Source organism: Benincasa hispida, chromosome 11 (assembly GCF_027475165.1).
Source record: "Benincasa hispida cultivar pf3 chromosome 11, pf3_genome.v1.1, whole genome shotgun sequence".
NCBI classification, from domain to species: domain Eukaryota; kingdom Viridiplantae; phylum Streptophyta; class Magnoliopsida; order Cucurbitales; family Cucurbitaceae; genus Benincasa; species Benincasa hispida.
The window spans coordinates 78,135,528-78,207,616 of record NC_143488.1 but is presented as its reverse complement, the minus strand read 5'-3'; the positions used below and the strand labels follow the sequence as shown (position 1 = coordinate 78,207,616).

Here is a 72,089-nt window from a genome sequence, read left to right as displayed (position 1 = left end):
CTACCTTCTGCTTTCTTTAATCCAAAATCATACAGAGCCCACAACTCCTGGATTCTCACACTGAGAATACCAAGGTAACCATTTTGGTGGTGTTCTAATTTCGTTCGAGGATCGGGTTGAACTCATTGTGATCGAGGTGCATCCAGTCGTTCGTTGAGATCATGTTCTGATCGTTGCGTTCAAGTTCGTGCTGTTGAACAAGTTGTTGAACGATTGAGGGATACTTGAAGAAGAGTTCTTCAAAGGTTTGCATACTTTATCCCTTATTCAGTCGTTTAAATAAGCATGTTGTAATTTACTGTTCATGCATAATCGTTTTCATTTAGACTACAATTGTTTGTGTTCTTTCTCAATGGGATTTGGAACGATCCGCTTCCACTCACTAGATCTCTATTTAGATTTTCTTCAATTGATATTAGAGCCAGGTTGTTCTGATATTCCAAATTCATGTGCTGTATTGAACTTCCTTCACAGTTATGGTGGGTTTTAAGTGTTCTACAATGCGTTTAAGAGTTAAATGTGTTTGTGGATGTGTGATGGATGTTTATAGGATGATTGCCTCTGTTTAAAGCTTTCTTTAAGTTTACAAAGTGTTAATTTGTAAGGGCCACTATGTTTTTGGCATAATTAACAAGCAATCGAGTCTGTATTCAAAGTGTTTGGAGTGTTTGAGCCGTTCGTGATAAAGTTTTGAAGCATGAAGACATTGTTCTCATCGAGGAAGAAGACCAAAGGTTGTCGCATCGTGGAGCCCAGGCTAAACAATCGCTAAGATTTGGCTAAACGAACATGTAGAAAGTTCTACCCATCGTGTAGTATTTACTTAACGATCGCATGGCTGATGTTAACGATTGAGTAAAGAGTTTACTCTATTGTGTTGCGTTGGCTACTCGATCGCGTAGACGTTTGGGGTAAACGATAGCATAGAGTTTATGATACTCGTCGCATGGTAGGCGCACACACTAAATGATTGTGTAGTCCAGCATGCTTCACGCATAGTCACTGGCTACTCGATCACTTGGTATGCGATACTAGACACTTGTTTCGCAATCGTTTAGATAATCATGCTTCACTGCATAGTTGTCGTCTACTTGATCATTTAGGCATGCGTTTCATGATGTGCGTTGCACGATCGCGTGACCTTCATGCCTCATCGCATAGTCATAGGCACTCAATCCATGCTAAACGATCGTTTAGGCTCATACATCGTTGCTAGACGATCACAAGGATGTTGGGTTTTATGTCTTAAAACTCGCAGTTTGTAAAATTATAAACATATTCTATAATCAATATACTTATTATTGATTTCATAAATTGTATGAAATTCTAAATCCAATAAACTAAGACCCATGACTATTGTATGAGTACTTGAACTTTATGTGGAGACATAAGAGTGGATCAGGTTCAAGTAAATAGTCAGAATGATCTATGGTACATGAATAAGGTTGGGTACCATATTCTGGTAACACCATTGGATGTGGCCTACTCTGTAGTTGTTACAAAGAGTTTTAAAGTGCTACACACGATGTAATCCTAATTTGTATATGTTATGACATGAGAAGTGGGGGCGTCCTATGCAATGAGTTTGCATAAGATCATGACCAAGAAATTAGTCACTTTTACTTTATAACGTTGTTTACTGTATGACTGACTATTTCATCTAGATGACCTAGGTAAATTGATCTTAATCCTGAGTTAACTATGAACTCCTGTTTATTAGGGATTGCCCTTAGATTTGTATAGGTGAGGGTTGGCTCAATAGTGCCGGCTCAATAAGACTCTTATTTCATGGGTAAGACCGGATAGATAGCTGGGGACATAAGGTGTAAGACGGAGTTCACGCCTACCCGATTTACGGATAAAAGAAAGGTTGTTCTCTCAAGTACTGAATCTAGGTCTTGAACAAAGGGCCCCATCCTCTCACTGGGCTGAGAGAGTTTGGTTTAGTGATTGGATCACTAACCAGTTGTTCATTAGAGGATCAGTAGGGACTTGAGGAATAAAACGTAATCTCTGGGTAAAACATATATTTGACCCAGCCGTTATTACAAACAACCTGTGAAGGGACGACTTGCTGATTATGGTTAAATAATGTGAACATAATATATCTACAGTGAGGGGAGTGCAATTATAGGCTTTAATAGAGTGACCCATTAGTTAACGAATGGGATTAAACTAGTCTAATGAGTTTAGCAAATTAACCTCGGATCGTTGGAGCCCATGATCTATAGGTCCGCGAGGTCCCCCTACTAGTTCGTAACAGACTAGCTCTAGAATAGCGTGATAAGTTAATTTGAAATGTTCAAATTAGAATTAAGAGCATTAATAATTATATGAGATATAATTACATGTTTAATTTAAGAATTAAACGAGAATTTATATATTTGATTTAAATATATAAAGATGGATTTGTGTAAAAATTAATTTAATATTTGATATTAAATTAATTAAGTTTTATTTAAAATTAATTTATGAAATTAATTTTATTTTTTCAGTTTTAAAATCAAAATTAATTTTAAATTCAAGTTTTGATTTTTCAGATAAAATTGAAAAAAAAAAAAGAAAAACAAAACACAAAACACAAAACACAAAATGGAAAAATCTATTTTCCATTATCCATCATCTAAGTTGCTCACATAAATAGCATCTTTTTTACCTTGTCTTTCTCCAAGCATGAGCTGCAACTCTCTCTAACTCTCTCATTTGCATGTTGATCTGCAATATATAAAGAGATTGGAGTGAAATTTGGGCATGCAATCTATAGAAAATTTTAGAGAAATTTTGGGTTGAAGAAAGGGTTCTTCACCAAGATTGTTGTTGTGAGCTTTTCTTCTCCATCCCTTGATTCAAGCTTGTTTTAAGTCCCATAACTCAATCTAGAGCACCAAGAAAATAGTGGGGAAGATCTTGAGATGGTCTACAACAAGATTCGGAGAAGATAACAGCTGGAGAAGGAGCTTTGAAGGAGTTCTACAAGAGGTATATCCTGAAACTCACTTATTTTCTGCAAGAGCATGCTTCATTTTTTTGCCAAAATTAGTGAATTGGAGTGCTTAGATGATACTTGTGCTTCTGTTGTTGCTGATACAATCCTACTGCTACACGGTCAAAGAGACGCGATTTGACCCGGACAGTTCAAGACCCGATTCGCCTGTTTGAACCTGTGGACTCAATGCTCGTGGTAATAGTTAGCTTTATTCTTTAGGATTTGAGGCTAATTATCCTGGTCCATCAACTTTTTTATCTAATGTACATGAGATGTAGGTTTGTTTATATGCTAACATGTATGACATATAAATTTAAAACCCACCTTAGGTTATGCATTTCTCCATGCAACATTTTTGTATTATAAGTGTTATAATATAGTAGATTGCATGATTAGATTACATTAAAGCATGCTCATGCATCATATAATATAAGAGTTATATTTATGCATGTATCATCTTTATATTATAAATGTTATAGTATAAGGGTATATGAGAACATGTATACTTGGTTTATTACTTTGTTATACAAGAGTGATATAAAAGTCGTAATGAATGAACAATGCATGGAGCATGACACTTAGGTTTATTTATAAGAGTTATAAATGCCTTGAGAATGTGTTGCTTCACATTGTGGATGGTTTTAGTTGTTTCCGTTTATAAGAGTTATAATGAAAATTAGAACTAAAATCAATAAGAAAGAGTTGCATGCAAACTTAGGTAAAACCATGTTTTAAATACGTTTACAACGTCCGAATGAAAGAGGGGGCCTCTGTTCATGAACAAGTCCTGGACATGATGGTCCACTTTAATGTGGCAGAAGTAAACGACACAAGTTTTGACGATAGAAGTCAAGTCGATTTTATTCTAGAATCTTTTCCAAAGAGTTTTCTGCAATTTAGTACGAATGTACTGATGAATAAAATTGAATACAATTTGACTACTCTGCTGAATGAGTTACAGGCTTACTAGACTATGTTGAGAACTAAGGGTCTGGAATCATGAGTAATGTTACTACTGCTGAGAAAGGAGGAACATCCTCCAGGCCTGATGTTACTTCCTCTTCGCATAGTAAGAGTATTCTTGTGAATAAGAGAAAAGGGAAAGGGAAGAAGAAACCTGTTGGAAATAAAGGCAAGGAGAACGCTGCAGATAAAGGTAAGTGTTTCCACTGCAACGAAGAAGGACACTGGAAGAGAAACTGCCCTCGGTATCTTATCGAGAAGAGAGCAAAGAAAGCTAAATAGGCAAACTAGTTCTTGGGGTCAGCTTGTTCAGCTTGACCAGTGGGAGATGTTGCTTGATCTTACTTGCTTTTGTGATCTTGTAAATAACATATTTTATATATTTTTAGTGTAAATGAAATGTTCCTTTTCAAAAATTATGTTTGTTCTAGCAACTTCTGTTAAGAATCAAATTGTTAAAAGCCATTTGCAAATATTCAGATATTTAAACGGCTAGATCACAGCATAGAAAGTTTAAAGATTTCTAGGTCTGACTGTTAACAAGAGTTGTTGAGATAGGTAAGATGCGTCTTACTCAAATAGTTGAGAGTACCTCAATATAGTGGGAGGAAAGTGTGACTTCTTGGTCATTATTGAGAATAAGATGCAATCTCATATAGTTTAATTAAAAGCCTATTGTACATTAACATATTTACAATGATTCTCTCGGCTAAAGTGTTTGAAAATCACCTAGTAAAACTAGGAATACCAGATTAATAACCGAGGGCAAGTGGGAGAAATATCGGGTATGGGATACGAAAGATAAACCATGGGTATGGGATGCCCTGGTTTATTGTATTTCTCTATAAAACTCATAAACTCAATCTTATGTTGGGTTTTATGTCCTAAAACTCGTGGTTTGAAAACAATAGAACTTATTCTGAAAATTCAATAAGTTGTTATTGAATAAATGTTTTGCTTATTAGAAATCCAATAAACCTAAAAGTCCTTTGAACATGAGCATTTGAAATTTATGTGGAGACATAAAAGTGAATTAAGTTCGAGTAAATAGTCAAAATGATCTATAGTATGTGAATAAGGTTGGGTACCTTGTTCTGGTAACACTATTGGATGCGGCATGCTCTGTAGTTGTTACAAAGAGTTGTAAAGTACTACAAACGAAGTGATCCTAATTTGTACATGTCATGACATGAGAAGTGTGGGTGTCCTTGTGCAAAAGGGTTTGTACAAGATTGGACCACGAAATCAATCACTCTTACTTTATAACGTTGTTTACTGTTTAAGATTGACTATTTCAAAGCGATGACCTAGGTAACTTGACCTTAATCCTGAGCTAACTATAAAATCCTGTTTATTCGGGATTATCCTTAGATTTGCATGGGTGAGGGTTGGCTCAACAGTGTCGGCTCGATAACCTGTGAAGAGTGTAAAGTGGGTAAGACCGGATAAGTAGCTGAGGATATAGGGTGTAAGGTGGAATTCACTCCTACCCACTGTTAGGGGCAGTAGAGAGGTTGTTCCCTTATGTGCTGATTTTGAGTCTTGAACAAGGGGCCCCGCCCTCTCACTGGCCCGAGAGAGACTCGTTTTTGTTGATTGGATCACAAATTAATTATTCATTAGAGGATTAGTGGGACTTAAGGAACAAGAGGTAATTTCGGGGGTAAAACAGAGATTTGACCCAGCCGTTATTATGAACAACCTGTGAAGAGTTAACTTACTAATCATGGTTATATCGAGTGGACATAATGTATCTACTGTGAGAGAAGTTCAACTATGGGCCTTAGTGGAGTGACCCATTAGTTAACGAATGGGGGTTAGTTCGGTCTAATGAGTTTAGCCGATTAATCTCGGATAATTGGAGCCCATGATTTGTAGGTCCGCAAGGTCTCCCTACTAGCTCGGAAATGGATTAGCTCTAGAGTAGCGTGATAAGTTAATTTGAAACCTTCAAATTAGAATTAAAGAAATTAATAATTATATGAGATATAACTACACATTTAATTTTAAAAATTAAACAAAATTGGAGAAATAAATATTTAAATATGATTTAAATATATGAATATTGAATTTATGTAAAATTAATTTAATATTTGATATTAAATTTATTAGAATTATTTAAATTGTTTAAATAATTATCTATTAATTTTATTAGAAAATTAATTTATGAAATTAATTTGTAAAATTAATAAATTTTGATTTTTGAATCAAATGTGATTTTAAAATCAAATTTAGGATTTTTGAAATAGAAAAATACACAAATGAAAAAATGGTTTTTCCATTATCATCTTCAAGTTGCTCACCCATAACCCACCATCCTTAAGATTCAATTACTCCAAGCATCAGTTGCATCTCATGCAGCCATTCTTATTGCATGATGGTCTGCAATATATTGAAGAGATTGGAGGGAATTTGAGGCAATGCAATCGTAAGAATTTTTGCTGAAAAAATCGGCTGAAGAAAGAGTTCTTCAAGTGGGTTGCTGCCGAGCTATTCTCTAAGTTCCCTTGATTCCAGCTTATTTTGAGTCCCACAACTCAATCTAGAGCACCAAGAGAATAGTAAGGAAGATCTTGTGGTGGTCTACAACGAGATTTGGAGAGATTTGCAGCTGAAAATCGAGATTTCAAGAGTTCTACAAAGATATCGTTCGAAACCCACTTATTTCTGTATAAGCGTGCTTTAGTTTCTGCCAAAATTAATTAATTAGACTGCTTGATTATCCTTGTCGCTTTCGTTGCGTTCTGATACAATCCAACAATTGGTATCAAAGCATCATATAAGCATTCAATTCAGTTAAATTTTTGTGTGGTGGGTGTTTTTCATGAGATATGTGAAACTCCTACACTGATATGGTTTTGTTTTTTAGTTTGGGCTTTTAATTTCTCTTTGATTTCTCGATTAAATTTGTAATTGGCTCTTCTTTGATCAGCTTATATGTGTTCTCAAGCTATAATTATTTGGGTCATTAGAGTTGAAATTAAGCCATTATCGAAGAAATAAGTGAAGAAGACTGAGTTGTAGATTCCAGTTTTTCAGCCTCTGTTCATATCGTCGTTGAGGTTCAGTGCTAGACAACCGTTTAACTTTAGACATTAGACGATGTGAATAAAAGCTAGACGATCGTGTAGCTTCGGGCGTTGAGCGTTGAAGTGTTGTGCGTTAGACGATCGTGCTCCTGTGGGAGCTAAACAATGTGTTGAAGAGCAATGCAATAGCACTACATGATCATTTACCTTGGTGCGGCAGCTAAACGATGCGTTAAAACGCTATATGATAGCACTCCACGATTCTGTAGCTATGCGCACGCTAAATGATCAACAAGAAGCGTTATGCGATGGCGCTCAACGATCGTGTAGTATTTGTCTAGCGCTAGACGATGGAGCTGCACAATAGTGTTAGACACTAAAAGATCCTGTAGCATTGCACTAGACGATGACACTATGCGATAGATGGAAGACACTACACGATCGTGTAGCTTCGTCAGGTGTTATGCTTAGCTGCTACACGATCAATAAAACATTATACGATCAGGCAAATGCAAGACGATTTTCGTAAATGCTAAATGATGAGCATTAGCGAGATATTGAGTATGGAGCAAGAGTAGTCGATTCAACTGGTTCTCTTGAAGTTCGGTCCGGTTCAGCCTCAAATGATTTTTGGCTTATTCGGTTGAGACTCTACTAGTCCAGTTCAGACGGTTCGGGTCCGATTCAAGCGGTTCAGAAGCTGTTTTGTAATAATTAGGCTTTTGCTTGCTTGTTTTTGCCAAAACTAAAACCATATCAGTCTGCGTTTAATTATTTATGCATTTGATGTATGTTATAATTAAATAAATCTTGTATTCGCATACAGTATGCCATGTAGATTTAAAATCCCACCGTAGGAAGCATGTAACATGCATTGAAAATATGTTATAATATATAGTATGCATGTTAGGGTTTCTTGTATTTAATATAATTGTTATATTAAATATTGAACACCTTTATGTATGTTGTGGATGTTTAGTATGTCTAAAGTTTTATAAGCTGTTATAAAATTAGGTTAGACATTTAAAATCCATAACAAAGAACAACTGCATGCTCACGTAGGTTAACCACTCATTTTAATAGTTAAAATAGGTCATTAAACTTGTAAAACTCGGGTTACAAACTCAATGGGTATATAATCCTATCGAAGGCTGAGGGTATTTAAGTTGACGGTCTACGGAACACTTCCTACCTGGGGATTATGACCGAATTATTAAGCGTTGGTAACCAGTTTTATGAGCATATATGAACAATGTGAGGTAATAAAACGGTTTATCATCTAGACATTGTAGGTTTAAATCCATTTATAAATGTTATACTTGGATAAACCACATAGACTTAGGTTTTTTTTTTATTAGTCGGAAAAGAACCTAAGTATAAATTTACCCTTTTAATAGAACACTTCAATGGTAGTTCAATAACTTCTATATGATAAAGTTATTAGAAAACTACAGTGGGACATTAATAACACATACGATACGTTATTTTTAACTCTCACATCCCTAAAAGTTCACAGTCTAGATTTAAGCGGTACTTCATGTCACCCTGGGAGTGACCTCCATACAGAAAGTATTTTTTAGCTTAAGTCTAGATTTCGGTGAATAAAGAGAAGTTGTTCGAACAAAAATCAAATATACGATACGATTTCAACTGCCACGTCTCCACATAGTTTACACCGTGAGATTCATATGACGTTTCATGTCACCCTGGGAGTGACCTCCATATGGAAAATGGATGTATGAGTCAACAACAAGGTAAACTGGAGAAGTAGTTCATAGTAAGTGGGTGAAGGAAATGTGTCAACATATCCTGCGGTCTCGTCCGTTAGTTTGGACCGTGAGATTCCTATGTTGTGCTTGCTGGTTAGCTTTAAGCGGCCCTTTGCTAGTCGTTTAACGACGGCTATCCTCATGAAGGGTTGTAACATAGGATTCAAAACAACTCAAGCCCTAGAGATGGATAAGATTTCTTAGGTCCATTCCCAACCTTGACTCTCCACTACGGTAGCATAGTTGGGGTCAACCTCTGACGTCTGAAAATGGAAGGTTACAGTTACAGAATTATTAAGTGTTCATAAATTCTGACCAAAAGAGGTACCTAAATGACTATCGGAATATGAGTTATTCTTGAGATAGTGTTTAGCCAAGAATGACTTGTTGTAGTATCGTTGCAAAAGAATAATCTTGGGTACATTATTAATTTGCTAAAACTTGATTGGATTTAAAAGCAATTCACTTATAGATTTTGTTTATAATTTCATAATGACGAGTTTAATAATACAATTGTTGGCGTCAGATAAACTGATTGAGGATAATTATGTGACCTGAAAATCAAATTTGAACACGATACTTGTGATAGACGATTTACGGTTAGTCTTAACAAAGGTTTGTCCTCTCGTTCCAAGCTTTAATACAAACCGAACTGTTCAGGATGCGTATGATAGATGAATCAGGGTGAATGATAAAGCCCGTGCTTATATCCTTGCCAGTATATCTGATATTTTGGCAAAGAAACATGAGGATATGGGTACTGCCAAAACTTGACCAGTGGGAGATGTTGCTTGATCTTACTTGCTTTTGTGATCTTGTAAAGAACAAATTGTATATATTTTTGTTGTAAATGAAATGTTAATTTTAAAAAATTATGTTTGTTCTAGCAACTTCTGTTAAGAATCAAATTGTTAAAAGCCATTTGTAAATATTCAGATATTTAAACGGCTAGATCACAACATAGAAAGTTTAAAGATTTCTAGATCTGACTGTTAACAAGAGTTGTTGAGATAGGTCAGATGCATCTTACTTAAATAGTTGTGAGTACCTCGATATAGTGGGAGGAAAGTGTGACTTCTTAGTCATTATTGAGAATAAGATGCAATCCCATATAGTTTAATTAAAAGCCTATTGTACACTAACATGTTTACAATGATTCTCTTGTCTAAAGTGTTTAAGAATCACCTAGTAAGACTAGGAATACCAGATTAATAACCTAGGGCAAGTGGGAGAAATATCGGGTATGGGATACGAAAGGTAAACCATGGGTATGGGATGCCCTAGTTTATTGTATTTCTCTATAAAACTCATAAACTTAATCTTATGTTGGGTTTTATGTCCTAAAACTCGTGGTTTGTAAACAATAGAACTTATTCTGAAAATTCAATAAGTTGTTATTGAATAAATGTTTTGCTTATTAGAAATCCAATAAACCTAAAATTTCCTTGACTGTTACATAAGTACTTGAACTTTATGTGGAGACATAAAAGTGGATCAGTTTCGAGTAAATAGTCAAAATGATCTATAGTATATGGATAAGGTTGGGTGCCTTATTCTGGTAACACTATTGGATGCAGCTTGCTCTGTAGTTGTTACAAAGAGTTGTAAAGTGCTACAAACGAAGTGATCCTAATTCGTACATGTCATGACATGAGAAGTAGGGGTGTCCTTGTGCAAAAGGGTTTATACAAGATCGGACCACGAAATCAGTCACTCTTATTTTATTATGCTGCTTATTATTTAAGACTAACTATTTCAAAGCGATGACCTAGGTAACTTTACCTTAATTTTGAGCTAACTATGAACTCCTGTTTATTCAGGATTATCCTTAGATTTGTATAGGTGGGGGTTGGCTCAACATCGTTGGCTCAATAACCTCCCATTTCATGGGTAAGATCAGATAGATAGCTGGGGCATAGGGTGCAAGATGGAATTCACTTCTACCCGTTGTTAGAGATAGTAAAGAGGTTGTTCCCTTATATGCTGATTTTGGGTCTTGAACAAGGGGTCCTGCCATCTCACTAGCCCGAGAGGGACTCGTTTTTGTTGATTGGATCACAAATCAATTGTTCATTAGAGGATCAATGGGACTTAAGTAACAAGAGGTAATTTCGGAGGTAAAACAGAGATTTGACCCAGCCGTTATTATGAATAACCTGTGAAGGGTTAACTTACTAATCATGGTTATATCGAGTGGACATAATATATCTACAGTGAGGGGAGTTCAACTATAGTTTTTAGTGGAGTGACCCATAAATGAGGGTTAGTTCGGTCTAATGAGTTTAGCCAATTAATCTCGGATCGTTGGAGCTCATGATCTATAGGTCCGCGAGGTCCCCCTACTAGTTCAGAAATGGATTAGCTCTAGAGTAGCGTGATAAGTTAATTTGAAACGTTCAAATTAAAATTAAAGAAATTAGTCATTATATGAGATATAATTACATGTTTAATTTTAAGAATTAAACAGAATTGAAGAATTAAATATTTAAATATAATTTAAATATATGAAGATGGATTTGTGTAAAATTAATTTGATATTTGATATTAAATTTATTAGAATTATTTAAATTGTTTAAATAATTGTTTGACAATTTTATTAGAAATTAATTTATGAAATTAATTTGTAAAATTAATAAGTTTTGATTTTTGAATCAAATGTGATTTTAAAATCAAATTTTGGATTTTCGAAATAGAAAAAATACACAAATGGAAAAATGGTTTTTCCATTATCATCATCAAGTTGCTCACCCATAACCCACCATCCTTAAGCTTCAATTACTCCAAGCATGAACTGCATCTCATGCAGCCATCTCATTACATGATGGTCTGCAAGATATTGAAGAGATTAGAGTGAATTTGAGGCAATGCAATCATAAGAATTTTTGCTGAAAAACTCGGTTGAAGAAGGAGTTCTTCAAGTGGGTTGTTGCTAAGCTATTCTCCAATTTCCCTTGATTCCAGCTTATTTTGAGTCGCACAACTAAATCTAAAGCATCAAGAGAATAATAGGGAAGATCTCGTGGTGGTCTACAGTGAGATTTGGAGAGATTTGCAGTTGAAAATCGAGATTTCAAGAGTTCTACAAAGATATTGCTTGAAACCCACTTATTTCTGTATAAGCATGTTTTAGTTTTTGCCAAAATTAATGAATTAGAGTGCTTAATGATCCTTGTCGCTTGCGCTGCGTGCTGATACAATCCAACAATTCTTGCACGGCCTCGTGGCGTCCTGGGAGCATCTCCCTCGGACGGTTTGTGCGGTTGGTCAATATCAAGGCAAACTTTATAAAGGGATAGGGTTGCTTTAATTTTTGCCCCAATCGAATTTTTCCCTTTCGGATTGGCTGCTTGGGACAGAACTCTATGATCTAAAATGAAAGGTCACACTTATGGGAAATTGTTAAGCAAGTTAATGATTTCTTGACCAAATCAATGATGGCTAGTCGTTATAGAAACAAGAGTTGTTCTGGTTTAATGATTGGTTGAGAATGTCTCAATTCAGATGATGGATAAATTGACTACTTTTTGGTGGCTTTTCTCCTAAATCACTGAAGCGTCATTGCAAAATTAGATGTCACAAGGGGTTCATTTAGATTTTGCTAAATCGGATTGGATTTATTTTTAAAGAGTATTTGCTAAAATCTAACGTAGATCAATATGTTTGTTTTTTCAGCATGTCATTGTACGATTTTTCATTAATTGCCTTTTCTAATTTGACCGATTACATACATTGGAAATAGTCCATTAAAACGTATTTCGTGGTAGATGACCTCGAGTTTGTCATGGTTGTGGAGTGTTCTCAAGTCCTGACCCTTGATGCACCACGAAATGTTCGTAATGCATATGACGTTGGGGTTGATGAACTAAATCTCGTAGGGTCCTGTAGTTTGTAAACACGTGTATGAACAAACATTTGTGATGTAATAATATGAGATATTTTCTTCACTGTTGTCTATGAAATAAGAGATATTTTAATTGCATTAATCACAAACCAATAAACTAAGATCCATAGTTATTGTTGTAACTTAAGCATGTATGTGGTGACATATAAGTGGATCATGCTTTAAGTGATGACCTAAATGGTTTGTAGTAAATGGATAAAGGAGGGAAACCTTATCCTATTGACACTACGGATACGACCCACTTGGTAGATGTTACAAGTGTTGTAAAGTGCTACAGATGGTCTGATCCTGATCATTCATGTGGAGACATACGAGCAGGGGTATCCTATACAAAGGAGTTTTTATAAGGTCGGACCACGAAATGTTTAGTCTCGTTATATAATGTCGTTCATGACAAAGACTTTCATTTCATTAGGATGACCATAGGTAACATGACCTTAATCTTGAGTGAGTTGGGAACTCTTGCCTATGAGGGCAGTCCTTTGATTTGCATGGTGCGAGCGGTCAGATTGCCGACTCAAACCTACCACTTTGGTGATTCGTCTGATTGGGGAGCTGGAAACTCAGTTACACAAGAAGGAATTCACTTCTTCCCCAAAGTAGGGGTAAGTAAACAAATTGCTCCCTTAAGAGCTGATTCCGAGGCTTGAACAATTTGGCTCCACACACTTTCTTTTGGCCCGATAAGTGTTCACTCATAGTAGGACTATGATGTATTGTTCATTAGAGGCATTAGTGGTACTTAAGAAGTTAGATGTAACTACAGGGGCAAAACGGTAAATTGGTCCCATTGTAAATATGAGCGATCTGTGAAGGGTTATCATACTGTTGATCGCTTATATCCAATAGACACATAAATATATCTGAATGCGAAGGGTATGATTGTTAGTCTTTAGTGGAGTGCTGATAACGGGCAAAAATGCACGTTATTACAGTGCTAAGTTATTAAACAATGAAGGTTTGCGTTGATAAAATATATAAAACTACATCCAAAAAGCATCAAGTACGTAATATTGCGTTCGCATGCGTCCATCGCATGAAAACAGCTAACTTACGTATTTTTGTGCAGAATATGCGTTGACGCAAGGCGGAAAATGCAATCACAAGAAATCAACGGTGCGCTCGCAAGTATCTGCTCAAGAAGGATTGCCACATAGAGTTGGCGCAACTTGGTGGGCGCATCTGGGTGAAAAGCATAATAAATCATGATGGGACAGAAAAGCTGATGACGGTCGAGCCCGAATTAAGTTGACAAGCCGCCAACGAACTACTATAGCAAGTACACTCAGTTTTTCGGTGACAAATATTCGGCCCATCAGACAGAGAATTAATGCCATCCATCAGTGCAATCATGAGAGAGAAGACGCCTTACACCCCAAAGCTCTATAAATACTGAAGGCAACCTTCAGTAAAGGAGTTCAGATAGTTAGAGAATTTTCCCTAAGATAGAATAGCCTTGTTCATAGTTTTCCTTTTTACTTAGAAGGCGGAGCAAGGGAAGGGAAGAGATGTCGGAAGATAACTCTGGTCAGCTCGAGAGAGAACCCAGAGGCGTGAAAAAACAGAGAGAGGGTCGACTCTCACGAGAGCGAGACTATCTTTAGAACAGAGTAGAAAAGACAGTGTAAAAGTCTTGGGAAGCAAGAGATTACTATCAGACTCTTTATTCTCATATTGCATTGTTATTTTGTATTTCAACTCTATATCTATAAAATGGAACTTGCTTATCTACATCTCTTCACTCTCTTAAAAGCACGCATGAGTAGCTAAATTTATCGAATGGGTTGAGAAGAACTAAGCTAACATGACCTAGGATCTTCATTGCATTCAATTATCTTGTCTTATGTTGTGCCCAACATCTCTTTAAAGCTACTCGAGAGAGAGTCTAAAGAAAGAACCTTAGACTTGAGAGAGCTAGGTTAGAATCTCGACTCGAGAGAGCGAGATTAGATCTGCATAAGCAAGAGATAGGGACTTAGAGATAAACTCTGTTTGCCAACATGCATCGCATGCACCCTAGAGATAGGTTATGATATTATGTGGTCGCCTTATTTGTGTGTGTGTCATATTGTCATCGCATAAATAAGAATAGAGGCTTATGTGTAGGTCCTATAGACTCATCGCATATATCGCATGTGTTCTAGAATTAGAAGCCGTAGCATTTTCGTTGAGAGATGGTTTACTATTGTACGTGTGTTGCATGATCGCATAATATGAACGCATCCTAGGAAGTGTTAACTAAACCCTTCTCAACCCGTTCCCCGCATATTCATTGCATCTTCCGTATTATCAACTATTTTCGTAACTCCGCCGCATACATTTACTTTATACCACAAACAACAACCCAAAACAACTCCTTGATTTATTGGTTACCACAAAGTCTTCTTGAAAATTATCACCGCATACCGTTTTCCTTAATCCGTGAATTCGACCCTAGATTTGCCCGGAAACTCAGCAGGGTTTACAGTTGGATTCTGTGGAGAAAAATTGTTGCTCAACGCATTTCCATCACCGTATTTCATTCCATTATTTCATCACATAAAACAACGCATCAAGTTTTGCTAGGGACTTCGGCAATTCAGTGTGTTAATGGTAATTTTTCTGATTTCTTTGCAGCTCTCAATCTCTGGCAAATTACGACCTAAAGATTGAGAAGACGTTCCGACGAAGATTGAGAGATAGCCGCCAACAACAACAACCAGATAAAGACGATATGGCGGAGCAGCCTAGAAACGGGGCACCAAACGAAAACAATCTCATGGCAAATCCAATCCTACTGGCAAACGATTGTAATAGGCCCATTCGGGGCTATGCATCGCCAAACCTCTACAATTTCTCTCCAGGAATCATGAGTCCTGCCTTTGATGGATCCCGATTCGAAATGAAACTGGTGATGCTGCAGATGATTCAGACTGCAGGACAGTTCGAAGGAAGGCGTGGCAAGGACCTGCACGCCCACCTCCGGAGCTTCATAGAAATCTGCAGCACTTTTGTGTTCCCGAATATCTCTACTAAAGAAGTTCAATTAACTTTGTTCCCATTTTCTTTGTGTGATCAGGCACGAAAATGGGCGTACTCTCTCGAACTGGGGGAGATCACTTCCTGGGAACAAGTCGTAGAGAAGTCTATGAAGAAATATTTCCCACCCACTGAGAACGCCAGGAGAAGGAAATTAATAACCAGTTTTGAAAAAGACATGGACGAATCACTCAGTGATGCCTGGGCGAGGTTTAAGAGGCTGGTAAGGGACTGTTCATACAACAGATTATCAAACTTCTTGCAAATGGAGATCTTTTAACACGGATTAAATCCCGCTTCGCAGACCGCTGCCAATCTGGCAACCGCTGGTGGTCTGTTAGACAAAATATATGATGAGGCTAAGAACATCCTCGATCACATCTCTAAAAATCACGAAGACTGGAGAGAAAACGATCAGAGATTGAGAATAAAAGATAATGACACAAACAATGGTGTTATTGAATCACTTCAAAGTCCAATAACTGCGATGATGAACCTAATTCAGGGAATCGCAATTAACAACCCAACACCGCATAATGGGCAAGTAAACGCAATAATCAGACTGCCGCAAGGTGTGCGACTTGCGGTGAAGGACACACAATGGAAGAATGCCCGCAAAACCCACGGTCTATTTATTTTGTGAAAAATAATCCATTCTCCAACACCTACAACCCTGGGTGGAGAAACCACCCCAATTTTGCGTGGAAGAATCAACAACAAAATTTCCAATCAGTGGCGCAAAAAGAAAGGCCACCTGGATTTTTCTTGCGAAACAACGGTCAGACGAGTAATCAAGCCAGCAGTTCACAACCGCCGCAATCTTGCTCCTTGGAAAGTTTTTTGAAGTAGTATATCGCGAAGAACGAAACTGTGCTTCAAAACCAGGTGACGTCCATCCGCAACCTGAAATTACAGATGAGCCAGATTGCGAGCAAACTAAAGAACAGACCGCGAGGGACCCGGTCGAGTTCAACTAAACTCCCATGCAACCCAGGGGGAACAGATAAAGAACAATGTCAAGTCGTGACATTGCGGAGTGGAAAAACTATAGTGGGGGAGAGAAAGGAGCCTAGCCGGACTGCTCCAATTGCACTGGAACCTAAGATTGCGGTGACTCGAGAAGAAGAATGAGAAAAAGAAGCGATAGAGCCAGAAATTGCGTCCACCTCAGAGCTAAAAGAACAGGGGACTGTGAGAGTACAATTGCCATCTTTCCTATAGAGACTCAGAAAGAAGAAGAATGACGAGGTACAGTACCAACACTTCATGACTATGTTAAAACAATTGCATATTAATATTCCGTTCACTAAAGCGATTGAGGAGATACCCACCTATGCGAAGTTTCTTAAGGATATGGTGACCAAGAAGAAAGGTACCGGTAAGTTTGCCACAGTGCCTTTGATGTAGAGCTCGAAATCCATTGTGTGACCTTGGAGCTAGCATCAACTAGATGCCTTTGTCAATCTTTAAGCAGTTGAATGTGGGGCAACTTGCGCCCACGATCGTGACTCTCCAACTAGCAGATAAATCTCTAGTGCATCCAGAGGTGAAGGTGAAGGACGTGCTGATTACAATCGACAAATTTATATTACCAGCCGACTTCATCATCTTAGATTACGAAGCTGACAAATATGTGCCCATCATCCTAGGGCGACCATTTTTATCAACAGGTCATGCCCAAATTGATGTGTACAAAGGGGAGATCACCTTGAGCGTAAATGGATAGAAGCTCAAGTTTGACATTATTAGTGCCATGAAGTATCCTGACGAAGAAGACCTTAATGAATCTAACGACGACCAGAGTTTGAATGAAGAAGAGAAGCCTGACGAGGATGCAAGCACATCCATTGTTGCATGTAATGCGATCATAGAAAAAACAAACAAGAAAGATAAGATGATCGCAACCCAAGAAGAAGAGCCAACAATAAATGAAGAAAGAAAAACAACGCAACCGTCCTTAAAAGAACCACCAATAATGGAGCTGAAGACCCTGCCTAACCACCTAAAGTATGCATTTCTGGGGCAGAATGAAAAGATGCCATTAATTATTTCCGCTGAACTTAATGAATGCCAGAAGAATGTGTTGCTGAGCATTCTGAAAAAATATGTGCGAGTGATTGGCTGGACGCTCGCAGACATTCGAGGAATTAGCCTCATATACTGTATGCATCAAATTTGTTTCGAAGAAAACCATAAAGGATCGATCGAACATCAGCGCATACTCAACCCTGCGATGAAAGAGGTTGTTAAGAAGGAGATAATCAAGTGGTTAGATACAAACATCATTTATCCGATAGCAGACAGCACGTGGGTCAGCCCTGTGCAGTGCGTGCCGAAAAAAGGTGGGATGACAGTAGTTCCTAATGCAAATAATGAGCTGATACCACAAAGAACCGTCACCATATGGCGTATTTGCATGGACTACCACAAGCTGAATACGACAATGAAGAAAGATCATTTCCCTTTACCTTTCATTGGCCAAATGTTGGATCGACTAGCCGAAAATGACTTCTACTGCTTTTTGGATGGGTATGCCAGTTATAATCAGATTATGATTGCTCCCGAAGATCAAGACAAGACCACATTCACCTGCCCGTATGGAACTTTTGATTTTCGTCGCATGTCGTTCGACCTTTGCAATGCGCCGAGCACTTTCCAAAGGTGCATGATGGTCATCTTTTCAATTGAAGACTTCATTGAAATATTCATGGACGACTTCTCTGTATATGAACACATGTACGAAGTCTGTCTTGCCAATCTGGAGAAGATATTGAAAAGATGTGAGGAGACGAACCTCATACTTAACTGGGAAAAATGCCATTTTATGGTGAAGGAGGGCATTGTGCTAGGGCATAAGGTATCCAGGGACGGGTTGGAGGTGGACAAGGAAAAAACTAAAGCAATTGAAAAACTCCCACCTCCAATAAGTGTAAAGGCTGTAAGAAGTTTCTTGGGGCATGCCAGATTTTACAGACGTTTTGTCAAAGTCTTTTCAAAAATAGCACGACCGCTGAGTGCGTTAATGGAGGCTGACAGAAAATTTGACTTTGACGACAATTGCCTCAACGCATTCAGGATTTTGAAGAATGCATTGACGACCGCGCTCGTATTGATCGCACCAAATTGGACACTTCCATTTGAATTAATGTGCGATGCGAACGGGTATGCGATGGGAGCAGTTCTAGCACAGAAGAGAAAAACAATATTACATCCCATCGCATATGCAAGTAAGACATTGAATCTTACTCAAACTAATTATACCACCACAGAAAAAGAGTTACTTGCAGTAATTTTTTGCGTTGGAGAAATTTAGAGCATACTTGCTGGGAACAAAAGTACTCATCCACACTGATCACTCGGCGATAAAGTATTTAATTACAAAGAATATGCATACCCTTAGAAACATTTCCTGCACTTTGTATTTTCTGACTAACACTTAGATAATTCGTAGCAATAGCACTGCTTTACCTTTTATCCTTCACGACTCTGCTCAAATCTTCTTTTCAAAATTTTGATTAAGTGTTTTATCTATTCTGTCCACGCAATGAGAACCTTGCACATCTCTAAATTTCGGGGTGGGGAAGGTCTGAGTAGATGCGATCATTAGAAAAATACGTTCATTGTAAAAAAAAAAAAAAAAAAAAACATACAAACTCCAATGTCAACGCAAGGGAAAATCAAAATCCCAACCTGATAAGAGTTAAGTCGTGAAAGGAACCTGCTCGTAGTTGGATGTTCGCATGACACCCGTGGGAGCAAGCCAAATAAAGGTGGGTTTCCAAGAATGACGCAATATGAAAAAAGAAAAAAAAAAAGAGAGAAAAACAAAAGAATATAAGAGACAACTCCTCTAACCAGCAAAAGTTAAACTTAGCTGAAAATCAAGAGTTGAAGTTGAGATTGACACACAACCGTAGTTGGATATTCGCATGACACCTGTGGGATCAAGCCAAAACGAAGGGTATAACCATGATCAACAGTCTCTAATAAAACGACGCAAACTAGACCACCGCATACAAACCCACCAAATTGTTTTTGCATGAAGAGGTAAACATTATTTTCAAAATAAGAAAGGAATTTTTTAGTAGAGATTTGTTGTATAAAAGAATAAAGTAGGGCATGTTTATGAATTATCAAGGATAGAAAGAAATTGTGTTGTTAAGTAATTTTGCCAAGGCAGAGCATTCGGAGCAACCAATCGATGCAAAATAAGAATAGGAATTGAGCAATATTGCCTTAGTTGAAGATATGCTTGAGGACAAGCATATATCAAAATTTGGGGGTCTGATAACTTATAGAAATATAAGTTATTTATACTGTTTTATTTAGATATTGCGACTAAAAGAAAGAAAATTTGCGTCGATAGTATAGAAATTGGCTAAGAAATGCGAACATTATAAAATATCGTCAATACATCCACTAACACCATTACGATAGTAGAATAGAATGTTTCAGTTTCAGTTTTGCAGGAAATCAGTCACCGCATGCGTTCATGGCTCAAAGATAAAATAAACAACGCATCTACGTCACATTGCGCCCATCAATCGAGAACGAAGAGATGATCAACGCAATGACAGCGCTTGCGACAATCGATCAAGAGCTCTAGCGATCAACGCAATTTCAACCGTATGCGGTAATAAAAAATAACACCGCATGCGACGATAGATCAAAGATATAAAGAGCAACGCATTGCGGAGGATTCTGACAAATGTACAGCTTGCAGTTGTGCATTTCTGACGGATTGATTGTGTAATAGAAGGAATATTCACTCCACCATTTCAGGAACTACCATAACCATACAGTGGGGACCATACATTCAAAGAGCCAAGCCTCACCTATTAATAGCTTCTGCAAAATCACTGAAAGATATACATGAATACATAGAGATGTGCATTTACTGATCCTGAGAGAGAGACTGGTCTGAAGTGACTTATAGAGTAAATCCGGGTGAACCATGAGACAAGGCCGAGAGGTGAGTCTCCGAGCAGAGAATCCTTCCAATTCCCGTAGCTGAAGCTCTATGCGAAGGTCAATTCTACCGGGAAAGCAAGCTTAAGAGGGAAGTTTTCCTCTCCATTACTTCCACACGCCGGTAAGCACAACCTCCATTCAGGATCTGTGTCAAGACGTTGACATTTCTTCTGTATCTGTTTCTAATCTCTATTTCATCATTTGTATTCATCTTCCTTAATATTTCATTCACACCATGTATCGAACGCTTAATTCTAGAATTAAATGTTATGATAATTACCATTGTCATCTCTCTGTCTCTTTCCGTACATCCATAATTCATTTTCTCCATGATGTGTTCTTAATCCCATGGGTAAATAGCAAGAATTAAGCGAGTGAGTTAATTTGTGTTAAGGAAATAATTCGGTTTAGCTAAAGCATGCTCGACAGCATCTTCACTTGTGAGAGCAGAAGTGAAGATGTTATTCCGCCTATCGAGAGAAGGTTGGAAGAATGCATTAACTAAAGCGAGAAGTATTTCCAGAGATGGAAACAACCTTGCATTCATCACATTCATCCCTGTTTCACCATAGAGATATGGGAACGCGGCCGATCACTGAGAGGTGTATGCCAAGGGAAAGCGGAACCTTAGTTGCATCTTTAACGCAATTGACAAACTTGCGATGTTTTTACTATTTATTCTTTTTCTTTCTACGTCATTCATAAAGACTTGCCATTGCATACATCAAATCTTTGTACGACTTCACAGTCAGTTCTCGACCTCAGTATCGTGTATCGTGTATCTTGTATCGTGTATCATATTAGTTTAGGATTTTATTTTATCAACGCAATTTACATTCCTGTATAAACCTAATTCTTTATTCATTGTTAAACCGGTCGCATGTATCACAAAAGTAACGCATTAACGAAAACAATCCCTGTGTTCGACCTCAGATTATTCTGAGAAACTTGTGTTGGAATTATACTTGGTTTCAGCGCAAGGAAACTTGTGACACGCATTACTCCATCGCATACTACGAGCATACCATTAACAACGCATATATTTAGACGTAGTATCGTATAAAAATGTCTTTATCGCAAAGTACTGGAGCGCATATTTAGCACATCATTCATCTCATCCATAAGCCATGCGTTAAAGTAGATAAAGAGATTAACTTGTGTGCATAAGTGATAACACAACATCCCATTCATTTTTATCGCAACACGACCAGGTTGCAAACAACATTGAAGTGTAGGCGATGCGCTGAAAGCCAATGTTAACCCCAAGGTAGAAGGGCAATTAGTCGCAAAAGAGCTAAAGGCAGTATTAAGCTCATGACGGCCACATGCGCCCAACAATTGCCGGAAGTTCCAATAGTCAGGGCAACTTGACCAAGCAGTTGAGAACCATCTCCTGCACGGAAGACTTCTTGCAGTGACAACACTCTTATTTTTCCAGGGACATCTTCTACTTTATCTTTACTTTTCTTTCTTAGTATAGGTTATTTCTATTTTATTTTTCACTGTTATTTTGGATATATGGTTGCTTCCTTGGTTGTGGTACGTTTGCTCTTGTAGGTGCAACAATAAGTCTCCTTGGTTCGTAGTTCAACAGAAGAATTCCTCTCACCCTTCAACGCATGGCTTCAATCGCGTGGATTCCAACGCATGAGCGCATGCATTGTTCCGCCTAAGGTCTTTTCTTGTTATCTTGTATGCCTTATCCTTTTGAAATTCTCTTTTTCCCGATTGCATTGTTTTGCGATGTTTCTATGATGGTACGTATAGTTCACCGCATTTTCTAACTAATCAACCCAAGACATTCTTCACTTTTATTAGCTTCTTCAAATTTTGGAAATCTTGAGTTTTATCTTGTGCAAACCTTTGTTCAAACATTTATTAACGCATTCTTGTAATTTTGTCTTTAGCTTTGCGGTGAGAACGCTGCCAACCTCTAAGTTTGGGAGTGGCAGCGGTCTCGAGGAATTGCGTTCATTATATTGCGATCATATATAACTCCACTGTCAACGTAATGGGGAAACCCATGTTGATAAGAGTTAAGTTGTGAAAGGCACTTGCTCGTAGTTGGATGTTCGCATGACACACGTGGAGGCAAGCCAAAACGAAGGCGAGTCGCCAGGATCAACGCATTAGCGTAACTCCTCTGTCTGGCGCAAGCCAAAAAAGAGACAAGAGTTGAAGTTGAATATGGAACGTAACCGAAGTTGGATGCCCGCATGACACATATGAGGGTAAGCCAAAACGAAGGGCGTAACCATTCGTGTGGAGACGTGGAGTGAAGATGTCTATACAAAGAGTTTGTAAAAGACCTGAACTACGAGATGACTAGACTCTTTATATAATGCCGTTGATACTAGAGACTTGCATCTCACTTAGACGACCATAGGTGACATGACCTCAATCCTGAGTATTTTGTGAACTCCTGTCTTTGAGGGCGGTCCTTTGATTAGTATGGGTGAGAGTGGCTAAATTGCCAACTCAACATGCCTACCTTTTTGGGGACTTGTCTGATATAGGAGTTGGGAACTCAATCCACAATATGGAATTCACTCCTTTCCCGAAGCAGGGATAAGTAGAAAGATTGCTCCCTTAAGGGTTGATTTTGGGGCCTGAACATAGTGGTCACAGCTTATCTTTGGAAGAGAAGACTTAGTTATAGTAGGACTATGACTTATATTCATTAGAGGGATCAGTGGTACTTAAGGAGACAAATGTAACTATAGAGGCATAACGGTTATTGGCCCAATTGTACTTACGAGTGATCTGTGAAAGGTTGTCGCACTACTGATTGGTTAAGATGGATACATAATATATCTGTAGTAAGGAGAGTTCAACTGTCGGTCTTTAATTGAGTGCTTGGCAGTTAACGGATGGTGGATCTCATGACTAAAGAGTTTAGTCAGTTATTCACGTACCGTTGAAGCTTTGAGTTATAGGTCCATGAGGTACCCTTGGTAGCTTGGATTCTGTTGAGGATCAGTTCTTGGTGTCGATTTGAAATGTTTAAATTGACAAGAGGTATTTTGATTATATATGATATAATCGGTATGATATATAAGATACATCTAGTGGAGGATTGATGTAAATGAGTTTTACATTAAGTACCATGGAATAGAAAATGAATTATGGTTTATATGTTTCATGAGATGAAATATTAAAACTATAGGTTATAAATATAGTATGATAAGTTGGTTATCATTTATGTTTATAATAATATTAATTATTGGACAATTAATTCTTTTTCTTTTAAATAACCAAAGTAGTTGGTGGTTATTGGATCATGGTAACAGTGAGTTTAAAAGGAAAGTGGTTTCTTATTTTGAAAAGGAAGTTTTACAAACGATTGAAAAATTATTTTGAGTTTTCTCTCCGCGAAAAAGAAACTCACGAAGTCGTCAAGTAAATTCAGATTTACTAAACAACGGCTGGACTAGCTAAACGATCGTGCAGGTGCGAGCTAAACGATCGTGCAGTATTTACTAAACGATCGCATAGCTTTTCTAGGCGATCACTCGCCCAAGGTAAACGATCGTGTAGAGTCTGTAGGTGACAGACCGAACTAGACGATATACTAATTGATCGCATAGTTTTTACTAGACGATCGCATAACTTTATCTAAACGATTGGGCATCGACCTATACGATAGGTCTCCGCCATCTCCCACTTGCCCAATCGTGTACGCGATCGTTGTTTCCTCCGTTCGTCTGCCTCATAAGTCCAAACAAAGCCCACGCTCTGGATTCTCACACCGAGAATACAAAGGTAGCCTTGTTGGTGGTGTCAGACTCAACTCGACACCATCGAGGTTTTCTGGAGGCCGTTCATGGTGCTATGGAGGTCATTCGCTATTGTGGATGAGTTCGTGATAGAGAAGATCTTTGAGGATGAGCGCGAAGTGTTCGTGCGGTGTTGCGATCGTGTAGATCGGGCGTTCGAGGTTGCTGTTGTTCGAGCGGCCGTGCGCATCGAAGCGTGGAGACAATGTTGCATTTGTTCATACAGTTTTTCCCTCTGTACATTTGAAATTCTCATGCTGTGATTTCTATATTATTCGCATAACCATTTGTATTCAAGTCAACTATAAATATATGTACATTCATGATTGTAATTTGGAATAGTCTTGTTCCGCTGCTCATGAAAATCTTGTTTCCGATTTCCTTCACCTCTAATGAACAATACAACATAGTCCTACTATGTGTGAACACCTCTCGGACCATGAGAAGGTGCGTAGCGCCACATCATTCAAGTCCCGGGATCAGCCCTTAAGAGAACAATCTATCTACTTACCCCTGCTTTAGGGAATGAGTGAACTCCATCTTGTGAAGCTGAGTTCCCAGCTCCCAAATCAGACGAATTCCCAAAATGGTAGGTTTGAGTCGACGCTCTAGCCATTCACACCCATGCAAATCAAAGAACCGCCCTCAATGGCAGAAGTTCCTAACTCACTTAGGATTGAGGTCATGTTACCTATGGTCATCCTAGTGAAGTGAAGTCTCAGTCATGAACAGAGTTATATGATAAGACATTAACACTTCGAGGTCAGGTCTTATATAAATTCTTTGTATAGGACACCCCCGCTCGCATGTCCACTACACGAATAATCAGGATCAGACTATCTATGACAAGTCACAACATTTGTAAGAATTCCACAAAGCGGGTCGTGTCCGTAGTGTTGCCAGAATAAGGTTTCCCTCCTATATCCATATACTACAGACTATTTTGATTGTCACTTAAGACATGATCCACTTGTATGTCACTACATACATGCTTAAGTTACATAAAGACAACCAGGGATATTAAGTTTATTGGTTTGTGGTAAAATAAAAAACATATAAATGTGCAAAGTCAAGAAGTGAAGTAAATATTATATATATTATATACATCACAAGTGTTCTTACAAAGTTGTTTACAAACTACAGGATACGAGACTTTAGGGCACAAACCCCAACATTTTCTTGGTCCGAGAAAGGTTTAGTCATAGTAGAACTATGATATATTGTTCATTAGAGGAATCAGTGGTACTTAAGGTGTTAGATGTAACTACATGGGCAAAACGACAATTTGGCCCAACTGTACTTATGAGCGATTTGTGAAGGGTCATTGTACCGTTGATTGCTTATATCCAATGGACACATAAATATATATGTAGTACAAAGAGTGCAACTGTTAGTCTTTAGTGGAGTGTCCGACAGTTAACGGATGGTGGATATCATGATTAAAGAGTTTAGTCGGTTATTCACGTACCATTGAAGCTTCAAGCCCGTAAAGTTCCCTTAGTAGCTCAATGGATTCATGTTGAGAATCAGTTTTTGGGTTAGTTTGAAATGTTCAAATTAACAAGAGGGAATTTGATCATATATGATATAATTAAATTAATTAAATTATATGTGATATAATTGATTCGATGTATTTGATACATTATTTGATTGGAGGAATTAATATAAATATGATTTATATTAAATGCCATAAAGTAGAAAAAGAAATATGGCTTATATGTTGTATATGATGTGATATTAAAACTGTAGGTTATAAATATAATATGGTAAATTAGTTATTATATTTATTTATAATAAATTAATTATGAGATAAATGATTTTCGTTTTTCTCCAAATAAGCACCTTAGTGGGAGGTTTTAAATGGTTTATGGTAACTGTTGGATAAAGATGAAAATTGTTTTCATTTTTTCATTCCACGAGCAAAAAGATCAGGTAATCAGATTTCTTGTTGAGAGAGTATAGTGTCGAGTTTACTATAATATAGTTACTCGCTTGCTAAACGATCGAGTACTCAAGTCTATATGATAGACTTCTTCCTTTGTCACCTACTCAATCGTCTACTCGATCGTCTAGTTCCTTTATCCCTCTACCCAAATCCATATAGAGCCCACAACTCTTGGATTCTCACACTGAGAATCCCAATGTAGCCTCTGGTGGTGTCAAGTTCTCTTCGAGGGTCGAGGATCGAGTATTTTTCCAGTTCGTGTTGTTTACTGGTTTGATTGTTGCATTCGTGCTGTTGGACGCATTGCTGTTCGATCGAGGGAAATAGTAAAAGAAAATGGTTCTTTAAAGGTATTGTACTCGATCCTTTGTTTTTAATTAAAGTGCATGCTGTAATTTTATCCTTACTGCATAATCTGTTTGCTTGATTGTAAATGTTCATGTTCTTTTACAATGGGATTTGGAACGATCTGCTTCTGCTCGCTGGTTCTCTAGATTTAGAGTTCTTTCACACACGAACATGACCTGTCACAGGATGAGTTTCATGGGGACCCCAACTAGTTTTGGTTCCGAAGGAGGCAATTCATCAAGGGGTAGTAAGAGAAAACTTTATGGATATCAGTCTGAGTCGGTTGAGGTCTTTAATAATGCAATGGACTTTGTAAATGACCAATTGAAGTCCATTGTTGAATGTCTGAAAGAGCAGCATGCAACAGAGCTTGAGCTACGTGTCAAAGTTGTAAATGAACTTATGATATTCTAGAACTGTAAACTTGATAGAAAGTGAAGTTTATGAATATCATATTTCGCAGTGCGCATAATACGAATAGTTTTTTTTGTCTGTTCCAACGGATATGAAATTGGAGTATTGCGAGCTTTTTCTTCTAGACAATGTCTAACTAGCTATTTTCATCACGTGCTTTTCCATGTTTAATTTGGACATATTCTAAATTATGACTTGTACTTTATAGTATTTTTTATGTTTCACTCCGTACTATTTCATGGACATGAATGTGATTTGGTTTTCTTTTTTTTGCTATTTGTGAATTTTCTCTATCTCTACATGCATTAATGTTTTGGGCAATGATTAATATCCTTTGAAGAGAATGGAATTGTATTTGTTGCATGGTCACGAAGTTTGATACATCAAACAAGGCTAAAATTGGTGGAATGAGGACGATGTAACGTTCAACACATTTTATACAAATTGGTGGAACAAACAATTTTATTTAGGTTGGTGAAAATATGATATTTCATTTAATTCTTTCCCCTTTAATATAAGGAAAAGTAAAATCAATTGTGATATATAATAAGATAACATGCATTTAATTTACACACTGTTATAACCGACTATTATAATAATCTGCATCCCAAACACAAATTATTATGACCCAAACTATAATAACCTGCACACCAAACACAAACTATTATACCACATACTATAATAATCTGCACTCCAAAGATAGACTGTTATAACACAGACTAAAATATAATTTGCACTCTAAACACAGACTATTATAACACACAGACTATTATAATCCACAGACTAACATTGACTATTATAACTCACTCAGCGCTCCAAACACCCCCCTTTCAAGGGTATTTTTCAAATAACATTCAACACCTACATGTAAAACAAAGGATTTTTTTTAATCAAAGACTGAATAAAATGGATCACGATTTGTTTGCCAGAATTCTAAAGATTTTTCTTTTTTGAGATTTTCTAAAATCAAACCTTAGAAATATGCTATTCACACCCATTTCTAATGAGTAAGAGGATGACCCTCAGCCCAATCAAAAATCAAATAAGTAAAAGATTTTAAAGAAGAATAAAGAAAAACAAAACCTAAAAGGGAAAACCTCAGCCGCCTTCCTCACCCGGCCCCCATTACTTGTTAAGTTTCTTCTTCAGATTCTCCGCTCTGCACCTCGCACCGTCGCACGCACGCCGGCCGCCATTCTCCTCCGTTCTTCAGAACTCCACAGCTCCCTCAGTTTCATACTTCGCACACACGTACGTCGCCGTCACTCTCTCAGTTTTTCCTCCACGGCTTCCCTTCAGATGAGACCACCACCACACCAGCTCAACCATCCGAGATTCTGAAAGCTCCACCGCCGCCGCCAGTAGCAACTTCGAGTTCGAAAGTCCTCCAAAAGGTATTTTATTCGTTTGTTTTTTTTTAAAAAAACGACACCTATTCTTGGTTTGAGAAAACACACACACAAAAAAAAAAAGAATCGGTTTTTGATTTTCAGCGGTTCAGTTCGGTTAAGTGGTTCGCATGTCTTATAAACCGTCCAAGTCGATTCAATCTTTGGTTTTGCTCGTAACCGGATCGAACCGAACCGTGCACACCCTTGTATCCTCGCTTTTCCCTCCACTCTTAACTATTGACGCCGCTGACACTTTTTGTCATACGTTTCAGGTCGCCGTCGTCCAGCGCTCACTCCCGGCCCTGCTTCAACCTCCTGGTAAAGAACTACCCTAAATTAGTATAAAGGAAACCTTGTTTCCTTTTGGAATTAGTTTAAAAAGACCTGTTTTTGTTATTGCTATAAAACCCACCTAAAGTTTCAAGCGGTGAGTGTTCTTCAAAGCTTAGTTGTTTCCCTTTCGTCTCTCGAGAACGCCGGCTGTTGAAGATTGAGTAGTTGGAGTAGCTTTTCACAGCCATGGCTCAGACCACAGAGGTACTAATGCCTGTTTCTCTCAATCGCTGTTTCCTTCTGTTGCTGTACTATTGTTTCTTATGAGAGGATTTGAAGTAAAAACATAGTTGATTTTGAAATTATCTTCCTTGTATCTAATGTTTGATGTTCTAAGCTTCTACCGATGAAGGTGAGGCCATTGCTAGCTGTAGAACACTTTTTATGTTGGAAAATTTAGCCCTGTGGTATGTTAGGATGTTAAAAAGTAGTGTAGGATATTTAATGGCGATAATTTGTTGCAGGGCGCGTCTGAGTCGGTCAAGATGGTAGCCTTCAGCTTCATGACTAATGAGGAGGTTCGTAAACATAGTGCTGTAAAAATTACTGCACCTATATTATTAGACGGTATGGGGAGACCCGTATCTGGTGGACTCTATGATCCCGCAATGGGCTCTTTAGACGAGACAACACTGTGAGTATCCCGGGTGTTCTTTTCTACCTCTCTTCAATAATCGAATGTTTGCATGTCCCAACCGATTTTCTATATCTGTGCTTGTTGATGAACTTTTACATGCTTGGCTTCACCTATGAGATTATTTTGTGATGCTTCCCGTTCATAGGCTATAGGCTCAGAAAATATTATATTAAGCATACAAGCTGGTTTTTCCTTTCATGATTATTTTTACATTTAAAATGAGGCTTACGCCTTGCCTTTCTGTGAGAAAACACCTCAAGACCGCGTTAACCCTTTTAAAACATTGCTTTTAGCTACTTAGCCACCCTACATTTTTTTTAATCTAGTGTTTTGAGCTTGACTTGTATTCTAAGGTTTATTTATTCTGTTCAGTAATTTTTTTATTTGGTTGGTATTTTTTTTATGCAGTTGCAAATCTTGCGGACAGAGGCCTTTCTATTGCCCTGGTCATTGTGGTCACATTGACCTCGTTTCACCTGTGTATAATCCCTTGTTATTTATTATTCTCCATAATCTTCTTCAATGTACTTGTTTCTCTTGCCACCATTTTCGAGCTGGTGCAAATCAGGTAAACATACTGTTGTAGTGTAAGGATGTAGCTAGGTAGAATATATCCTAGTTTCGTATACCCTCGTTTTTCGTCTTCTATACATAAACAATACTTGCCAATTTTTCAAATTTAGGTTGAAAAATGTAAAACTCTACTGGAGCTTATTTTGAACGGTCAAGTTGTTGAGGCTAAACAGTTGAAACAGTCGGAGGACCAGACGGAGGATTCGGAGTTACTAACTGAGTCTTCACATTCAATGTATACCGATGAAAGGAAGAACATGAAACCGAAAACATGGACTTCTCTTCAATTTTCTGAAGCCATATCAGTTGTGAATAAATTTTTGAAGCACAAACAGAAAGAATGCAAAAATTGTGGAGCCAAAAATCCTAAGATTACTAAACCAACTTTTGGTTGGCTTCACATGGTATTTCTTCTTACATGTCCATTTCTTTAAATTCTGACACGATAATGGATTCGTAGCTTTACCATTAATTCATGGGCATACATATGGTTATACATGGTTGCTCTTTCTATTATTGCTTATTTTACCAACTTTTTGATTGTGGTATAACTTATGTCAGATTATTTTATTTTTGTTTTCTCCTCTTTTCCATCGTTCTTTGGTCCTTCTTTGTTTAATTCCTTTTTTTTCCCATCAATTTCTCTAAATGAAGGATGCTAATGATATCATTCACATTTTATTAAAAAATAGTACAAGTATTTTTATGTAGAAAAAATATTATTTCAACGACAGGCCCAAGAGGTGGGTGTCTTTACATGGAAGGAAAATGATGATGACGATGATTATTATTTGTGATAAGAAACAAGAGGGATGCGTTATCACCAAAAGAAGACAAAAAACAACCCAAGAGAAGGGAGAAGAGTAAACCATCATGGGTTGACCGAGCAAGGGACATGACCTTGATAAAGAACGAAGAGGTCATGAATTCAATCCATGGTACCCACCTACTTAGGATTTAATATCCTACGAGTCTCCTTGACACCCAAATATTGTAGGGTCAACGGGTTGTCCCATTAGATTAGTCAAGGTGCGCGTAAACTGGCCTGGACATTCACGAATATAAAAGAAAAAGAAGGGGGAAGAGTAAAGAGAGAACCCCCCACCGGCCCACCCAAAAGAACTACTTACAAAAAAGGCTTCCAATCCGATAGGATTAAAGAAAGGGGGGTAATTACCAAATAAATCATTAGAACTATGACAAACCAAGAAGCATAAAGCTTTACATAAGCCCGAAAAAAGATTAAGGGGGTATCTTGTCTTTGTAATTCTTTTGTTATGTTTCAACCAAAGACACCAAAAAGGAGTTCTTGAAGGAAAGGACCACAATATCCTAGCAAAGAAAAAGCTTGATTAAGAAAATGACCAAACATTTGTTACTCTTAAAAGTTATAATACATTAATTGATTATTTAACGGCAATGGGAAAAATTGACCATGATAAATACTAATGCCCTCGACAATCTCTGAGGCGCATGGAGCTTTCTTCACAGAGAGGCAGATTCTTGAGCTGGCTCTTATTGCCAATGGAGCCTTGAGGACTATAGAGCAAATAAGGAGAGTTATTTTCAAACTTGATTTGAAAGGCTTATGATCATGTCCATTTGGGACTTTTTGGATAAGATGATGCAGAAGAAAGGTTTTGGGTATAAATGGAGGAGGTGGATGTGGGGATGCATTAAAAACGTGAATTACTCTTTCCTCGTTAATGGAGCCCCAAGCTTCTAAAGGTTTAAGACAAGGAGACGCTCTTCCTCCTTTCTTGTTTATAATTGTCGTGGATGTCTTAAGTCAACTTATTTTATGGGGTGTGGAGGGAGACATTATTGAGCCTTTTAGAGTTGGTGCTGATGCGGTTGCCTTGTCTCATATGTAATTTGCTAATGATACGATGCTTTTTTGTTCTGGAAATGAAGATTCCTTCATAATCCTTAACCATATGGTGAGATTTTTTTGAGCCATGTTTGGGCTTAAAATCAATAGGAGCAAGTGCCAAATCTTGGGTATTAATTGTGATCAGGCTAAGCTAAGGAGATGGCGGATGTGATTGGTTTCCTTCCTTCATCTTACCTTGGCCTTTTGTTGGGTTGTAACTCGAGGGCTGTCTTTTTGGGACCCATATCTGATAAGATTCGTAAGAGGTTAGCTATGTGGAAGAAAGGTTTTTTCCTCCAAAGCTGGTAGACTAACTTTGATTAGATCGGTGCTTAGCGGCATTCCCATTTATTACTTTTCCTTGTTTCGGGCTTCTAGTCCAGTTTGCAAGAACCTCGAGAAGTATATGAGGGATTTTCTTTGGAAAGTGGTGGATGAAGTAAAGGGTTCTCATTTGGTTAGTTGGGAGGTTGTTGGCGCCCTGTAAATCGGGGAGGGTTGGAGATTGGTAAATTAAGGATTCAAAACAGAGCTCTGTTGGCTAAGTGACTTTGGTGTTTTTCCCTTGAGCACGAATTCTTGTGGCATAGGATCATTATGAGTAAGTATGACACCCATCCCTTTGATTGGGTGGTCAAAGGGGTTAAAGACACACTGAAATTTGTGGAAAGATATTTCGCTTAAGCTCCCCTCTTTTTCTCACTTGGTTCGTTGTATTGTGGGGGATTGTAAGGATGCGTATTTCTGGGAAGCTTGGTAGGTGAGGGATAATCCCCTCTGTTTTGCATTTCCTCATTCTTATCTTTTGTCTTTAAAAAATCATTCGGTCTTTGATCTCTTGGTTTGGTTGGGAAATTTTATGTACCTTTCTTTCAAGTTCTGTCGTCATTTGTCCAATAGGGAAACGACGGGGGTTGCCTTTCTTCTTTCTTTGTTAGATGAGTGCAATTTTAGGGTTGGGAGAAGGATATTCGTGTCTGGAGCCTTAACCTGAGTGAGGGCTTTTCTTCCAAGTCTTTCTTTAGGTTATTGTTGGATTCCTCCCCCATTAATGAATCAGTCTTTGATGTGGTCTATAGGAATAAGATTCCAATTTCCAAAGAAAATCAAGTTCTTTACTTGGCTAGATTTGCTTGGTCGGGTGAACACTTTAGACAGGCTTGCTAGAAAGATGACCTCGTTAATGAGTCATTTCTGCTATATCCTTTGTCGGAAGGCAGAGGAAGACCTGGATCATTTCCTTTGGGATTGCTAGTATGCAAGGTCTGTGTGGAGTTGTTTCTTGTAGGAGTTTGATGTTCATATTGCGGCCAAATGGATATTTGTGCAATGATCGGGAATTCCTCCTTCATCCACCTTTCAGAGAGAGGTGGTTTTTCATGATTTGTTGGGATATGTACTGTGTTGTGGGATATTTGGGGGGAAAGGAACCACAAATGGTTCAAAGATTTGGATAGGGACCCTTATGAGGTTTGGTCCTTAGTGAGATTTCATGTTTCGCTTTAGCCTTTGGTATCAAATCTTTTTTGTAATTATTCTCTTGGTAATATCTTACTCAGTTGGAACTTTATTTAGAAAAGGTGTTTTTGTGGGCTTGTTTTTTCCGTATGTTTCTTTCATTTTTTTTCTGAATGAAAGTTGTTGATTCTACAATTATTTCTCAATGAAAGTTGTTGATTCTATATTAAAAAAAAAACTACTTCCAATAGATTCATCATATGAAAGTCAGAAGTTTTTCTGTTTTTTTTTTTTTGAAAAATACTTTTTCCTCATTTATTGCCGGGAGTGATAATTTTACTTCCTAATAGTTGAGTGTAACGGTGCCCTTTTTGATATAAAATAATGAACCATACACTAAATAGCGAAGATCTTCATGACACATTTTAGAATGTTCGTTGAATGGGAAGGAGTAAGTTTGGAAACCGTATCGATCTTCTCTATCTAGTGAGTGGAAACTTTGTATGATATGGTTTTTCCTGTTATTACCCACTTTCAGTGTACATGGTTCCATAGGGGAATAAAAAAGAAGAAAAAGATAGTTTCATACCCTCTGGCAAATATTGTATCTTGAATAGTTTGTATTAGGTATTGATACCTCGCTCATTCAATGACTTCCATATCGGACAGTAGAACTAATTTAATAGATGAATAGAGTTGATGTACTTGTTTCATTGGAACCATTTATTTAATTGAAATTTTGTACCCTCTTCTTGATTTCAAGTTCTCCTTCATGGTGGATGCAGAGTCGCTTGGCTGGAGCCCATAAAAGGGCCAATGCCATTAGAGGTTGCAAGCCTGTGAGTGTAAGTAGTGGAACTGAAGGAATATCCTCGCTTGAGGAAGAGACTACAATTTCGCACCCCACTGTTATCAATATATTGGAAGGAGATGCATTTGATGACACTGCAACCAAGGCCCCTATAGAAGATTCTGAGGAAGTTCCCCCGGAAATTTTCATGCAAAAGAATTTCTCCTCAGGACAGTTGATGCCATCTGAGGTACTGCCAGTTTATTTTGTGATTGCAGGTCAAGTTTTCCCTTTCCTTATCTTTATATCATTTTTTTAATAGGTTAAAGATATCATGAAGCGTTTGTGGAAAAATGAAGCTACTCTTTGTTCCTTTATTAGTGATATTCGTCAGCAGGGACATGGAAATAGGGCAGGCTATTCCATGTTTTTCTTAGAGTCTGTTCTAGTCCCTCCAATTAAGTTCCGCCCCCCTGCAAAAGGAGGTGATTCTGTAAGTATACTTTCCCTCTCTCTATAACATGAATGATCAAGGGTTTTGATGAATGGTGATCACTCATTTGGTCGTCCCTTTTCTTTTAGGAACTGCTTAAGTTGATGCATGTAAATGAATTAAACTTAGTAGATGGAAATTGACTTAAATTCAAAGTTTTTGATGATAACTACGACATCTCTTGTTCCTTGCAGTGGGCCTTTTTTTTGCCTGCCCTCTGAGGCATTCTTTTTCAATGATATTTTAAAGGGACAATGCATCTGATTGCTAGCTTTTGCATTTCTCCTTATTAATAAAGTAAAGAGTCTTGTTAAAAACAATCGTTCAATTTTTAAATGGTTTTGAGAATTAGGATTGTGAGGCCTTGTATGTTTTACGCCTGTAGTACTTTCCCAATATTAACCTTCAACGTTTTTTTCCTTAACCCAAATCTAATTGATCTATCTACAAGTCTACAACTATATGCTCTCTTTATGAGTTGCTGCTAATTCGTGTTCTCAGGTAATGGAGCATCCTCAAACAGTGTTACTGAACAAGGTGCTACAGTCCAATATATCATTAGGAAATGCTCATGCTAACAAATCGGAACACTCAAAGATAGTGAGGCTATGGATGGATCTTCAACAATCTATCAATATTTTGTTTGATAGCAAAACTGCAGCTGGTATGCACGTTTATCTATGTTAAGTTTTCTATGAAAATTTTTGTCCTTCAATTTATATCCGGTGCTCCAATTCTCAATGTATGGCTTTAGTTTATTTTCTAAATAACAGAATTGTTCATTGATGAAAAGAAAATTAGAAAAAGAGTATCAACATAACACAAATGAATTAAAAGCTAGAAAAAATACCCAACCCTGAACCCAACAGCCTTGAAAGAGAACTAAAAATCACATTACTAAACAAAGTCAAACTTGTTTTCTATAGGAAGAACAAACATTTCATTTGATGAGGTGAATTGGTTATAAAAAAGCGAGGTCCTATTGATGAGATAATTATAAGAAGCTTGTCCATGAGAAGTGATGGTGGAGAGGCTGTAATCACAAAAGGGAGTAGTTTTACTCCAGCACATTGCCGAAAAGATAGTGGAGTCATAGAAATTGTCGAACATTACATATAACAACTGTCTAACTTAAGAAATTGAAAAAACTTGACAGACATTGCTTCATTTTTCCAAAAATATATCTGCTTGCAGCTTCATGATCAACCAACAAATGCCAACCTGCTTTTACAAAAAAAAGAACCCCAACAAATGCCAACTTGGCGTCTTTTCCTTTCCCAGATTTGAATTGAAAATTTCTTTTTAACACTATAGGCAAATCCTGGACACAAGCCACTTGACTTGGCTTTGATAAATGGATTTTCATGTCATCCTTCTTTTTTTTTTTTGGGGGGGGGGGGTGGTAATTAAGCTCTTCTAAAAATTTGATAGGCTATATTTATTTTCTTTTCTCTATTGTTGGATAAAACATATTGACCAAAACAAATGTTTCTTTCTGCAATAATTATTTTCCGTCGGGTTTACATATTGTGTTTATCAGTAATCACCCTGGATCATGTTTATGGAGAAGCTTATGATAAAGCAAAACTGATGCACAATGTGATGGCCTTCAGATTCTTGAATAATATCTGTATGAAATGTAATTCTGAGAAGGTCGACCTTAGTAATATGACAACCCATTGAGAATGAGAATAGGTTAATCAACTGTCTAACGAACGACAAAACTGACTGGTCAATGAACCTCCAAAATCAAATCGAACCAATAGTGCTCATGAACTTATTTCTCTTTTAATTTTTTTTATTAGGAACAATTTCGTTGGTGTATGACATATATAAAAAGAGGGGATGAAAAGTTCCAAACCAATGGAGTTACAAAAGCATCTTCAATTGGACAGAAGAAAGAAAAAGGATCAGAGAAAAATAGATGATTTAATTTACACCAAGTGTAAGAAAAAGAATACTCTAAACAAAGACTGGATAGACTTTTAACTTTTTCTTTGGATTCGGAAGCCCCACGATTCCTTTCCTTCCATATGGACCACAAACAAATTTCTGGTACTATGTTTTATGAAATTGATCGAATCAATGCATGTTTCTGAAACCAAATTACTCTGACTTAGTTTGGTTTGGCTTTTTGGTTCTAGCTTGCATCCTTCTTGCTATTACCTTACTTGAACAGTATCTGTTCTATAGGTTGTACAACTGTATCCTTGAGTTCTGAGCTTGCATCCTTCTTGCGGGTATACTTTAGTGAAATAAATTATAGTAACTTTAAATATAGAGAAGGAAGAATGCTGAAGTTGGGGATCTTTTTTGCTGGGTATATTTTTTGTCACTGTGAGATATCTAAATAAAAAGCCACCTTGTTATAATGAAATAATGCACAGGTCATCTGGCATTTTGCCAGTAATTGAAAAGATCTGCCTGACCGTGGTTACAAAATTATTGTATTGATGATATTGCAGTTTTGCCACTAATTCCATTGTTATTGATATTAATTTTAACCTAGTAAATCATGTTTACTATTCTTGGTAGTCTGACATTGTCATCTCATAGATGGTATACTACATGGCTATAATGGTGGCCATGCTTTCTTCATGGCAGGTCCAGGCAAAAAAGATGCTTCTTTGGGAATATGTCAGTTATTGGAGAAGAAGGAAGGCATGTTTCGTCAGAAGATGATGGGAAAGAGGGTTAACTTTGCATGCCGATCTGTCATTTCACCAGATCCATACTTAGCAGTTAATGAAATTGGAATCCCCCCTTATTTTGCATTGAGATTAACCTATCCAGAGGTACTAATCTAAACAGCATTCTACTTATAGTAGTATCGATTATCCTTAATTGAATATGGTATGTAGTGGTTTAAGATTAGACTGACAAGTGGTGATTGATAAGGTGCGGCAACATGTGGCACAAAAAGAACAGATTAGTTGTAGATAACTAGGGGAAGACAAGCTAAAAAATTTTGAACCAAAATGTATTTTGCTTGCTTGCGTTGCCTGCCTTTGTTCAGTTGGCCTACTCTCTTGTGCCATTTATTATGCTAAATCATTTCTAGTTAGTCTAATTAGTTTGTCAGGGCAAGACAATATTGGTAAAAATGACTTATTAGATTCAGAATTAAAAGTTTAAGGTTGTAATGAAAAAAATCAAGTTATTTTGTTCGGGTATGGGGATTCCTTTTGGAACATTTATCTCATATTTTACAGATAATGTCAAGTCTTAAGGTTAACAGGAGAAATGCCACGGGAAAGCAATTGTAACGAAGGCAAATTTAGAAGATGTGCTAGTTCTTTTGTGTGCAAAGTCAGCTCTGTTCCTCTTTATATAGGTTTTACCATTTGGCCTGGCACCATCATTTTGGAATTCGATGGTAAAAAAGGTTAAAAAAAGTATTCGTTGTGGAAACTTTTCTTCTCTTTTGGAGGATGACTTACTTTAGTTTAGTTGGGGTTGAGTAACTACATTCCTTTTTACTATCTCAATTTAGGGTTCGAGGATCAACCTGGCAAGGAAAGATAATTATATGACCCATGAGGACCTATCTTTAGGAAGGAGTGGACAAAAGTTAAAAAAGTTCTTGAGGACTTTTCTTTAGGAAAGGACGGGAGGAAGGTGATGGGTGTTAGGATACCCACCTAACAAGGACACTCAAGAACACAAAGAACAAACAAAAAACATTAAAAGATAGAAGTATATTGCAATATCTATAAAGAAATTGCAATATACCTCAACACATTCTAGAGGGCTGAGAATCTTTTACCAAATTCTCCAAAGAAAATCCTACAAAATTCTTCATACCTTCCTCTCAACCCATTCCCTCTATTTATAACTAAAAAGTCCTAACAAACCTAATAGCTAATTACTAATATGCCCTCCTAATAACTATATTAATATTCTACTAATAATCCTAATATTACCATAACAAGGGGCCTTACAATGGGTATTATTTAGTGAATTAGGGCGTGGAAAGTGGGTCGGGGATAGATAATTTGGCCGTCGAAAATAGCTCTTTTCTCATGGTAGTTTTCGAAGTTTCATTTAGAACCTCATGCTTTGTGGCATCAAGTAATTGTATGTATGAGTTACAGACTTACAGTCTAGTGATTGAGATTGGTTCAACTTCTAAATGCACATTTAGAATTCATGGAAAAAGATCATTTGGTTAGCTGGGCTGTCGGAAAATCTATGAATAAGGGAGGGTTAGAGCTAAAAAATTTAAGGTTACGCACTAAAACTCTATTAGCTATTGAGAGCAAGACGACCCATCCCTATGCGTGGATGGTGAAAGGGGTTAAAGGCAAGTGGAAATATATTTCTTCTGATCTCCCTTCCTTTTCCCATCTTGCTTCTGTGTATTGTGGGAGATGGTAAGGAAATGTATTTTTGGGAAGATCATTGGGTGGGGGATAGACCCCTTCTCTTCTGTGTTTCCTTAGGTATATCATTTGTCCTCCTTGAAAAATTGGTGGGTTTCTGATTTTTTGGTATGGTCGGGGAATTTGATTTCTTTCTCTGGTTTCCGTCGGTCTTTGTCCAATATGGAATCTACGAAGGTAGCCTCTCTTCTTTCCTTGAATGAGGATTTGCACATTAGGCTTGGGAGAAAGGATCTTCGTGTTTGGAGTCCTTCCCCCATGGTGGGTTTCTCTTGTAAGTAGTTCTTTAGGATATTATTGGATCCCTCTCCCCCTCTTGACTCGGTCTTTGATGTTTTATAGAGAATTAAGATTCCAAAGAAAGGCAAGTTTTGTTTGGTTGTGTGAACATGATGGATAGGCTTTTGAGAAAGATGTCTTCGTTAATGCGTCCTTTTTATTTTGCATCCTTTGCCGGAAGGTGGAAGAAAACCTGGATCACCTTCTCTAGGAGTGTTAGTTTGCAAGATCAGTGTGGGATGACTTTTTTCAAGAATTTGATTTTTCTATCGGGGAGTTCCTTCTCCATCCACCTTCCAAAGAGAAAGACCGTTTTCTTTGGTTTGCTAGAGAGTGCACTTTATTGTGTGGGATCTTTGGAGGAGAGAAACAACGTAGTGTTTCATGGTGTGGAGTGAGACCTTAATGAAATTTGGTCTCTGGTGAGGTTTCATTTTTTTCTTTGAGGGTTTCAGTTTCGAAGACTTTTTGTAATTATTCTCTAGGTTATCTTACTTAGTTGGAAGTCCTTTCTCCCTTTCTCTAGGATTTTATTTTATTTTATTTCTTGTTTTTGTGAGCTTGGTTTTTTGTATGTTCTTGTATTCCTTTATTTTTCTCAATGAAAGCAATTGTTTAAATTAACAATGGAAAAAGATCATGTTTATTTATTTATTTTTGCTGAAAACTAATCATGTTTTATTTATTCATTTTTATTTTTACTTTTCTTAGAGAGTGACTGCTTGGAATGTTCAGAAGTTACGAAATGCTATAATCAATGGTCCTGAAATCCATCCAGGTGCCACACATTACATAGATAAGTTAGCTACAGTAAAATTGAACTTAAAACCAAGTCGGAAATCACGCATTTCTATCTCGAGGAAATTGCCATCTTCTCGTGGTGTGGTTGTGGATCAAGGAAGCGATGATTATGAATTTGAAGGGAAAATTGTGAATCGCCATCTGCAAGATGGAGATATTGTTCTCGTGAATCGACAGGTAAACTTTGGTGTTATCTGACATATTTCTTCTACATGTGTACTGCTTTCTACAAATCGTGAACCTAGGATTATGCCTTCCTTCTTGTCATGATTGTTATAGTTGCTTCCAAAGTAATGTGATGTAGTCAATTATTAGGATAACACTATAATAATTCCCCCCCTCCCCAACCAAAATGGGTTTCCACAGTGTGAAGGTAATTTTAGTGGGAGAAGAACATCAAGGGTTTCCATGTGCAAAGGGATAAATTCTTCCTCTCACATCTTCCATTTGCAGTTGACGCCTTTTTTTGGTTGGGCAAGGAGAAACTCTTTTCCTATGTGATTACATGTTGGTTTATTTTGAGGAATGGTATAGAGCAATAGTGGGAAGACGGGATGTGATATGAAAGCCCTAGTGAAATTGGAATTAAGAACCTTTTTGTTTTGAGAACCCCTAATTAGAATTACTAAAATCCTAAAATCTATTCAAGTTCAATCCCTAAGGGAAGGATTAGATAGGGATTACATCCTGACCGAAGACCAGGAGGTAAGGAGAACTAGTACCGTACTCAAGGTTTGAACACTCCAAGGCCAAGCTTTAGATATCCTCTCATAAAACATAGAAAAATGACAAAAATACCCATATTTAACTTGTTTTAGAATTTCGTATTCTTGTATTCTGAGCATAAGTCTCACGTTATTTTCTTAATGAATAAAGGCTTGTTTCCTTTTAAAAAAAACAAAAAAAAAAAAGAACTTATTTTAGAATAAAGTAAAAACAATAAAGTTACATCCAAATGATCATATTAAATAATAATTTTGAGCCATTGGAGGTTCATATCAAGATGAAATTTGCTTTTGAGAAGTTCCTTAGATGTCATTAGTCATATTTACCCCTCTTAACTCTTTAACCTATCCAATAGTTTGGCCTGTCAAGCGATTAACATTTGGGAGGATTGTAAAGCTTGGATATGGAAGGGTCAAGGAAGTGGGTTTTTTACTATCAACTCTCTCGTTCATGAGCTGAGGAACACTTTAGGTCCATTTCGAAAGCAAAAATCCTGAGAAAAGTTGTCCAGTGTAAGAATTCTTTCTTTCTTTTTGATGGATAGTATAGTGAAGGTGGTCTCCAGATGCTTCCAGTTGTGAAAAAGAGAATTCTTCATGTACTTTATTGAACTTTTTGCCTAAAAGGGAGAGTTTCTTCTTCATGTTTGCTCTAGAATTTCTGTGATACTTTTAGGGAAGCCTTTCACTATATCCATGAGAACATTAGTTTAGAAACTTTCGATTAGTGTATTTGGTTGAAAAAAACTACGTACAGGTGTTGAGTGTCAAGTTTCTTACAGTAGAACAAACTTTTACTACTTGGCTTATATGGCAAAACTGTCCAAATTTGTTGATTTGTTAAGTTCATCCTCTTCTAGCGTCTTATTTCTTGCAAATTTTATGCCCATTTTTAATATTGTAATTTTTTTTGAAAAGTAAATAAGTCCTTTCATTGATATAATGAAGAGACTAATGTTAAAAGATGCAGGAAACATGTTTCGAAGGAAAATACATCAATGGACAAAACATGATTAAACAGAGAAAATAAAGGGACTCCAATTCAAACTAATATTGTGAATAGAGTAATGAGAAATAGCCTCGGAGAGAAGACACCAAGAAGAGGCAAGAAGACGAGCTGAATATCCAGCTGAGACTAATATTGTATTTTGATATAGATTATATGATGAGAGCCTGTAAGGAGCTGCCCTGGTGGTTGTGGGTTAAAATGTAAGGTTGGATTAAATGTTTTTTTTAACAAAAACATAACCTTTCATTGATATAATGAAAAAGACAAATGTTCAAAATACAAGAATGAGCAAAAGATACATCGAAACATGGAATCTAGGGATTAGCAGATGCATCCGGATATCTCACCTAGGTTGACACATCCTTAGCATCCTCATCACATCCCAATACAAAAGAAATCCACTTGATATACTTAGTGAATACATGATTACATAGGAAAAACAATAGCATTCCAATCAAAAGAAATTCCTTGATAACCTAACTGCAGAAGATAGTTATATGTCTCACCCCTATGGATTAGCAGGTGGAGCTGATATCATGATTTTTTTAGAAAAGTAACCTTGTATGACAAAAATTAATTATTCACAAAAAATATCCATTAGATGGATTGCCTATACCAAACTCTTGAAGTGGGTAAAAGTTGTTTATGCTGGTGTGATACATACATATTCCTTTCACACTACAATTTTACGGTTGCTTCCTTGCTAGTATTTGGCGTTGTAGATAATTAAGCATTTCTATGCCATTATATAAGCAAATGGATGGGTAATATTTAACATGCTTGTTATTATGTTTTTCCGACCATTGTATGGCCCTTTGAGCCCAAAATAAAGGTGTAAACAGGCTTTTAGGATTGACTTGAAGTTTGAGATGTTTATTTATGCCCTGTTTGACTTTTTGTTTGTCTGTGTTTGACAGCCTACACTTCATAAACCTAGTATAATGGCTCATGTTGTCCGTGTCTTGAAGGGCGAGAAAACAATTCGCATGCATTATGCAAATTGCAGGTACCAGTGTGTATAATTGGTATTTACTTGTAAAACATTTTGTTATTTTCGATGAGAGCATGTTCTGTTGAAAATTTATTGTCCTCTAATTACAGTACGTATAATGCTGATTTTGATGGTGATGAAATGAACGTTCATTTTCCTCAAGATGAAATTTCTCGTGCTGAAGCTTATAATATTGTGAATGCGAATAACCAGTATGTCAAACCCACTAGCGGTGAACCCATCAGAGCCTTAATTCAGGTACCACATTTCTTTTGTTGATAGAATCAACAACTTTCAGTGAGGGGGGGAAAAAAAAACAAAACTCTCAGCTTATTTCTTCATATATTTTCTGATGTATGTCACTGAGTAACCACCTAATTTTGTATATATTCTTCAGGACCACATTATAAGTGCTGTACTTCTCACGAAGAAGGATACTTTTTTAAATTTTGATGAGTTTAGCCAGCTTCTCTATAGTTCTGGCATTACAACATCAAGAGCATGTGGTTCTTCAGAGAAACCTGGGCAGAAGATTTTCACTTTAGATTTTGAAGCTGAAATGCTACCTGTTCTTCCTGCAGTATGGAAACCAGAGCCTCTTTGGACAGGAAAACAGGTTTTTAGAAATTTGCTAGCAAATAAGTTGCATGCCAGTTCATGTTGTATCTAGACATGATAAGATGTCTCATCATGCAAAAAACACAATAAAGATGAGGAGTGCAGAAGCATATGCTACTTTAGTAAATAAGAGGAGTTTTGTTTTGTTGAGGTGTTTGCAAAAATACTGGCTCTCATAGTTAATTTCTGATAGTGTAATCAACTATTTTCTTGTGGTTTACAGGTTGTCACAGCCTTATTGAATCATATCACTAGAGGCTCCCCACCATTTTGTGTGGAAAAAGATGTGAAAATTCCACGCGGTTTTTTTAAGTGCAGAGATATAGGAAATAATTCTTCCAAAGGTAAAATGGTCGATGGCGAAAAATCAAAGAGAAAAAGAACTATGAACGGAAATAAGTTGGGAAAAGGTGAAGTTCTTGATGAAGAGGATTCAAAGAAAAAGGAGTACTTAAAGGTTGATAAGTCGAAGGCAGCACGTTTGGAGGATGATAGCTTACTAATATTTAAAAATGAATTGGTGCGCGGTGTCATAGATAAGGCTCAATTTGGTGATTATGGCTTAGTGCATACAGTGCAGGAGCTCTATGGTTCAAACACCGCTGGCCTGTTGCTTTCTGTGATGAGTCGTTTGTTCACTGTTTTTCTTCAGGTGATGGTGCTCTAGTTCAATTTTACTCTCCCTCTTAATATAAAATAGCATATTTTAGTTTACAACTTATGTTTCTAGTTGGCATTGATAATACTTACACATTCACCTTTCATTACTTAGACACATGGATTCACATGTGGAGTAGATGATCTTTTGCTGATAGAATATATGGACAAGGAGAGAGAGAAGCAACTCCAAATCTGCGAGAAAATTGGTGAACAGGTGCATCTTGGATTTCTTAAGGTCAAGGATGGAGAAAAATTAGGTATTTTCATGTTCACCAATAGTGCTTGATGCATAAACTTGAGTATTAATAACTAGTTTGACTTGTGTTTCTCAAATAGCAATTGATCTATTGTAGATATTGTTTGAGTAAAGGAAAAAAGGGTTCTGAAGGATGATTATGCTATATAATATTTTTATTTTAAGCCTGAATTTTGTTTTGGTCCTCAAATTTGTTTACTTTTATTGTTTTGGTCCTTATATTTTGGGACCTTATTTATTTGATTTGCAGACCCAATGACACTGCAGCTGAATATTGAGAAAACTATTTCCAATAATGGAGAATCTGCACTAACATCATTGGATAGAAAAATGACCAGCCAACTTAATGAAAGGACTGGAAACTCAAAGGTCCTCAAGGATTTGCTGTCTGAAGGTTTGCTAAAACCCTCAGTGAAGAACTGCATTTCTCTGATGACGACTTCTGGGGCTAAAGGTGGTACGGTAGGTTTCTTTCCAGTTCTGTATGAGCATTTGTTGTCTGTATAATGCATCTCCCATATCTCATAGCTTGTCGAGAGTTCCAGCCTCTCTTACCCCAATTTTATAATGCATCTCCCATAGTTGTGATATGTTTCTATCTTCTTCATTAGTCATTTTTCAAACTTTATTTTCCCTTTTAATCCCTTTTCTTCTGAAGGGACGTAAGCCTTCATTGAACAAATAACCTTGATGTAGCCTAAATGAGATAAAAGAAGAATTCTCTCCAAGAATCAAGATTGTTGATCTTTTATTAGAGTGAATAATGTATTTCATACAAGAAGGGAGAGTTCCTATTTATAGAACTTTACTAAAAGGAAACTAACCTAGAATATTACCTAATTACCCAATTAACCCCTATTCTTCTTACATCATTCTACCCCTCCAAAAAGAAAACTCGCCCTCGAGTTTTAAAAAGAAAAAAATTATGAAGCAAACAAGGAATGGAATAAACTTGCTCAACGGAGTATGACCAAACCTTCCTACATTTTGAACAAAAATATTATGATCAAAGGTATAAATTCGAGACAAAAAATCTAATATTGCCACCACAAGATGAACTTCTCCATCGAGCATAAACCCAAAAAATTTGTTTCCTTCAAGCTCATTCAAAACCGTATTCAAAGGACCAATCACTAAAAAATCACCTTCCAAGGAAAATCATTCAAGAATCACATCTTCTTTATCATTCGCTTCAAGTTCGTTGACAGTTTGGTGATCCATTTTCACCGCAATCAGTGTGTCGTTCTTGTTCGATTTTTGCTCGGTGTTTGATACTTCTTTTCATCTTCTTTGTTGGATTTTTCTTCTTCATTTGAAACTATTTCCAAATCAATATCTTCAAATTCTTGTTTTTTCTTCAATTTTATCTTCAAGATTTTCGATTTGAAAATTTTCCAATCATGGTTCTTTTGTTCTTTCTTCGATATATGAAATTAATCCGTTCTTGAACTCTTGCAAATGAATTGATAATTGATCAATATGTTGAGTCATTTTCTCCAATGAACGTTGGATTTCTTTTGTTGTTTTCTTTATTTCCTCCAATGCTACAGGATCTAAGTAGTCGTTTTGTTGGATTCTTGAATATGTTTTAATCTCATGATAGGTATAGGACTCATCCATTGATTCTCTTGAATCAACCTTTCTTGATCGTGTTTCATAACCAAAAGAGTAAAAATCCCTTTTTGATGATTCTTGATGATTCTTTAATTCATCTAACTCCCAATCTTTACATTGATATCTTGAAAAATGGGTTTGATTGGATCTTTGGGCCCTTTTCCGATATTGTCGCCTTCTTATTTGGTCCCAAACTGTCCTGGATACATCATCGGAATCAATAGAATCACTAGAATCAAACTTCCAATGTGGATACTAATACGTTCTTTAAGAAAATCGAGCATGGGCAAAATTAGTATGTTGAAATTCTTCATCGAAATCACTTGAGTCAGAATTCCAGCACTCTTTTTTGAAGTAAGTTTGATTTTCTTGCCCATACCAATTGTTATATTTTTTCTTGGATGCCTTCTTTGGTCTATAATAGTCCATTCATGCAAAATCTTGAATAATCTTTGGTTTCTTTTTTCTTTCTTGGAATTTCAAGGGTTCCCCCTAATTAGCTGTGTGTTGTTTGACAACGAGCACAATTCACGAAGCTCTCTCTTGTGATCAACGTTGCCAAGAGTTTCCCGGTCTTCTACAGCGGCAGTCAATCTTGGCCCAGACGGTCGCTTTAATACCAATTCATAGCCTAAAAGAGATAAAAAGAGAATTCTCTCTAAGAATCAAGATTGTTGATCTTTTATTAGAGTGAATAATGTATTTCATACAAGAGGGGAGGGTTCCTATTTATAGAGTTTTATTACAAGTGGGGGTAAAAGGGAAATTAACCTAGAATATTACCTAATTACCCAATTAACCCCTATTCTTCTTACATCAAACCTTCATTAGTGCAATTGTTAAAAAGGCATAGTAAAGGTGGATTTCTTTCCAAACAAAGTTCACCTTACTTATGCACGACTCCTTAAGAATATAAGACAGTTACTTTAGCTTAAACATTTAGATCTTGTGGTAGACTGGTAGCTTAATATGCTAACAGAACAAGATCATGTTTTTCATGTATTTGACCCCTGCAATGCTATTATATTAATAGCTACACGTTTCATGTTTTTTGTTTGCTGAGTAGCTACTTCCTAGTAGTTAGGGTTGTGGTTAGTTGGTATTGTTGTTGTTAGTTGTTTTTTTCTTTTTCCTTTTGTCTTTTTATAAAAAAGAGAAGTTGGTATAGTTATTAGATGATTCATTAGACGCTTATGTAAATAGGATCCTATGCCTTTGCAATTTTGCAAATGCTACTCTTTTTTTTATTGAACTGATTGTTGAGTAATAATATTAGAGAGTCAAAGTGTAGGCTTCTCTCGTGTCATTTTTTCCTGTAGAGAATAATGGTTTCATTTTCCCTTCCTGTTTAATTTGACACTACAGTGAAGCTATAACTTCCGAAGATGGTAAAATTGTGGATGGTGGTATTGTATTCTTTGTAGGTTGTACCATAGGAAGTATGATGTGGCAATAAAGAACATAAGATTTAAGAAAAATAAAACGAATGATTACATAAGATATTTTAGGGATTCCATCCTACACAATATAATTGTCCTTTTTTTTATGAACTTAAACTTGTTGATGCAGTTTAAATGCTTTTTTCATATCTTATTTGTTGCATTTAAGTGCGTCTGGTTGGAAACTTAAAAGATCGCTCAATCACAATTTTACTATATTTTAAGATTTTGCCCCCCCTAAAAGTATCTTGCTTTTGAACAGGCTAATTTTCAACAAATATCTTCACATTTAGGCCAGCAACAGTTAGAAGGCAAACGAGTTCCCAGAATGGTCTCAGGAAAGACTTTACCCTGCTTTCCACCTTGGGATTGGGCATCACGAGCTGGAGGGTTCATTGTTGATCGCTTTCTTACTGGGCTTCGACCTCAAGAATATTACTTCCATTGCATGGCTGGCCGTGAAGGGTAAATTAAACTTCTTCTGGACTTCCGTTGATCGCACAGTATATTTTTGCATGATTTGGCATCAACAGGATTGCTTATTTTTTATTTTTTTTAAATATCCAGTTAAATTACTTTTACTTCATGTACCTTCATTGAAACCCATTATATTACACATTTTGTACTTTCCTAGTTAAGTTTGTATTCTTGATCGTCATTTCAGTTCAAGATTTGTGTACTAGCAAGAAACTTGAAATAGATTACTAAAAAGGGAAAGGGGTTATGTTAGGCCACCAATTATACATCAATATACGAGGAGGGGTAAGAATGTCATAGTGGAAGGGACCAGTTAGTTACATTTTGGGAGGTTGGGGACGTCTTGTGGGAACCAGTGAGGAGAATGTTGGTGTACAGAGTCTGTTATGTTGTTCGTTAGGCTGAGAGGTATTTAGGGAAAAATAGTAGCTTTTTTCCCTCCAGTTTTTCATGTTTTGGAGTATGAAGTTGAGAGAGGAGAGGACTGGGAGATTCTGTATTGCCTTGTTCTTTCTCAATATATCAATACAAAGTAAGGGCAGTACCCTACCGGTTAAAGCCCAAAGGCCAGAGGGAAGAGGGTTCCCCATGCGTTTGAAAAAGCTCCTCCTATCCAAGTTGATCAAAGAGCTGCTGTATTTACAGAAGTACCTGTGAGCTCCACTTCAATTTGAGGCCATAAACTGTATTAGGAAGCATGGCCACTTTGTTTTAGGCAGGGTGTTTGTTTTAAACACCCTTTGGAAATGGGTCCAACAAACTTAAAATATACATTTATATATATGTTTTTTTCCCCCTAATTTCAGACACTGGCTTTGAGAAAGAAAAATCAAAGTCAGCTCACGTATGCCCAACATATAAAGTGAAAAAAAAAGCAGAGGCTCTGATTCTAATCCTTATATATTAATCCATTTAAACTATTAAGAACACATCTTCTTCCTCTAGCCACAACCAATTAAATATTTCTACATCTTCACACTCTCCAATTATTAATCGGCTTACTTCACTCTTTCAAAAAAATTGAGTTACTTCACATGCTTTCAATGAAGTGTATTGTGTTTCTATTGTTGGTTAATTTACATGTTTTATATCTACCATTGTATTAAATATACCAATATACGGATATATTCTATATAAGAGATATATGTCTGTTTTTAATTTGTTTCCATGACATCTTTATTGATATATAAACCGTGAATTCTCTTTAATAGGTTGGTTGATACAGCAGTTAAGACATCTCGGAGTGGATATCTACAAAGATGCCTAATAAAAAATCTGGAGTCTCTGAAAATTTGTTACGATCACACTGTCCGCGATGCTGATGGCTCTGTGATTCAATTCCAATATGGCGAGGACGGTGTAGATGTCCATAAAACAGCCTTTATTACAAAATTTGAAGCACTAGCAGCTGTAAGATGACCTTCAGAAATCTGAATGTGCAATAGAGTTTTATTAGTATTATTTTTTTATTTTTAATTTTTTTCCCTTTTATAAAAAAATTGTTTGTTTTTGTTCTAAGTGAATGCCATACCTATTTTTATTTCAGAACCAAGATATGCTTTACCAAAAAAGTCATCATCAACTTGGCAAGTATAATCTATTCATCAATGAGTTGCCTTCATCTCTTCAAGAGAAAGCAGAGTTCATATATAATTCACTTTCTAAGGATAAGGTTCCTGGTCTGGTACCAAAAGAAGACTTCGTCAGACTATTGGAGAATAAGTACCTATCAAGTCTGGCACAGCCTGGAGAACCAGTTGGCGTACTGGCTGCACAGTCTATTGGAGAGCCATCAACACAGATGACGTAAGAGCTTCCTTTGTATTTCTCTTTTAAGGCTTAGTCATATTCTTTCTCTATGAATAAGGCTTTGTTAAAGCAATTCTTAGTTGGAAAGGATTAAGTCATCTTAATTAGTATAGATACTTGGTGAAGAATGAACTCTTTTCCCAGGTTTTCCTGGTTAGGAATTTCTTTTGTTAGTTGATTGGTGAGTACCCTCCTTAACCAAAATTCGTGAAAAGAAGCTTTCTTCTTGCTCATATAGAAGAGAGGAATATAAAATAGAGTTAGTTTTGGGGTTAAACTAATGTACGAGGACATGTACACTAAAGTATTTACTTCCAAGAGGAGGAAAAACTCAGGTCATTGCACTCCTCTTCGGAGGGGACAGATGTTTAGCGTTAGAGTCATGAGAAGGACGAAGTTGGCAATGTCACATGAAATATATGCTAGGTTGATACTTTGCTATACTTAATGCCAATATCTCATATATGTGCTGTTCCAGTGAAAGAACTCATTGGATAGATATCATGTAGTGTCTGATTTTACTATCATTCTCTTTTGTTATTGAGATGAAATATCTATCCCAGGTTAAACACATTCCATCATGCTGGGCGTGGTGAGATGAATGTGACCCTTGGAATTCCTCGCCTTCAGGAGATCTTGATGACTGCTTCTCAAGAGATTAAGACACCTATAATGACATGCCCATTGAGAGAGGGCTACTCAATGTAAGTTAAAATTAGTGTTTCTTGATTCTTCCCTACGTGGCAATTTGTTTGACTTTGTTATTACCTGTGTATATGTTATTTTCAGTGAGTTAATTTTCTTAGTCAACATAGTGATTTCAGCAACAATAACATCAGCATGTTTTAGTGTTGTTTCCATTTTTTTAATTAAAAAAATCTAGGTAGACCTTGAAACTTACCGAACTTTTGTGAAAGGAACATTATTGATCACATTGTATATTTGTGTGAATTTTGTGGACACAAGTGAGCTTCACCTGTGATTATATTATGCATGTATCTATGTATGTACATATATGTACGTAGATATACATCTGTGTATATACATATATGTACGTATACGTAGATATACATATACATATATGTATGTATATATATGTATGTATACATATTTAAAACATAAACAAGTGTCTTCATTGAAATAATGAAATGAGACTAATGCTCAAAACACAATAAAGAGGATAATACAAAAATAACCAACAATATATACACATATATATGACATCATATATTTGTATGTGAATTTTGTGTGGTTTCAAGGCATTGCCAATAATTTTCATACTTTCATCTTTGTATATCATAATCTTTATACTATATTAATCCTTTTTTAATTCAGTTCCCAGTGTAATCAAGGGTGAAGAGTGTTTGAAATCACCTTAAAATGAAGTGTTCTTAGTATTTTGGAATATATTCTCTTATTATTCAGAATAAAGTTACATATATATAGGGAACAAAGAAACCCTAGTCTGGGTATGTACAATTACCACAAAGGACAACTATACATAAATATGTAAATACGAATTATAACACTGTCTCAAGTTGGAGCAAATATATTAACCATGCCCAACTTGTTACATAGATAGCTTTTTCTTCACATATCCTGTGGAAACTAACCATTGTATTTTCTCGCAAATAAAATGACAACCCCCTTCAATATATTTAGTTCGTTCATAAAACATTGGGTTGGATGAAATGTGAAGTGCAGCTTGATTATCACACCATAATTTAGCTAGCACAGTAACACTGAAGCCCATCTCAGATAACAGTTGGTGTATCCATACTATTTCGCACATAGATTGTGCCATTGCTCTATATACTGACTTAGAATAGAACGAGAAACTACATTATGTTTTTTACACTTCCATGATACTAAGTTTCCTCCCACAAAAAACACAATATCCAGAAGTCGATCTCCGATCTTCTCGAGATCCAACCCAATCAACATTCGAAAAACATTCAATTCTTGTATGACCATGATCTTTATATAAGATCCCGCGTCCAGGTGCAGCTTTCAGATAACATATAATTTGCTTTACTATATCCCAATGATCCATTGTAGGAGAAAATATAAACTGACTCACAATACTTATAGAATAAGCGGTGTCTAGTCGTGTCACTATTAAATAGTTCGACTTCTCAATTAGTCTTCTATATCTCTCAGGATCCTTAAACAATTCTCTTTCTTTAACAAGTTGTAGATTTGGCATCATTGGAGTACTGTTGGTTTGACTCCTAGTTTTCCCGTCTCAGACAACAAATCAAGTATAAATTTTTGTTGTGACAAATAAATATCTTTCTTGCTTCTCGTACTTAAATACCCAAAAAATACTTCGATGATCCTAAATCTTTCGAATTGACCCTAAAGGAAAGTCTTGAGAGAAACCCATGTGGGCAACAAACCCATTTGGTTGCTCCATATAAACTTCCTCTTGAAGATCACCATGCAAAAAAAAACATTCTTTATGTCAAGCTGATGCAAAGGCCAATTATGTGTAGACGCCATGGAAAGGAAAAGTCAGATAGAAGTTAATTTGGCAACCAGAGAAAACGTGTCTGACTAACTAGTCCCATAAAATTGGGCATAACCTTTGGCAACAAGACGGGCTTTCAACCAAGCAACAACGTGTTTGTTTAATATCATCAGTTCCATCAAGGTTAACCTTGATCAAACACCCATTTACACCTAATTTCCTTCTATCCTGCAAGATGATAGACTAAATCCCCAGTACCATTATCATCTAAAGTAGTCATCTCCTCAATCATTACACTATGCCAGCCAAGATGAGACAAAACTTCATGAACAGAGTTAGGAATAGAGGTGGAATCAAGGGATGTAATAAAAGAGTATGTGGGTGAGGAAAACTGATGATATTAAACAAACTAAGAAATAGGGTAAGTACAAGCATGCCTATCTTTATGAAGTGCAATGGGAAGATCATCACTTGGTCTTAGATCAGATGTCAAAAGAAGTCATTGGTGTAGGACATGTGCCTGGAGGTTGTTGTGGAAGTTGTGTGGAGTAGACTTGAGGAATGGGTGGACGAGAAGGAAGAGACTTAGGTGTAGGTGGAGTGGATGATGACGTGGGAGAGGTAATCTCATAGACCAACAGATCGTCATCCTCCCCTTTACACGGACTCGACGGTGTTGGACTAAAGGGCATATCTTCGAAAAATGTAACATCAGGGGATACAAGATACTTGTTAAGAGTAGGACAATAACAACGATACCCCTTTTGAACACGCGAATGACCTAAGAATATGCATTTCAAGGATTTTGGATCTAACTTGGTATGATGAGAACGAACATCTCGAGCAAAACAAACGCAACCAAATATCTTTGGAGAAATAGAAAACAAATATGGTAGGAAAAAAAACACGATAAGGAATCTCACCATTAAGAACAGAGGATGTCATTCTATTAATCAGAAAGCAAACAATGGAAATGGCATCAATCCAAAAGTGCTTTGGAACATGCATTTGAAAGGATAATGCACGTGCAATTTCAAGTAAAATGCCTATTCTTTTGTTCAGCAACTCCATTTTGGGATGGAGTGTCAGCATAAGAAGATTGATGAATGATGTCATGTTCGCAAAAGTAAGATCCAAGCACATGAGAAAAATATTCCCTGGTATTATCAGTGCACATCTTTTATGGAGACATTAAACTGATATTTGAATTTCAACATGAGAAACACAAAAGTGAGATAGTAATTCAGAACTATTTTTGATTAAATATGATGAAAAAGGCAGAGTAGAGAAGAAAAATAGCACACACAGAGTTACGTGGAAAAACCCTAATAAAGGAGGGAAAACCACGAGATGATGAATTCTGGAGTTGTAACTGAGTAAACTGGTTTTGAATTATACTCCTTTGATCTCAACGGTGAGACGACGACTCCCCAACTTCGAACCCACCAATCATAAGTGATGAGTGACCCAAACTACTGTTCGAATCCGGTTGGAACAGAGGGTTCTGATTGATGAAATGGCAGCCACAGGTTGGATCAACTCCCGGCTGGTTCGGCTTATGAGAACCGCCGTGGCTCGGACCAGCTCCAGCGGTGTCGAAGACGTTGTAGGCTAGAAGTCCTCGGTTAGGCAGCGGCTGGGAGGGAACGCCGATCGACTGGGTGGTTGCACCGGCTAGAATTGCATAGATGACGTTGATCGACTGAGCTGCACGGGAGGGAACGCACTAGTCTGGAGCTGTGCGACCTGGAAGGCTTCGATTGGTTGGAGCTGCGTCGGACTGGAGTTGTGCGGCACGGGAGGGATTGGTTGTAGGGTGTCATTCGTCTGCTGCTGGGCGTGGATCAGATGGCCTGTTACGCCGATCAGCGGCGCCATGGGTCTCAGCTCAAGTTGGGTCTCGGCTCTGGACAGTGGCTGTCCGGTCGGCTGGTTTCCACGGTGGAGGTGTGGAAGAACTGTTTGAAAGTAATGATCTATGGCATTTTTGACAATAATGGCTATATCCATGCCATTGTTTTCACCTACTGGTAATTGGGATTCTTCCGTTGGGTTTTCCTCAATGGTGGCCAGGTTTTCGTCTCCATGCTCTGATACCATGATGAAAAGGGCAGATAGAGAAAGAAAAATAGAACACAGAGAGTTACGTGGAAAAACCCTAATAGGGGAGAAAAAAACCACAGGATGAAGAATTCTTGTTAGAATTTGATATACAGCATACACAGAGGCTACAAGCTTAAATAGAAAAGAGGGAAACCATAGGGTACAGAGGAAAAGACAAATATGCCCCTAAGGTTAAAACCCTATTTTCAACAAAATATAACCAAGTCAAATGAGAATAATTGTCAACAAGAGTAACAAAATAATAAAACCTTGTTTTTAGACATGATTGAGCAAGGACCGCAAGTATCATAATGAACTAATTCGAACGGAGCACTTGCTTGTTTATTGACTCTAGGACTAGAACTAAGACAATAAAATTTAGCAAACTGACACGGATCACAATTCAAAGAGGACAAAGACTGAAATGTTGGATAAACGAAGAAGGACGGATGACCCAAACGACAATGGACTTCAAACGGAGATGTAACTCCAGAGCATGCCTCAACTTTCAATATCTGGTGATAAAAAATATAAAGGCCTCCGATTCATAACCTTCACCAATAATCTTCTTCGTCATACGGTCTTGAAACAAGCAATAACCCGGAAAAAACGAGATAACACAGTTAAAATCATGAGTAAGTTGGCTAATGGAAATTAAATTAAAAGATTTAAAAGATAGTTGAGGCAAGTGTAAGAAGAAGATAGAGAAAGGGATGGAGTAAAGTTAATGGTGCCAGAACCAAGAATAGACTATATTGAACCATCTGCCAAAGTGACTGATGTGGAAGAGGTAGGGGACAAAGGTTTAGAAAATAAGTTAGAATTACTTGTCATATGAGCTGTGGCACCAGAGTCAATAACCCATTTGGTAGATGATGTAAGGAGACATTTCGTATTACCTGTGTCAGCAATGGTGACAGTAGGATTAGATGAAGATGATGCTTGCATTGAGTCTTGGTAGACCTGAAATTTAGCAAACTCATTTACAGAAATGGTAACCGACTTCTCTATCATATCACTGGTGGAAGCTATCTGAGCATGTTGAGATTGTTGATTCTTATACAACAACTTCTGACAATCACGTTTCAAATGGCGAGTCTTACGATAATAGTTATAGACAATCTCCCGAGAATCTGATTTTCGATTATCATAATTAGTTGTCCGGAGATTGTTGTATATCCCTTGAGTGACCCTGGGGTTATTATTCTTGCTAATAAGGCGCTGATGGGTTGAGGAATCGACAAATCGGATTGAGAACTCTCAATGCGAAGAACACGACTGAAAGCATCTTCTAATGACGGGATTTTAGAGTCATAAAGTATTTGTGTTTTAGCCATTCTAAATTCAGGTAAAACTCCATTCAGAAAGATCATGACAACTATCTTTTCTCATTGAGCTTGTTGAACATTAACATCTGAGCTGAAAGGTAATAACAAAGCAAGCTCGGCAGCTATCTTTTTAGGTCTCATAAAGTAGCTGGTAACAGATTCCGCTTTTTGTTCGGCACGAAAGAACTGCATACAATCTTCAAACATTCTATGGACTTGTTCTTTACTCGAGTACAGAAATTCTAAAAACTCTAAGATTTCCTTCATAGAATTACAATGGTTGACCAAACCAATTACCTCACTCGCAATCAATGTTGTTAAACTCGTACAATACGCGAGTTGTATCGTACGAGTCCGAACGAAACGTAAGCAAAACAAGTCAAATCGTATTTGTGAATCGGAAATAATGTGTATTGTCCGTTTCTTGACATTGAATTGTAAGAAATGAAATGAATTGGATCAATCTGATTCAGGAAAAAAAAAAAAAGAAAAGAAAAGAAAAAAAAAAAAGAGTAGTAGACTTCTTACTCACCTGAATCACGACACTGAGATTGGAGCATAGGTGAAAATTTGGAATTGAACCCAAACGAAATCGAAGGAGAAGAAGATGCAGTAGGAGATGAAGGCAAAAATTGAAGATGTCGAAGAAGAAGAACAAAATTGAAGAAGATGAAGTGATGAATTGAAGAAGACGAAAAAGTGGAGGAGGGACTGAATCTGAAGAAGATGAAGCAGCTAGGCATGCATGCAAAGGTAGGTGGAAGGGCATCTTGGGACTTGGAGAGAACTAAATAAAAGGAATAGAAAGGGTCACTAAATGTTTGAATTTTCTTCCATTTTGGGGCTGGTTAGCATTAAAGAAGGTTAAAAGCCTAAATAAGAATTAATTTTGAGACTTGAGAGAACCAAAGAGTCTTCTAATTTAAAGGAAGATGAGAAGGTCATACGTCATAAAAATATAGAGAAACAGATGAGGGTTTTTTTAAAAAATAAAAAATAAAAAACTTCATATTTATAAGGTTTAATTATCTACTTGTTATTAATTATTGATTATATATATAAATATAAAATATTAATTAAAATTTAAAACTTACGATATACAATAGTTATGATACATGATATACTAATTTTTAATTTCGATACACATTTCGATTTACAAGTTAACAACCTTTCTCACAATAGAATTTTTGATCAGGAGATAAAGTCGAGCATCATCACGAAGCCAACTCTTCTACTTCTTATCATCTTCTGGCAGACCCTCAGTCTTAGGATCATCCATATCAGTACTTCATAAATAAAAGAGAATTGTCCTACATCAATAATAGTAATTCGATCCATTTAACTTGTGATCCTAGATCTTTGAGGCAAGGAGAATAACATTAGATAACACCAAATTCTTCATCTCCCTCCTCCATATTGGATTCACACATGGACCATAGATCCCACAAACAAAATGAGAACAACTGAACGAAATATAAAAACTGGGGTAAAATCACACTAAATGGTCAAAACTGCCACAAAATTGAACAAAACATCAACCAACCCTAGAAACAAAGGTGTATTCTTCAAATATCTTCAAACCCGAATGTATTTTGATGGAACCAAAAGTATCGGAAAGGAGGACTCGAGACAAACAAGAAATGGAGCACCTGCGTGCTCCCACGTGCCTGCGTGTGGCGACAGAACAGATTTCTCCCGGCTGCACGTGAGCCTTACGCGTGGCATTTTCCAGTGAACGGCGAAGACAGACGGCGACAGAAGACGGTGAACGGCGTAGCCGTTAAATGAATGTTTCAAACCCTAGAGAGGCTCTGATACCATGTTCTTAGTATTTTGGAATATATTCTTTCATATATTATTCAAAATAAAGGTACATGTATATAGGGAACAAAGAAACCTTTCTTGGGGCAACTATACATAAATATGTAAATACATATTATAACATGAAGCATATGCATTAATTAATTAGTTAATTATTTATTTATTACTATATATATATATGTATCATTTTGCATGTTTAAGATTGACGTGTCCTTAAAGTTGTGATTGTTATCATCTCCTCCTAAACTCTGTCCGTCCGATGCTTTATTTTTGGATTTGTTTATTGTCATTCTTCTCCATGTTTGAAGCATTTTTATTGAATCGTCAAGGCTCTGGGCATTTAATCTTTATGCTTGTGCATCCGTGTTGCTTCCTATGTTTATTGTGAACCAGAAAAACTGACTTTGTTATAACAGGGATGTTGCAAAGTGTCTTGCTAATAAGCTAAAGAAGATTACAGTAGCTGACATAATAGAGAGCATGAATGCAACTGTTGTGCCATTTTCTCAAAGAAAGCGAGAGAGATGCAGTATTTACAAGCTTCGAATTAACTTTTATCCACTTGAAAATAATCCACAGCATGCTCATATACCACCTGAAGATTTGAAAGACACATTGGAAAATGTATTTGTTAGGGCGTTGGAAGATTTGATCGAAAATGAAATGCACTTGCTATCAAAGATCAATGGGATAAGAAATTTTGTTTCCGATTCACAATCAAAGGGTTCAAGTGAAAGAGATGAATTCAGCAGTTCACAACAAGAAGAAAATGATGATGATGATGATCTTGGTAATGACTTAGATGTCGCTGAAGATCTTGGTTCCGATATGAAAAAACAAAAACTTCAAGCTACCGATGAGATGGATTATGAAGATGATTCAGAAGATGAACTTGATGCCAAAGAACCATCAACAGGATTTGAAAGTGAAGTTGATCAAGGCGATGAAGCTGAAATAACCAATGATGATATGATGGAAATCGTGAAAGGCGGTACATCTGAGAATCAGACTGAGATAGTAGATGTCTCAAAGTCCAAGTCGAAAGGGAAGACAACCGAAGCAGCGAACAAAAAGAAGAAAGTTAAAGAGTTCACCAGATTTGACTACGATAGATCAATTTTTGTGGAAGCCAAGGGAAATCATTTTGAGGTTCATTTTAAGTTTACAAATGAACCTCATATTTTGCTAACCCAGGTACTTCCTCACCTTTGTTGTCTCTTTTCATCTGGATCTGGTTTTTTATTCCTTTCTATCACTAACTATGTCTTCAGAATGTTGACTTCATGTTTGCCCTTGTGTAGTAGTAGAAAATAATTAGTCCAATCAATTTTTTTTGACATCCATACCCATGTATTGTAGTTGTCCCGAGCGAACATTGTAGTTTCAATTTAAAAAACAGTAGGACGAGCAATAGCATACATTTTAGTGTAGTTTCTCTAACCAGTTAAATGGGTGAATTTTATTCTTCTAGCTCATCCAACAGTCTAGAAAATGGTTGGTGTAATATATGTTTCTCATAATATATTATGTTATTATTATTATTTAATTCTTCTAATATCTCAAGTCTCTTTTCACCATTGTCGTCATTTAATGAACTTTCTTGCTTGCATATCCAGATCGCTCAGAGAGCGGCCCAGAAGGTGTCTATTCAAAGCTCGGGCAAAATCATCCGATGTCAACAAATTACGTGCAAGGAAGGTCCGGTAATATACCATGGGAACAATGTCAAGGAAAGAAAGAATATCAAACCAGAAGAAAAGGAAAAAATTCCTGCTCTGCAGACCAGTGGGGTTGACTTCATGACGCTCTGGGAGTTGCAAGATGAGCTTGATGTTAGATATATATATTCCAATGACATTCATGCCATGCTTCAAACATATGGAGTGGAAGCTGCTAGGGAAACCATAATAAGAGAAATTCAAAACATTTTCACTTCATATGGGATATCTGTCAATATGCGACATCTAACTCTCGTTGCTGATTATATGACTCATTCTGGTGGGTACCGACCGATGAGCCGACTAGGAGGCATAGCCGATTCAATATCTCCTTTCAGTCGAATGACTTTTGAGACGGCTTCAAAGTTCATTGTTCAAGCTGCATTCCATGGGGAGGTAGACACCTTGGAAACTCCATCTGCTAGGATCTGTCTTGGTTTGCCAGCAAAGATGGGTACCGGCAGCTTTGATTTGATGCAGAAAATTGAAGTCTGATAAGTCAAAATTTTTTGCCTCATTTCTTGAGTTTTGAATTATTTAATTAACTAAATTAAGTACATACCATTTCATTAGTTCTTGGCATTAGGAGAGAGAGTGAGTTTGGATGTAAATTCTGGATGCTACAAAATTTTGTATTATTAGCTTACTGTTGTATTATTTATACAGCTTAACATGTAGCAACAAGTTTGTGCAATTTTGTTAAGAAGTCTAAAAAAAATGGCTCAGAATTTTTGCCCCTTAGAATTATCTGAGCAAACTACTAATTGAATTCTTACATCGACCAAAATATTTAGGCATACTTCAGTTTTCTTCTCGTTTTAGTTTTGCTAAATATTTTGTACGGTCATTTTATATGTATGGTGAGATCTAGTTGAATTTAGGGGTAACTACTTATCCTAGTCACCAAAGTTATAATTTTTGGATTAAATTATGAAAAATAGATTTAAACCATGAGTTGGTTTCATTACTCTCTCAAACTTCTAAAAAACTCATTTTATAATAATCATGGTAGGCTTTTGTCATTAAATTCATAGATGGAATAGATTGTACCTATTTATTTGGACAAATTTAAACACATACAAGAAAAAAAATAAAGATAACTCATCTGGGACCAATATTTATTGTCGTTTTTCTCTTTATCCCCATATCTTCAATGTTTTTTTGTTATTTTATTTATGGATTTGTAAGTTTAGTCCACACATGAACGATACAAATGTTTTCATTCATGAATTTAAAGACAAAAGTCTTTAAGGATTTTATTTTATTTAATTTATTTATTTATTTATTTATTTTTTGGTTGAAGAAATCTTAATATTTAAAGTGTATTTGAGGCAAAGACTATCCTGAGACTATAATGACCCCTCTTATTATAATTTTAGAGTATTTTTGATAATTTAACTCAAAAATTAGAATTGCATTCTATTTTCAATACTAAGTTAGATAATTGAGATATCAATCCGAACATGTGTTAATGTTACATCAATTATCTTTCCAAAAGTTTAGTTTGACTACCTTCTTGAATTCTCCCTTGAATTAGAGATTCAATCTCACATTTTTGTACTCATTGTTTAAATAAAAAGATTAAGAGGGTTATTAAGTTATTAAAAAATAAAATTTTATTTAATGATTTTGATTTTGATTTTTTTTCATATATATTTTTTCATACATATTTATTGACTTCACTTGAATGAAATTTGACACCTCAACCTGTTAAACCTCAGTTAGAATTTAACCTAATTATATTTTATTATATATGTAATACACAATTGTGCCAAAAAAAAAAAAAAAAAAAAGACACGAAAAGAAAAGAAAAATATAATATTCAAAACATTCTTCTTTCCTATTTTTTCTATTGACATTCATAAAGAAAATGAGATTTTTGTATGAATGATACATATTTGATTATGTTAATGACAAATGACTTCGATTCTAGAACCAATGAAAACTAATATTTGGCTTATGTCATAAATTATTGACCAATATTAAATTGTCCATTCACAATCATGGATTTTCATCCATCGTGAAGTAATGAGATTTTGAACCCTGCCACGTTCCAAAAAAGTCATAAGATAAAATTTTTTAACAATGAACACAAATTTGTATTTTTGTAAAAATCTGGATGTGCCTTAATATTGCATATGGAGTCCCATCAATTAACGATAAATGTGCACGCACAGGAAATTATACAAAATGACCCAAAAAATATTTTTTTTCTATGACTGATCTCTTTCTAAAAATTTGTTTGTTAATGACCTTTTGACATGTGAAATCACTTTTACCCTCAATATTAAATGATATCTTCCCTTATATTATCTATCTCTTTTGCTCTTCCCTTCCAACAGCAACAAACACAAAAGTTCAAAGCCATCTAAAACTAAAGATGCTTTAACATTTTGTTTACTTTATAAGCATGGTTGGAAAGAACGCGAAGAACTATATGAAAACGAATGTCATATAGATAAAACATAGTTTTATCGACTAAGATATGACAAAAACAAAATTATCGTTTGGGCAAAAAAGTGTGCGGTCACTTACATTAACATATGCTATCATTGACATCAGCATAGACAATCACTTACATCAATATATGTGATCGCTTATATCAACATATGTGATCACTCAGTTTTTGTTTGTAATTTTGTTTTGATTATATTTTCGTCGATACAAGTCCGTTTTTACTAAATGATCACTCATTTTCGTACATTTTTTCGGGTTCTTTCCAATCATGCATGTAAATTAAATAATAACTTAAATAATCTTTGACTTTATTGGTCCAAAAGTAAATTTTTTTCTAAATTTAAATGTTATAATGCCATTTATTTTCATTATTTTTTTTAGCATTATGCTCAATATACAAGTAGAATTAGAAAGAACACGAAAAATCATATGAAAACAAGTGGTCATTTAGCAAAAATGGAGTTATATTGATGAAGATTTGATAAAAACAAAATTGCAGAACAAAAATTGAGCGTATGTTGATGTAAACGATCGCCTATGCTGATGTCAGCAATCGCATATGCTGATGTCAACGATCACATGCTTTTTCTGCACAAATGATGATTTTGTTTTTGTCATATCTTTGTCGATAAAACTCCGTTTTAACTAAATGACCACTCATTTTTATATGGTTTTTTGTATTTTTTCCAACTATGCTTATAAAGTAAGCAAAATGTTAAAACATCTCTAATTTTAAATAACTTTAAATTTTCATTTTGTTGTTGTTGGAAGGGAAGAGTAAAAGAGATATAGGTAATACAAGGAAAGAGACATAGGTAATACAAGGAAAGAGAGCATTTAATATTGAGAATAAAAGTGGTATTTCACATACCGATCAATAATAAACATGTTTTTAGAAAGAGGCCAATCGTTTTTGTTTTTTGGATCATTATATACAATTTTCCATCTGCAAATGCCGAAGAACTTAGGTTGGACGACCATGGTACTTTGTAACGGAGGTTAAATGTTAGTTGATTTTTCTTAGAATAAGAGTTATTGACATTAACCCAACAAAATTTGAAATAAGATAAATTCTTATAAATAAAAAAAATCCAAAACATATTTATAAGAATACATTTTTAGAATTTTTTACTAGAAAGTTTAAATATTTTTAAACATTTTTTTATATTTAAAAAAGATCCCATTTGATAAAAAAAAAAAAAAAAAAAAAAAAAAAAATAGAGAAGAAAAAAAGTTGTCCATTTTCTGTCAACCTGCGAGCAACAACGACGGTGTGAAGGCTTCCGAATTGCTCTTTTGCTGGACTGTCGCCGGAGGTAGTGCAAAAGGCATTGTTGAATCCGGAGCACCATCTATTGTATGGATTCCTTTCAAGTTTCTTCCAATCCGAACTCCGGTCGGGGCCTAGCAAGCCTTTAGGGTTCGTTGGAGTTCCGATCCTATCCGAGCTCACTCTGATCGATAATGTTTGCGGAATAAAGAAACTGGCGTTTATTCTTGTCTCCGCCCCTTTCGCATTTGAGACGAGGATTCCCGCCTTCTATAATGCTTCTTGAAACAAAGAATTTCCCCAAACTATAATGCTTCTTCAACTTCAGAGAGACCGCCTTCTCTCAACTCCAACCGCCATTAAACCCTCACAAAACTCTCTCAATCAAAACAGCTTTGAACAAAACTACAGGCAAATTTGCAACCTTCTTCTTTCCTTTACCCATTCCCGATCACTCGTTAAAGGCCTCCAGCTCCATGCCCACATCGTTAAATTCGGATTACAAACCATTCCTCTCGTTTCCCATCATCTAATCAACTTATACTCCAAAACCCAATTACCACTTTTTTCTCTGCAGGTGTTTGATGAAGCCCCGAGGAAATCTTCCACCACTTGGAGCTCTGTTATCTCTGCTTTTGCCCAAAATGAGGCCCCATTGCTTGCCCTTGAGTTCTTTCGACAAATGTTGAATGTTGGGATTCGCCCAGATGATCATATTTATCCTAGTGCCACTAAGGCTTGTGGGTTTTTGTGTCGGTGTGATGTTGGGAAATCTTTACATTGTCTTGTTGTGAAAACTGGATTTGATTGTGATCTGTTTGTTGGAAGTTCGTTGGTGGATATGTATGCGAAATGTGGAGAGATTGGGGATGCTCGTCATATGTTCGACGAAATGCCTGAGAGGAATGTAGTGTCTTGGAGTGGGATGATTTGTGGGCATGCTCAATTGGATGAGAGTGTCGAGGCATTGACATTGTTCAAGCAAGCTTTGGTTGAGGATGTTGATGTTAATGACTTCACATTCTCGAGTGTGATTCGTGTTTGTAGCAGCTCCACACTTCTTGAATTGGGGAAGCAGATTCATGGATTGTGCTTGAAGATGAGCTTTAATTCCTCGAGCTTTGTTGGGAGTGCTTTGATTTCTTTGTATTCCAAGTGCGGGGTTATAGAAGGGGCTTATCAAGTTTTTGATGAGATACCCACCAGAAATCTTGGCCTGTGGAATTCAATGCTGATGGGCTGCGGTCAACATGGTCATACAGAGAGAGTGTTTGGTTTATTTGAAGAAATGGGAAGTGCGGGGATGAAACCAAACTTCATTTCTTTTTTATCTATCCTCTATGCTTGTAGCCATGCAGGATTGGTCGAGAAGGGACGAGGATACTTCAATTTAATGAGAGATTATGGGATTGAACCAGAAGCTCAGCACTATGCCTCTTTGGTGGACTTGCTTGGGCGAGCTGGAAAGTTACAGGAAGCTGTTTCTGTGATCAAAGAAATGCCAATGCAACCTACTGAATCTGTTTGGGGAGCTTTGTTAACAGGGTGTAGAATCCATAAAGATACAGAAATGGCAGCTTTTGTGGCTGATAGAGTATTAGAACTAAATAGTACTAGCTCAGGTTTACACGTTTTGTTATCTAATGCATATGCTGCTGCTGGAAGATATGAAGAAGCGGCCCGGATGAGGAAAATGCTGCGTGACCGAGGAGTGCAGAAGGAGACTGGTTTGAGTTGGGTTGAGGAGGAAAACAAAGTTCACACGTTCACTGCAGGTGATAGATCTCATGCTAAATGGGAAGAGATTTATAAGAAACTGGAAGAGTTGGAGGAGGAAATGGAGAAAGCTGGCTATGTTGCAGATACGAGTTTTGTGCTGCGAGCAGTCGATGGTGAGGAGAAAAGCGAGACGATTCGGTATCACAGTGAAAGGCTAGCCATTGCTTTTGGACTCATTACATTCCCACCTGGAAGACCTATAAGAGTTATGAAGAATTTGCGTGTTTGTGGTGATTGTCACGCTGCAATAAAGTTCATGTCCAAATGCTCGGGGAGGATTCTCATTGTTAGAGATAACAATAGATTTCATCGGTTTGAGGATGGAAAATGCTCATGTGGTGACTATTGGTGATTGATATGTAATTTAAGGAGCAGCTCTCAATCTACGACATGAGCAAGTTACTCCCTCATGCTTGCAATTGGAGAAGCAAAAATACTCTCGGATAACCATTTCATTTTTTATTTTTGAAAATTAAGCCTATTTTCTCTTAATCTTAAAATGATTAGTATATTCTTAAGTAAAGAGTTGAATTTTAAGCCAAATTCCAAAAACAAAAACAAACTTTTAAAAACTAGTTTTTAAGTTTTCAAATTTTAGCTTAGTTTTTGAAAATATTGGTAAAAAGCAGATAACAAACTATAAAATTTAGAAGCGGAATGAGTGTTTATAGGCTTAATTTTCAAAACAAAAAAACTAATGGTTACCAAGCAAGATCTTGGATTGTTCAAACTCATCTCATTGCAATTATGCCATTTTCAGATCTTATAGAATGCTATGAACATGCCCCTGAATTGGAAGACAATGTTCAAGGCGGAACTATAAGACCCTATTCATTTCTGAAGCTTGGGTTGTTCTAAATCCTATGTTGCAATGCTTCGAAGGAATCGTTACAGTTAACGACTAGCTAGTTCCGCCTAAAAACGACAGCAGACGCAACATAGGAATCTCACGGTTCAAACTCATGGAGGAGACTGTGGGTTAAGTTGACACATTTCTTTCACCCACTTACTATGGACTATTTTCCTCATTCACCTTGTTATTGACCCATGCAAACACTTTCGAATGGAGCAGTTGCGCTAAAAGTGATACGAAGCCAAGCATGGATCTCACTGTGTGAACTCTTGAGGACGTGAGAGTTAAAAATGATATATCGAATATATTGTTAATCTCCTACTGAAGTGTTTTAAATGTTTGAGTATTCTTTTAATTAGGTTTGTTCCGACTATTTAAACAACCTAAGTCTAGGTGTTTATCCAAGTATAACATTTATATTTGGATTTAACCTACAATGTCTAGGTGATAAACCAGTTTTAAAACCTCACATCGTTCATGTATTGCTCATAAAACTAGTTGATAACGCTCAATTATTTGGCCATACTCCCCGAGTAGGAGGCGTTCTGTAGACCGTCAACTTAAATACCTTAAGTCTTAGACAGGGTTATATACCGGTTGAGTTTGTTATCCAGGTTTTATAAGAAAACGACCTATTTTAACTATTAAAACAAGTTATTAACCTACGTGAACATGCAACTTATCTTTGTTATGAATTTTAATGTCTAACCTAATTTTATGATAACTTATAAAACTTTAGACATGCTTTTGCATCCATAACATACATTAGATATCTCATAATTTAATATAACACTTATATTAAAACAATTGAAATCCTAAACATGCATACTATATATTATAACATCTTATAACATACTTTCAATGCATGTAACATGCTTCCTATGGTGGGATTTTAAATCTACACGACCTACTATATGTAGTACAAGATTGATTTAATTATGATGAAATATAAAAGAGAAAAGAAGAAAAGAGAGACTAACACATAGCTTACGTGGAAACCCTAGAGCTGGGAGGAAAACCACGATACAGATCTTTTTCTTATTATTAAACTGATACACAGAATACAAGGGAACAAAGCGAATAAATAGACAGTAGGGAGCCCTAGGGCTGAAGACAATTACAAAAGTACCCTTAGGCTAAAACCCTACTTTCAACACTCTCCCTCAAGTTGGGGCATAAATATCAATAAGGCCCAACTTGCTGATACAATAATCAAAGTTTGGCTTAAGTAACCCCTTGATGAGTACATTTGCCTTGTTGATTTAAGGGAATATAGGGGATGCAAATGTTTCCACTATCCAGTCTCTCTTTGATGAAGTGTCTGTCAATTTCTACATGTTTGGTTTTGTCATGTTGGACTGGATTGTTTGCGATGTTTATTGCTGCTTTATTATCACAAAACAATTTCATTGGAAGCTCACTATCCTGGTGAAGATCAGACAACACCTTCTTCAGCCAGATTTCTTCACAGATCCATAAGCTCATTGTCCTATATTCAGCCTCAGTGCTACTTCTGGCAACAACTCCTTGTTTTTTACTTCTCCAGGTGACAAGGTTACCCCAGACAAAGGTGCAGTATCCGGAGGTTGACTTTCTACCGATGACAGAGCCTGCCCAATCAAAATCGGTATACGCTTCGATAGCCCTTTTTCGGACTTTCTGAACATCAGACCCTTACCAGGAGTCCCTTTCAAGTACCGAAGGATACATTCAACCGCAGTCATATGCTCCTTATAGGGAGCCTGCATAAACTGGCTTACCACGCTCACTGCATATGAAATATCTGGTCTTGTATGGGATAGGTAGATCAACTTCCCAACCAACCTCTGATACCTTTCCTTGTTAACAGGAACTTTGTTGTTTGTAACACCAAGTTTTGCATTATACTCCACGAGTGTGTCAGCTGGTTTACAACCAGTCATGCCTGTTTCTTTGAGTAAATCCAATGTATATTTCCATTGCGACACTGAAATACCTTCTCTTGATCGGGCCACTTCCATTCCAAGGAAGTATCTCAGCTTACCGAGGTCTTTAATCTCGAACTCTTTGGCCATTTTTATTTTAAGCCTCATAATTTCACCCTCATCGTCGCCAGACAGAACAATATCATCAACATACACTATGAGGACTGCAATCTTCCTTGAGCCTGACCTTTTTGTAAACAGTGTTTGATCTGAGTGCCCTTGTTTATATTCATGGACCTGCTTATGTAATGTGTATAACCGAGATGCATTCTATCGCTTTAAATACATATCTCATGCTACCTCCCAGATATCTCAGGCAGTTGCTGCATATAGTAATGGTCGGCCAATCTGTGGCTCCATACTATTGATGAGAACAGAACGTAATAACGAATCTTCCCCTTTCCAGATTCGTTCCTGAGGATCGCTAGGGACCGACTTCGGAATCTCTCCTGTCAAATACCCGAATTTGTGCCATCCCTCTAAGGCCATTCTAATCGATTGGGACCAGGAGAAATAATTTTGACCATTTAATTTCTCTCCCACAAGGACTCCTGCAGAATTTCCCATTGAGTCAGATAAGTAAGTTGCATTGGGCAAAAAAGAGAACAAATTTTCTAGATTCTCTGTGGTGACAGGTTGAGGGTTTGTGCCAAAAGCCGTTTCCAAGTTTGAAATTTGTAGTTGAAGGTACGCCAACCGTCGTCGATCATCATCAGGGCATTAGGTCGAGCCACCATGATTGGGTGCGGCTGGAAAAGAAGCTCTTATGAATGGCTGGACAGAGGCAGAAGCAGCCGTGAAAGCTGGACTCGATCCGCCGGCTGGGTAACTCACAAACGGAGGCTGCTCTGCTGCTCGGCTCGGTGCACGGAAAGGCATCGACTGGGTAGCAGCTTAAACGATTGGCACGAGTGGCACGACCAGCGCGGACAAAGGGCTTGGCAGCAACCCACCGGCGCGGCTCGGCCTGATCGAGTGTCTCTGATCGATGAAGGCTGCTTCGGTCTGGAACGATGCGGATAGCGCGATCGAGCGTCTCTGATCGTCGGAGGCAGCTTCGATCTGGAACGACACGGATGGCCCTCCCTCGCGCAGCGGCTGGAACATCTCGGCAGGGTTAAATCTCTCCTCTATCGGCGGCGGCTGGGATTGGCGAGATACTCCTTCACAGCCGCTTGAATGGCTGCCTTCATGTCTAGGCTTGGAGCTTCGTCGGTTCCCATGGGGTTTGCTGAAGAAGTCTGTGGTTGGTTCTCATCGATGACGGCTAGGGTTTCGTCGCCATGTTCTGATACCATGATGAAATATAAAAGAGAAAAGAATAAAAGAGAGACTAACACACAACTTACGTGGAAACCCTAGAACAGGGAAAAAAACCACGATACATATCTTTTTCTTATTATTAAACTGATACACAGAATACAAGAGAACAGGGTGAATAAATAGACAGTAGGGAGCCCTAGGGTGGAAGACAATTACAAAAGAACCCTTAGGTTAAAATCCTACTTTCAACAAATTATAACATACATCACAATGCATAAATAATTAAACATAAACTGATATGGTTTAGTTTTGACATTCTCAAGTAAACAAAGGTGTAATTATTACAATAATAACCAAAACTGGTTCCAAAACACTTTTGGACCGCTCGAACCGGACCTGAACCTCTCGAACTGGACCTTCAATGCTTAAAATTGGGTTGTATCGGGCAAAAAACCATTGAGTACCATCAAGCATCGAGTACCATCGAGCATGCCATCAAGCATCGAGTATGCCATCGAGCGTCGAGTATGCCATCGAATATGAGCACCAAGTATGCCAAGGAGCATCGAGTATGCCATCGAGTATGGACATCGAGTATGACATCGAGCATCGAGTATGTCATCGAGCATCGAGTATATCATCGAGTATGAGCAAATATCATCGAGTACCATCGAGTATGGCATCGTGCATCGAGTATAGGGCAGTGACTGAAAAACCAGTTTCTGCTGCTCGGCCTTCTTTACTTCTTTCTTCAATTACAAACTAATTTCAACTCTAATAACTCCAATCGAATTACAGATACTTAATCACACATTAAGGCCCATCAATCAAGGGCCAATTACAAGAATTACAATATAATTAAAGAGAAAACAATGTCAAACCTCAGAAAAACCATATCAGTTCACCATTTTCATACAACTTATGTAGAACACTTACCAAGTCAAAATTAACTCGAATTGAATGCTTAAATGATGCTCTGATACCATTATTGGATTACAGAAATATGCAGCGGAAGAAAACTGAATCATTAAGCATTTTAATTTCTTAATTTTAATATCAAAATAAGCATGTTCATAGGGTATTAAGAGGGTTTTAACACAAACCTTTTAAGATCCTTTTCAAACACAAATTTGAGTCGCAATCTTCTCCAATTTAAGTCGTGGACCACTGAGAGATCTTCTCTACTATTTTGAGCCTTGAATTCGAGTGGTGGAACTCACAATTTGGTGAGTTTGTGAAGGTTTTGATGTGGATCTGAAGAGAGGCGGATGGAGGAGGAACTCCCGATCATCGGATAGAGTCTTCACGTTCGATGTATACCGATGAAAGAAAGAACGTGAAACCGAAAACATGGACTTCTCTTCAATTTTCTGAAGCCATATCAGTTGTGAATAAATTTTTGAAGCACAAACAAAAAGAATGCAAAAATTGTGGAGCCATAAATCCTAAGATTACTAAACCAACTTTTGGTTGGCTTCTCATGGTATTTCTTCTTACATGTCCATTTCTTTAAATTCTGACACGATAATGGATTCGTAGCTTTACCATTAATTCATGGGCATATATATGGTTATACATGGTTGCTCTTTCTATTATTGCTTATTTTACCAACTTTTTGATTGTGGTATAACTTATGTCAGATTCTTTTATTTTTGTTCTCTCCTCTTTTCCATCGTTCTTTGGTCCTTCTTTGTTTAATTCCTTTTTTTTCCCATCAATTTCTCTAAATGAAGGATGCTAATGATATCATTCACATTTTATTAAAAAATAGTACAAGTATTTTTATGTAGAAAAAATATTATTTCAACGACAGGCCCAAGAGGTGGGTGTCTTTACATGGAAGGAAAATGATGATGATGATGATTATTATTTGTGATAAGAAACAAGAGGGATGCGTTATCACCAAAAGAAGACAAAAAACAACCTAAGAGAAGGGAGAAGAGTAAACCATCATAGGTTGACCGAGCAAGGGACATGACCTTGATAAAGAACGAAGAGGTCATGAATTCAATCCATGGTACCCACCTACTTAGGATTTAATATCCTACGAGTCTCCTTGACACCCAAATATTGTAGGGTCAACGGGTTGTCCCATTAGATTAGTCAAGGTGCGCGTAAACTGGCCTGAACATTCATGGATATAAAAGAAAAAGAAAGGGGAAGAGTAAAGAGAGAACCCCCCACCGGCCCACCCAAAAGAACTACTTACAAAAAAGGCTTCCAATCCAATAGGATTAAAGAAAGGGTGGTAATTACCAAATAAATCATTAGAACTATGACAGACCAAGAAGCATAAAGCTTTACATAAGCCCGAAAAAACATTAAGGGGGTATCTTGTCTTTGTAATTCTTTTGTTATGTTTCAACCAAAGACACCAAAAAGGAGATCTTGAAGGAAAGGACCACAATATCCTAGCAAAGAAAAAGCTTGATTAAGAAAATGACCGAACATTTGTTACTCTTAAAAGTTATAATACATTAATTGATTATTTAACGGCAATGGGAAAAATTGACCATGATAAATACTAATGCCCTCGGTAATCTCTGAGGCGCATGGAGCTTTCTTCGCAGGGAGGCAAATTCTTGATCTAGCTCTTATTGCCAATGAAGCCTTGAGGACTATAGAGCAAATCAGGAGAGTTATTTTCAAACTTGATTTGAAAAGGCTTATGATCATGTCCATTTAGGACTTTCTAGATAAGGTGATGCACAAGACAGGTTTTGGGTATAAATGGAGGAGGTGGATGTGGGGATGCATTAGAAATGCGAATTACTCTTTCCTCGTTAATGGAGCCCCAAAGGGGTCCAATTCAAGCTTCTAAAGGTTTAAGACAAGGAGACACTCTGCCTCCTTTCTTGTTTATAATTTTCGTGGATGTCTTAAGTCAACTTATTTTATGGGGTGTGGAGGGAGACATTATTGAGCCTTTTAGGGTTGGTGCTGATGCGGTTGCCTTGTCTCATATGTAGTTTGCTGATGATACGATGCTTTTTTGTTCTGGAAATGAAGATTCCTTCATAATCCTTAACCATATGGTGAGATTTTTTTGAGCCATGTTTGGGCTTAAAATCAATAGGAGCAAGTGCCAAATCTTGGGTATTAATTGTGATCGGGCTAAGCTAAGGAGATGGCGCATGTGATTGGTTGCGAGTTGGTTTCCTTCCTTCATCTTACCTTGGCCTTTTGTTGGGTGGTAGCTTGAGGCTTGTCTTTTTGGGACCCCATATCTGATAAGATTCGTAAGAGGTTAGCTATATGGAAGAAATGTTTTTTTTTTTCAAAGCTGGTAGACTAACTTTGATTATATCAGTGCTTAGCGACATTCCCATTTGTTA

At 36.9% G+C, this 72,089-nt stretch overlaps 2 protein-coding genes across 4 annotated transcripts; both read left to right on the top strand.

Moving 5' to 3' along the window:
* The first annotated feature begins 28,149 nt into the window (after positions 1-28,149).
* On the top strand, positions 28,150-59,909 carry NRPA1 (nuclear RNA polymerase A1). Of its 3 annotated transcripts, none has more exons than XM_039050353.2 (23): positions 28,150-28,514; positions 28,784-28,829; positions 28,930-29,048; positions 29,309-29,478; positions 29,890-30,049; positions 30,165-30,458; positions 34,171-34,425; positions 34,498-34,668; positions 35,170-35,332; positions 37,273-37,463; positions 40,041-40,307; positions 42,782-42,870; positions 42,966-43,113; positions 43,253-43,471; positions 43,697-44,125; positions 44,246-44,390; positions 44,640-44,851; positions 47,705-47,907; positions 49,131-49,329; positions 49,466-49,725; positions 50,292-50,432; positions 57,867-58,644; positions 59,067-59,909. In XM_039050353.2, the coding sequence occupies exons 3-23, from the start codon at positions 29,031-29,033 to the stop codon at positions 59,661-59,663; spliced, it is 5,109 nt and encodes a 1,702-aa protein (XP_038906281.1). In that variant the 5' UTR covers positions 28,150-28,514; positions 28,784-28,829; positions 28,930-29,030; the 3' UTR covers positions 59,664-59,909. The 3 variants fall into 3 exon arrangements, with proteins under 3 accessions (XP_038906281.1, XP_038906284.1, XP_038906282.1); XM_039050356.2 differs by having other exon boundaries at positions 28,189-28,514; positions 28,984-29,048; XM_039050354.2 differs by having other exon boundaries at positions 28,206-28,514; positions 28,956-29,048.
* A 2,773-nt stretch (positions 59,910-62,682) lies between these two features.
* LOC120089707 (putative pentatricopeptide repeat-containing protein At5g52630) lies at positions 62,683-65,174 on the top strand. Its single transcript, XM_039047074.2, has one exon. The coding sequence runs from the start codon at positions 63,206-63,208 to the stop codon at positions 65,024-65,026; it is 1,821 nt and encodes a 606-aa protein (XP_038903002.1). The 5' UTR covers positions 62,683-63,205; the 3' UTR covers positions 65,027-65,174.
* The last annotated feature ends 6,915 nt before the right edge of the window (positions 65,175-72,089 follow it).

Bases quoted from the DNA above. Each gene is read 5' to 3' on its own strand.
- LOC120089707 (XM_039047074.2), top strand. From the start codon at position 63,206: ATGCTTCTTCAACTTCAGAGAGACCGCCTTCTCTCAACTCCAACCGCC.
- NRPA1 (XM_039050353.2), top strand. The intron at 34,426-34,497 runs GTACTGCCAGTT...TTTTTTTAATAG, and splicing joins GACAGTTGATGCCATCTGAG to GTTAAAGATATCATGAAGCG. The intron at 43,472-43,696 runs GTTTTTAGAAAT...TGTGGTTTACAG, and splicing joins CTCTTTGGACAGGAAAACAG to GTTGTCACAGCCTTATTGAA.